Here is a 70814-nt window from a genome sequence, read left to right on the forward strand (position 1 = left end):
CCATTACTTGCGCAAGGTGTACAATCTCACAATCTCGTTACAGAGGCTTAGGCAGGCGAAGAAGCTTGTTTACATTTACATTTATTCATTTAGCAGACGCTTTTATCTAAAGCGACTTACATAGGTTACAGTTCTTTACAATGTTATCCAATTGGATATTGGATGTTTACTGAGGCAATTGTGGGTTAAGTACCTTGCCCAAGGGTACAGCAGCAGTGTCCCTGCTCCTTAACCACTATGCTACACTGCCGCCCACTGTTTCACCCCAAGCATTAAGCTGACTTTGAAACCTGTGAAAGACATACACTCACGGTATATAGTATAATGTATAATGTAGGGTAGAGTAAATACGTGTGTGTGCATGGCTGAATAGAGACCACAGGAAGAGGAGAGGGCTGTATCAGAACCCGAAATGCTGCAAAAAGGCCCCTCTTTCTCTTCTCTTTCTCCTGGGGAGTGAAAGGCCGTCATTGTGACAAGGGAGAGGGAAGAAAGAAGAAAGAGGGGAAAAGCGAAAGGATTTTTTTTTTATTTCCAAAATGAAAGCAAACCATTCAGAAATAAAAAAAGGAGGTGGAGAATGTCAGTAATGCGGAGTGAAAGAGAAAAAAAGTTAGAGATGCAGAAACCGTAAATAAATAGAGGGTTGGGGGGGGGGGGGGGGGAGCTCAGAGGAGGTATGTGACCTTTTCAGAGGGCTCCCTGTTTGCCAGACCCTGTTGACTCTGAAGTTAATGAGCAGTTATACGGCGGCGGGGGGAACAGCGGGGGCATTGACGCTGTGGGCGATCGCCATGACGCCCCATCTCCCTGGGCCGCTTGTGTTGGCGAGGCTCTGATTTAGCTGGGATTTAAATAATACCTGCGAACAGACAGGAGTCTGTTCTCAGCCCCACACCTATACACACACTCCCCATCCCAACCCCGACCCCTCTCTCCCTCCCTCTATTTTTCCGTTCCCTGACCTGTCTATCCCCCACTGCCATTTCCTCTGACTCCTGGTTCAACTCAGTTCAGCCCAGCTCACCACAGTTCAGTTGATTTCAGCTCAGCTCAGTTAACATTGACTTACCTGGTTTGACCGTACGCTGTAAATATCAAAGAGACTGAAACCTCTGCACAGTGTGAATGTGTACCCTGTGTGTCAGGATGTTGATAATGCATTAGCCCTCTCCTCCACCTCCTTCCTGTGTAATTTATATACAGTACGGTAGTATCACAAAGTGAAAAACAGCCTGCACTCTATACGCCTGTATGCTTCCATTCATCTCTCTCTGTCCTCACTCTTTAAAAATTTTTAGGTTTCAATTCAGTGTGCCTTATTTCCATGACAAACGCACACGTTCAAATTGCCAAAGTAGCTTCTAGAAAGAATGTAACCAGTGACAATAATTCAATAACAATAATGAAAAAAAAAACAAAAATCTACATTCCTAATGCTAATAAAGATAGCAATAGACAAAAAATATGTAACTGTGTCAATATACAAAACAGATGATCATCTAATTATACTAGCAGGGAGAAGAAATTAGGTTTGAGTGTTGATTCATTTTCACTGACTGTTCCTCAGATGGTGGCAGGCAGTGATATACTACACTGCCAGTATGGAACATTTTTCTCCCTCCCTGCCCCCCCCCCCTCTCTCTGAGGGTTTTCATTCAGAGCATATAGAGGAAGCTTTTAATAAAGAAGACAAATATTACTTGAATATTGAATAATATTGCTTGAAATTGAATCACAGCATGGAATTTCAGTGATTGATTGAGCAGTGAAGGGCAGTCTGTGTGTGCCTGTTTGCGTGTCCATGCTCATGCCTGTGTGTGTGTGTGTGTGTGTGTGTGTGTGTGTGTGTGTGTGTGTGTGTGTGTGTATGTGTGTGTGTGTGTATGTGCACATGTGCGTATGAGTGTGTGTGTGTGCATGCCTGCATGTACGTATGGGTGTGTGTGTGTGTGTGTGTATGTGCGTATGGGTGTGTGTGTGTGTGTGTGTTTGTGTGTGTGTGTGTGTGTGTGTATAGGTGTGTGTGTGTGTGTGTGTGTGTGTGTGTGGGAATGTGGGTTGAGGCCTGTCTGTGTGTGGTCTTCCATACATTAGGAATTAGTTATAAGTACTGATAAATCACAGATCTGTGTGAGGTGCTCACCTGCAGTAATTTAACTCCTCCTGTATTTCCATACTGAGATTGATTGTTGCCAGGGAGACCAAATCCCTTATAGATCCTTGATACATAGAATACTAGAAAAAAAAATCCATCCAGTCAGACACAAGACAAGACACAGTAAAGACACAAGACACAGTAAAGCAAAACTTTCGGTCTTATTCTGCCCATCTGAACGTGTATCTGAGTGTTTAATCGTTTGTCTGTGTATCCATCTTTATGTCTGTCGGAGACATACAGAGGGACACACAGTTAAACACAGTTAAAATGTCTCTGAGTGTTTAACTGTGTGTCCATCTGTGTGTGTCTCTGAGCCTTTCACTGTCTCTGTCTTCTGTATATGCAAGGTGTAGAGACCTGCACTTTAAATTGACCCATTTCATGTGTGGCTTATTAACATATAGAACACACAGAAACACACATTGAGATTTAGAGGAATGGCCTGTTATGTAAATAATGTAATGTAATATGCTTTCACATACCATAGGTGCATATTCCCGTTGCCTCATTATCCAGGATCAGTTATTATTCTGTGATTGTTATTGACAGACATGTGTAAGAGACCGAGTGTGGAGGCATGGCTCTGTGTGTGAGCATACATGTGTGTGTGTGTGTGCGTCTGCCCCGAATTAGCCATGCATATCTCACGGCAGCTGTTAAAACCATCACTGCACAGGACATCTGGCCATGGAGGGAAACCCTTTTATTGGGGACACATGACTGCGCGCATCCCTCAAGTCCCTCCCACTGGAAACGCAGCTGGCAGGTTAATGGGTTCCAGGTGAGCTCCCCCCCCCCCCCCCCCCCCCGCGCTCCATGTGTTGAGTTTATAATGGTCAATCCGAGCTTCTGTGGAAGGTGTGACAGTGACTGTGTCCGGTCAGCTCGCGGCGTTCTCCCAACGGCTGCGTTATTTCTCCGTATATATCACACCGAGCTTCGCTGCAGTCACACTCAGGAGCCTCTCCGACATCCTTCCGCTGTGATGTCACTCGTTAATTCAGCTCGGTTGCATCACCCATTCACACTCGGGAGCCGACGCAGGAATCTGTCCCGGAATACTGTGGCGGGCTGTCTGTCTTTCGCTGGCGCGTCTGTCTGAATCCGGTCCCAGTGATGTCGTAAATCCCGCGGCTTCACCGTCTGAAACGTCCTGTGACCTGTGCTCAAACCAGTAGCGCTGTTAAACTGAATGGAACTGCAGTTATTTTCCTTTGTCCTCAACTTAGATTTATCTCAGCACACGTTGGGTAATCCAACGCTTGCGTTTATCCGTATCTGCGAGGACACATGTTCTCTGGATGGTAGACCGTTATTTCCATGGATAGAGTTCAGTAAACACAGAGGCTGCATTCGTAATAGGCCAAGGTATGTTTCAGAGGGGGTGACGTGTTGGAACAGGAAACGGCACCGAGGCAACCACAATAAACCAATCGCCCTGGCCCTCGCAGGAAGTTCAGCGTGAACTCCCTGGCGGCGGCGTCCTGGGATTCATTTGAAAGCTGGCAGGGAAAGATGGCGTGATTAGGCTAAATGACAGGGGCTGCCTGGCCTTCCACACCCCCTCGTTATAAATTCCAAACTGAAACGGCTGGACGTTGGCATCACCAGTCCTCCCCATAATACTGTTACCAATGGCGTTTGGCACCCTTTATCTGAAGAGTTAGTCACCAGTAGCATTTTAACAGGCAGTCTTGGGCAATTTCCTCTCTCTCTCTTTCCCTCTCCCCCTGTGTCTCTGTCTCTGCCTCTTGGTGGTCTTTATTTTCGTGACAAATGTGAACAGCGGGAGGGTAATCCCTTTATCCTGCCACAGAGTTCTGTAAACAGCAACGCTGCAATTGAACTGATGGCTACATGCATTATTTTGTTAAAAAAAAAAAACTCTCTCTCCATCTTTTTCTTCTCCCACCACCTTTTCATCACTCCTTTTCCTCTCCTCCTCCATACTTTCACTGCCCCGCTCTCACGGTCTTAACAGTCATCATCTTCTCCTTCCCCCTCTCCCTTCTTCTTCTCACCACCCCCCCCCCCCCCCAACACACCTCCTAAAAGAAAAATTCAAAGTGACTTTACGGCTATGACAGCAATATTCCACTTTTGCCAGAACACTTAAAAGACATAAATCACGGCGAACTCACTGGACACACAGTTCTAATAAGAGCACGCTGTACATTCCCTCCTTCTCATCCTCTTCCCCTCTTCCTTATATTCATCCGCACACCCCCCTCCTTCCCACTCTCCCTGTCTCTCTCTGGTTCTCTCTCCCTCTCTCTGTCTCCGTCTCCCAGGGTGAGGGATGCTCAGGCTGCAGGGCCCTCTTGGCTGCCCGGATGCCTCTCTTGGATTTCAGTTCAGAATGACGTTTATGGTCCACTTCCTCTCCTGCCTTCACCACGTCGCTCCCTCTTGCCCCGTGTCCCCTGCTCTCCCGTTTTCCCATCGCAGGGAAAAGCATAAACACGGGCAGCCTGAGCCAAAATGGACACCTGCCTGCTGCCACAGTCCCCATGCATCGCCACTGAGTCAGAGCCGAAATGGCCCCGCAAGCCAGAAGCTCTCTGCTTTAATTGCCAGCTTTCCACAAATGCACTCCGTGAAGCTGAAATGATGACGGCTGTCTCTCTCCGTCTCTCTCATTCTGACCCTGATGGACAGTTATTACCTTGGAGCCAAAATGGTGGCAACGACCGTGTTTACAACTCAGGAAAGAGAGAAAGAGACAAACAGAGAGAGGACAGAACGTGAGGGAGAGAAACCCTGACGGACACTTGCTGGAAGGGACACCCGTGCACACGTTGGCAGGGAGAGAGAGACGGGGGGGAGAGCGCCATGCAGAGAGGACGAGAGAGAGACACGCTCACACACACACACACACACACACACACACACACACACAGAGGAAGAGAATCCCTATTAAAGAGTGTATGGATGAGGGATTATCCAGGTCTGGAGCTGGTTGTGCTCACTGATGACTTTTTCAGCTGCCCTCCAAGAGGACACACACATGCACACACACACGTGCACCCACACACACAAACACACACACACACACACACCCATGGACATACACACACACGGCTACATAAAGATAATAGATAAGATATAAGACAACAGCAATTCAGTAGGCAGTTTATCAGTGCAGTTACACCATGATGGCTGTGTAACTATGGCGATACATCCTATTTATATGTAATTCATGTGTAACATGCTCTGCTAATGATACTGAGATAATACTACAAGAGCTAAAACCCCTAATACTTACACAAACTCTAAACCAAACCACATATCCATCCCTTCAATTACCTCTATCCCTAGACCCAATCCCAAATCCAACCTTTCACCCATCCACACGTTTTATGTGATTGCCTTATTGCAAACACTCACACAGATTTATTCTTTAATTCCGCTAGGAGCATGGCAGGGTGATGCGGTATTTCAGAGCCTAGGCCTGATTCCCAGGTGGGCAGCTGCTGTTCCGTGCTCAGTGGAAACCACCTGTCATCCTAAGGAAAAGTGCAGTTCAATCAAAGAAAAACTGTTCCAGATCAGCCTGGTGCTTTATCTTGATAATGAGATTTTCCTGAGCCGTACAAGATTATGACACGAGAAGCCAGGTCTTGCAGCCAATGAAGGTGAAATAAAGCCCAATTAACAACACTGGAGCACTGCTGCGGCCCAGATCACTGCTGCGGCCCAGATCACTGCAAGGCAAATAAACAATGTGTCTGTCTGGAATACGCCTGAATAATTTTAACAGGAAATTCCGTGCTGACGATAAAATCAGTTTTACTCTGTCAACTGCATTTGGCTTCTCAAAAGTGCCTTCTAATTCATCGTTACCCCCAAACACTGTTTACATATTATGCACCCGAAACACTGAAGAAAATAAAAGAGCAATTGGTATTTCTTGTAAAAGCTATTCCTGTAATATTGTTTTAAAGCAGATACTTGTATGACATGGCATTACATTGTAAATTTGATCATTTACCCTTTAAGGTTTTGATTTCTGAGACTATTTGATACGTTTTCCTGAAGGGTGGGGATTGTCCAGTTGGAGACAGAGAGGCAAACTCATCTCCACAGAAACTTGCTCTTTAAAGCACCTGCTGTCTCTGTTGTGGGAACCTCGAGTCAAATATCAGGCCTTTTCCTGCTTCTTGGATTTTGAGCCCTTATTAACTTAGATCAGGCCCTGATTTGAATGAAAACAGCTAAACCTGTTTTTCGATTGAATCGCATTCTTGCATGGGCACATTCGCAGTTTTTGCCTGAACTTCAGCCTCAGCATCTGAAGCTCCAGTGCTACGGTTCCCTGCAGTGGGGCCATTTTAACTTTATGTATTGTTTATGTGTTCTAATACAAGCTGTTTATTAGAAAAAGAGGGAAAAAAAAACCCTGAGATGTTTAAATAGACAAAGCACTGCGTGTTGCTTTCTCCTCGGCTACTGGCACATGTGGAGCTGTTTAAAAACAGCGTTGATGCTGCCGTCTTTAAATTGCTCATAATTGCTCCGTGCTCAGTGCATACCTGATGGGACATTATAAACAGCAGTTATTGGTGATTACTGGAGATTCATAAGCCCGGGGAGAACAGACCTGGCCGCCCCTGAGCTCGGCGTGGTCATCAGACGCTGCACACATACCTTAGAGGGCAGACACACACACCCCCTTTTTTTTTGTTAAGGGCCTGGCTGCACTGGGCAGAAGGGTTTTGCATGTCTGTGTTCAAGGGCACCTTAAAACACAGGGCAGAGAGGTACACAGAGGCTCTGTGCTTCAAATGTAAGCAGCATGTGCTGTGTGCTGGCCTTAGTCACCTTCAGGAGAGCACAGACTTCCTATGTAAACACATGTGTGTCAGTTACACCATGTACTGTACCAACACTTACACAAACATAAATCGCACACCTGTGGAGACACATATGCATACTGTGAGTCTCCCTCTCACGTGCCATCTCTCTGTCTCTCTCTCTATGTCACGCTCTCGCTAACTCTCTCTCGCACACTCACACACACACACACACACACACACACTCACACATGCCTATGCAGTAGCAAAGTTACGCCTGCACATAGACATCCAAATACACACATAAGCAGTCCCACAGAAACACACATAGTCACTCACACACATACACATTTGTGTACACACATACGTGCGCTCACACACACACGCACACGCACGCACGCATGCACGCACGCACAAACTCTGCCCCCACTCCCCGTGGAGCGGCCTGCTGTAAATCAGGAAGCCAGTTTTATATAATGGTGACTTTCCACTGCCACGGCACAGGCCAGCCATACCCAATCAAATAAAACCCAGTGAAACTCAACTCTGCCCAGCGAGAACAGCTGGAAACTGTGGGGGGGGGGGGGGGGGGGGGGGGGGGGCATGCAGATGCCTGAGGAGCAGGTCATACAGTCACACACAGAGCTGCCTTCCCTGCTGCACCCATACAAACACACAGGGACACACACTACACCTCCTTTACTGCACAGCTATAACAGGGCTGTACATTCATGCACTGCACACACTCTTACACACACACACACGCACACACTCACACACACACACACACACACTCACACACACACACACACACACACATACACACACTCAAAGTAGTGGGTTCCAATTTTAAAAGAAAACATACCATATCTCTCTGATGCACATGCACAAACCCTGGCAGTGATAAAGTGTTAACAAGGTGGTGTTGTTCTGGGTGATTGCTCTTTATTACCACCCAGACACAGAAACTATAAACTATTAGACAGGGAATCCAGCACAATGATTACTTCACTGACAGCCAGTCTCTGGTTGCCTCTTTCTCTCCTTCCACTATAAGTCCTTTTCTCAAAAGCTGCCTATTGGACAGGTCAGTTTACCGGGGGATTCTTTATTAAACTGCGCAAATTCTGCAGTGAAAAGACCTCTCATACAGGGTGAGTTTGCAGGGGCATCTTTCTGCATCTCTGTGCTGATCCTGCATGCACCGCCCATGGCACAATGAAGCCAGATCCTGTCTGTGCGTGGGGTGGGGTTGGGGCGGGGGGGGGGGGGGGGGGGGGGTCCATGGTAATTGTTCTTCTGCATGCAGAGATGAGAGTTACATTAAGGATCTCCTGAGATTAAGATAATCATTGGAAACTGTAGTAAAAGATGAGAGAAAGAAAGAGTGAGAGAGAGAAAATCCACCCACCGACCCACACACACACACACACACACACACACACACACACACACACACACACACACTCACTCACACACACTCAAAAACGCACACACACACTTACAAATGCACACACACACAGACACACACACACATACAATAGTTTGTCATCAGTGCTTGATTTCAAAGTACTCTTGCTCCACTGGTGCCAGACAGATTAAAAAAATCAGAATGAATAAGAAATCACATATATTAGTGTTGTAAAATAAGGTCTGTAATGTATTCGCAATGACATCAGCTCTCAAAACCACACGAAGAGGAAATGATGTCATGGGCAGTTCTATCTTGCTAAGCAAACTGACTAATGACTTTCCATCCCTGACAGTCGTTAGGAGCAGCATTTCATTTTCATGTCCCTGCTTCCTCCTCTCCTCCTCCTCCTCCTTTCAGTCATCTGTCAGTTCATCCATCTCTCCCTCCCTCTACTCTTTCAGTTCACTCCAAATTAGCTGTGTTAGCATGACCACAAGAGGTCACTTCTGCCAAGGACTGCAAAATGTAAATCCTTTCTCTCTCTCTCTCTCTTTCTCTCTCTCTCTCTCTCTCTCTCTCTCTCTCCTTTCCTCCCTCTTCCTCTCTCCCTCCCATTACATTACATTATTTTTATTTAGCAGACACTCTTATCCAAAGCGACTTACATATATGTGTATGGACATTCACTCAGGCATTTGTGGGTTAAGTCTCTCGCCCAAGGCTACAACCGCAGCGCCCCATCAGGGAATCAAACCAGCAACCTTATGGTTATCAGTCATCCCATCATCCCTACCTGTCGCCCTCCATCCGTCTCTCTTTTTCTCCCTCTACCTGTTCCTCTCTCCGTTTATTTTCTGACATCTTCTTTTCTTCATTTTCCTCCCTCTCTCTGGCCCCTTCCACCTCTCCTTACCTCCTTGCTGAATGTGGTCATTCAGTTCGTCGTTGTGGCGGTTTTACTCAGCCGATGAACCGAGAATGAAGGGAATTCTGGGTAATGGCTGTGAGGCCTGGGACTGAGGGGGCCAGAGCCTGAGATGAACTTCCTCTGGAGGGCAGCCAGGAGGAGCCTCTCTGTGATTGGACGAAGGGTCCGATGAGGAGACCGTGAGTGGAGAGGAGATAGAGAGGAGCCAGCAGAGGTGTTTCAGGTTTCAGGTTTCAGGTGAGGCTTCCTGTGGAGCTATACTGGACACGCCCCCCAGCGGGCAAAGCGTCAGTAAGGTCCACCCAGCAGACACGGACCCAATATCAAGACCCCATGAAGTGGGAGCAGACTGATGTAATTTTGTGTTTTCCAACACAAAATGAACTTCTCTGTGCCTGTCCTCAAAGCACATACAGACATACATACTATACTTGCATATGGAGTTTGAGAGATATGATTACATAGTTTTATTTTTCAGTTGTGTCTACACGTTTGAAATTCATTGCTATATAAGGTAGTCGTTTCACCTGGTTTCAGTCATAAAAGAATACTGTTGATGGGAATCCTCTTCCAGTTAGGACTTGTTCATGATGTCATGAACTCAACAAACAACAAACAACCCACAAAAATGTGATGCTGGGGAGGTACGGCTGTGGTTGTTCCAGTCGGTTGGTACAGAACAGGAACAGGGAGAGCAGACACAGGGCACAGTTTAAGCGACACAGAGAAACAACAGAGAAAATGGTGGACTGGACCTTCCTAAAAGATACTGTGAAAATCTTTGTTTTGGTCAAGAACATCACCGTGGTGATTCTGCTCCAGATTATGGAGCAGTTAATGGAGCCCATGTTTACCTGTCCGTGCAGCAAGTGGAAGACACCATTTATATGGCTCTATTTTATAGCTCCAGCTTTTGCCTTTGGAGTGTTTGCAATTTACTTGCAGGGTGGCCAGATCTTTCTGAGGTTGATCTGCAAATGTGGTGATGACCAGGGTAATACCTCTGAGCAGAACTCCAGAGTCTACGCCTGCATGTGTAATTTCCGCAAGCATTCTGTCATACAGAAATTTGTAATTACAATCTACCCAGCTGTGTGCTGGATTGTGATTCTTCTGATTGACGGAAAGTACTTTGCATGTGGACAATTCACCAGGTGCAGCAATGCAACCACTGTAGTGGACATGAAGGATCCAGAGATGGTGGAGAACATGGTGAAGTCCAAAGTAAGTATAAATATCTGCCCTGTCTATCATTATCTGTCTTTGGAGTTACAGAAATTTGTAAAGAGTTTTTTTTCTTGAGGACTATGTACAGTATATGTTGAGCTGTTGATGACCCAGTCCAGTGCATGCAGTAATTCAAATCTTATGTTAAGAAAGTGCAACCAGACCAAATCTAGCAACAGAGCAAATTCATTTCGTGACACTTTCTCAAGATAGGTTGCTAACCTGGCAGGTTGCTAGCCATAGATGTTCATTTCAGTGCTTGGATGCAATCTCCAAGAATTAATTCCATACTACAAAAACAAAGCTTAGTTACAAAATAGAAAAATGAAAAAATACATCCAAAGCACACGAGAGGGTAATGCTGAATTTACTGTGCACGTGAAGCGAAACAACTATGCACTCAAATTGAATCATTTACCATTCTAATGTATTGATTTCTGGGTTAGTATTGTGGAGTCTCAATATTAATTATTTTTGTCCTTATTAAAAGCAAAATAAATAAAGAAATAATAAGTAATAAAACAGAACAAATAGACCTGAGCTCATTTTAAATCTTTTGTTGCTGCCTATTGTAGGTCATTGGACTCAGTGTAGTTATTGTATTAGCGGTGATCTACCTGATTGGGGAGTGGTGCAGAAAACCTGAGGATCGCTGTGAGGAGTTGGACGAGAGGATGCTGCAGGAGGACAGAGAAGAGTAAACAAAGACATACGCAAATACCCGCTCCAAAGTCAGAGCCACCCAATGTAAAGAAACACTGAGAAATCTACTGTGGCCAGGGTACTCTGAAAAGGCAGCCTTAGTACAGCCTGGAAACACAGACTTAGACGTTGTCACTATTGAAGAAATAGACAGGATATTTAAATAAAGAAAGGGTTTTTAAATGAAGAAGAGGTAAACAAAATGCAATGGTTTTTCCATCAGTATTTCTTTTTATCCAAAATTGCTTTCCAGTTTAATCACACCTTGTATGTCATTGTGACAAAAGATTTTTTTGTTATTAAACCACTGGCTCATTGCTTCCCACTACTGTATGTATCTTTGGCTACTTATAATTGAAACTGACTGATCAAAACTGGTAAATTATGTGAAATAAATGTCATTCCAGACACGCTTCTCATGACTTGTTTTACTCTGTTTTCATTTACTGATGAATAGATTGGCTTTCAGATGCCCATCATCCTCTCTGTCTTATTAACATTAGGAGTAACTGTTACTGAAACACCTTTACAAGACCTTCAAGAATAAAAAGCACTAAGTAATATTTTTTCAGATCACCATTAGCTGTAATCCTGATAATCAATTCATAATTCACTTTAATGAATGCCAGTCTTTGAAATGTGTAACAGGAATGTTTCATTTGTGTCAAACATAGTCTATTCAAAATAGCTCCCCCTAAGACCCATGATAATAATAAATCACTTTTACTCTGTAAAGTAAAGCTCTTCTAATTGTGTTAAAATGAATCTAATCAATGTTCAGCAAAATCCTCCATCTCAAGAAGCATCAAGTACGCCTTCACCTGTTCCCCCAAGCTATTCATGTCATTAACATCTTGTAAACTCCAGTGGAGTATATTTAATATTCCCTTTGTTCTATATTGAAATAAAATGCTCAGTCAACCAAATAACTTACGGAAGCAATGGTATTATTATAATGACAGGGTGTAACCATTGGGTAATTACATGTGCAGGACAATATATTTGTGTTGCTTAAATATCTGTGATATATATGATGTAATTTATTGATGCTATGATGTGCAGTATGATGTTTAGTATGTAATATGAGATTTTCAGAGGGAGAGAGCTGTTACATTTACATATTTAATACATTCTCTTATGTTAAGCATTGTTAGCATCTATACAGGTATACATGACATAAGTGTAACCTACTGGTATACATGATATAAAGTGTAACCAAAGCTGTGATGATAATTTTACGCAAATACTCATGTAATCAATGGTGGCAGTCCTGATTGCTGATAGGACAATAAAGATGTTATACATATCACACAGTAATCCGGTACATACCGTCATGTAGGCACGCTATTATATACTGCTATTCATTTCATTTGGGTGGTAAAATAATGTATTAGAATATTACATGGTAATATTTAGTAGTGATATATTGACGGCACTGACTGAATTCAGTCTCACTGAAACTCAGAGGGGTCTTCCTCTGCTCACCTTCCCTTAAGCATTAAACATCCTTTAACTACAGTTTCTGATAGGAAAAAATATCATCTCATCAATCTCATCTATAATCTCATATATATAATATATAATATATTTAATAATTATCATTTATTATAACTATATTCTCATTCTTACTCATCATCAGCAGCACTGGCAGCATTTACTCTGGTCACTGCTGTTCTGGTTCCTCCCAGATGCAGCACTCTAGCGCCCCCTAGCTGTGGGAGTCTCACAGGCAGTTCCGTCTCCCACTTAACAAATACACAAACCCAGCTGAATGGTTTTGATCCCCGTTTTCCAATTCATGATTCTTCCAGCATGTATTAATGGTGTCTCCCAGCTGTGTTTAATGTTTTGCAAAGATCACAAGGGATAATAACAGGAAGAAAAGGAGGCAGGTGAGTCTCACAGCCTGTATGTTCAGAGGCTGCCACAGACAGTCAGATACCGAGGTACCACACGATTCTTCTCTTCATAGACTGACATTTATTCTCCTGGCAGATACTCTTACATTCAGAGTGACTTTAAACCGCAAGTGCACATACTGCAAAACAGCCACATGAGCAACAGTTTATGCAAAAAAACACTATGGTTTAAAGCAGCCTATATTACTTGTACAGCGGATCAGCTTTTTCTGAATACCTCCAATACTCCACATGTAAGACTATTTTTCAACCTTGTGTCCCACGCCACAGGCATGGTCTGGCTTGGGATGGATCAGACAGGAGCTCAGGATTGCTGCAGTCTGCAGGCCTGAGTTTAATCATGGAGCCGAGAGGTGAGGGGAAAAACTGGATAACTTTACGGCTCACCTTTCTGACCCACCAACATAAAACAATAATTGGGGCAGTGTAACATGGCGACTAAGGAGCAGGGCTCGTAACCAAAAGGTTGCTGGTTCGATTCTCCACTGGGGAACCGCTGTTAACCCACAATTGCCTCAGTAATTATCCAGCTGTATAAATGGATAACACGTTAAGAAACTGTAATCTATGGAAGTCGCTCCGGATAAGAGCGTCTTCTAAATGCCAGTAATGTAATAAACTGAAAAAAAAATTCAGCAATAAACAGGCAATAAATCAAAACTGCAAAGCTGTCCCTTATCAGGGTCCTGCTGGCTTTCGTCTCTCACTGTCACTGACTCTCTCATCCTCCCGCTGCTTCCCCACCGGCCTCACTGTGGAGAGAAAAGATCTTTTATTGCTGATGCCCCTGACAGCCGTCGTTATGTCAATGTTGCCCAAGTGGGCCGGCTCACCATTCCCCACAGACAGACACCCGCCATAACCTCAAACCACTTACCAGCTCTCGAACTCTTCTCCTCCTCCACAGCATGACCCCAGCAATAGAAATGATGGCCAAGAGAAAGATCGCAACCACAACACCAATTATGGCAGAAAGGGAAAAGTTTCCTGGATCTGTAATCAGACACATAGTCAATCAGTGACATTACAAGCACTTTTTTAACAAGCACATTAGTTTGCCAAGACATTTATATGTAGTATATGCTAATTAATTTCAATTTTGTTACATGTTTGAAAAAAAATTCCCACAATGCATTGAACATACACACACACACACACACACAGTGGCCCTTCCAGGCAAGGTCACTCCTTTAACACAGAAATTATGGCTGACATTACCCTCAGACTTTACCTTTAAGTTACTTCTTCATTTCTTACTTAAAGAAAATCTTACAGCTGCAGACATCTTGTGATATAATTATGCTATTAGAAATTATAGTTATCCTTAAATTTACACTGGCATAATCTGAACCACCAAGAAATCTCAGAATCATAAACTGTATTCATACATGAAACCTCCTCTCTGCAACCGCTTACTGGAATAACTCATGTTAGGCATACATGCTTGTTTCAAACCCCACAAATATTTCAGTCTTTTAGACTCATATCTGTCTTGGTTACTACCCATTGGTGCTCTCTCCCGGTTCCAGCCCAAAATTAATCTATTGATGTTTACCCAGGTTGGTCTTTATCTCCTCCTCTGTCATGGTCTTGATAATCTTCCTCTCCAAGCTGTTGTGGCCTACAGTGCAGGTGTAGTTGTGCTCCTTCAGGTCTGCAGGTGAGACTGTCAGCCTGTTTCTAGTCTGGAACGTTCCGTTCTCATTGGGCACCGTTTCCAACAGCTCCACGTCCTCATGCAGGTCCTTTCCATCTTTCTGCCAGGACACCGCGATTCCTTCGGGGAAGAAGCCGGTGGCAAGACAGGTGACAGGAGAGGAGGGGTCCCTCCGGAGCAGAGAGACCTCAGGAGGGACTAAGAGAGACAGAGAGAGGAAGAAAAAAAGGAGGAGGTCAGAGAGAAGATACATATTTCCCATCTGTAATCCTGCTTTGGCAATGTTTGCATATTGTACACTAATGCCAACAAAGCACACTAAGCATCTTGAACCTGAGAATCTTGAGAGACAAAAATTAGGCGATAAAATACTGTCCAATCCAGATGTATTTTAAAATGACTTCCTTATAATATTACAGATGAGGGATGTGTAGATCAATGGTATTGTCAGATGAATTAGCTTGATAACCAGCTAGTTAGTTTGTGTATTTGTGTGTGATTGTCTGACAGCCAAGACTATTTTACTGTGAGACTTTCTCTAACACCTTTGGGTTCAGCAAGATGTGGTCCCCTTATTTGCAAGTTAGCATGAGGTTATTTACAAATATTTGTTATAGTTAGCTCTGTAGCTGTGTAGCAATCACCAGAGTATGATCATCACTAAGATAGATGTACAGTATCTAACTAGCCTGTGAAGAGTGTAAATATTTGTATTGTAAGTTGATTAATTCTGATCGAGGCTCATGCAGTTTCCCTTGACAGTGCTGCACTGTAAATAATGCTCTGTGTTTGTAGTGTCTGAGATTCACAGGGATAAATCACTAACTGTACCTTTCCTCTCAAGGCTCTCTCTGCCATAGTGAATAAACACATTCAATGCTTCAGTGCACTCATTCTCTAAAAGGATCTTCACATATATAGCTGCATTTTCAGCAGAATTCTGATCTTGCTTGACAATATCTTCAGCCATTTGGTTGGCAGCAATCCAGGTGAAGGTTCTTGTATCCAGGGTGAAAAAATCCTCTCCATCGACACCGAACATAAGCCTGTAGCCTCCAGTTTTCCCTTCATCATCCAACTGACAGGCAAACATGAGTTGGAATGTGTGGATTCCTACACGGAATGAACAGACACATGTGAGCACTCAATGACACGCCATCACTGCTTTGTTCTGCTGTTGCCCAGAAACAGAAGAATGAGTGTGTAGCTTCGGAAGCCACACTGTGTGTCAGTATTGTTTAGTCATTTCACTTCACACCTGGCAAAACTACGCCCCCATTTCTGAGGTTGTGTGTGTATGTGCATGTGTGTTTGTGTGTGTGTGTGTATGTGTGTGTGTTTGTGTGTATGTGTGTGTGTGTGTGTGTGTGTGTGTGTGTGTGTGTGTGTGTGTGTGTGTGTGTGTGTGTGTGTGTGTGTGTGCGCGCATGTGTGTCTCTTCACCACAACACAGTGGAGAACGCAGCCAAACCTTGCCATATCTGACTTTTGTGTTGTATGCATTATTACAGAATTGACTAAAATTAAAAGCATTTCATTCAGCAATAGCAGGAAATCACAAAGTACAGCCAGCTTCTCACTTTAAAGTAGACATTTTCTTTGTATCAAGTCTATTAAGAAGGTGCATATGCAATAATCTCTCTGTTAATAACAATCTCTGCTGATGCTGTTTACCTTGATTGTGGGGCTCCAAATGCTCTTTCCAGAAAGATTTTAAAGCTTGCATAAAAGAATTCATTAGTTCATTGTATACATCTGTGAATGTCTCCTCTATGTTTTCTGCCCACTGTTGTCTGGTCTGTAAGCATTTGATGCTGCTGTCAAAATACGCCACCGCATCTTCATCCACAAGGACCACAGCCACAAAATCAGGGAACGCACCCAGTCCTGTGCCGGCAGTAAAAAAACCCTTCAGGAAGTGTGTTGCTACAATTAGAGAAAAAAGCTACATCAGACATATTATGTTCTAATTTGCTTTCCAGAAAAAAATGAGATGTATACAAATGTAGATTTTTGGATAATGCACAATATCTGATACAAAGTCATCTGCTAAAAGAAATGGTCTTCAAACCATATGCACCAGCCCGGTCACTACACTCTGCAGCCTTGGGGCAACTGACTGTCTCTTCCTGATGGCGTGGCTCTTTTCAGCCACCATGCCTGTCTGTACTGGTCCCACAGTGGTGGAATTACCTTCCCACAGGGGACAGCAGAATCACTGTCAATCTTTCAGCACAGGCTGAAGACCCATCTCTTCAAACTGCATCTCACTTACCCTTCAATCTCCATGCAAAAAAAAAAAAAAAAAAAAAAATTGCACCTGCTACTTGTGCTAGTATTCATTACCTACCGCATATTTGCTTGGAGTTGGAGTTGAATCTTCATATCTTACTTTAGAATTAGGTAAATACTACTATACTGCTGTAGTATTATCAACAGTGCAACACAGTACTTGCTCAGTCAACACAATGAATGACTGGATTCCCACCAAATCACTGAACATCCGATCACATTCAATCCCTGACTGACATACACATAATACAAAACAAGTTTTTTTCCTTTTGAAGAAACTCAAAAAATATTCCACTGAATTTGGCAAAAAGGTCTTTTCTACAGCTTTATTGAGAGTGGTAAATAGGCGGAAAATATACAGTGAATATACAGTGATATACAGTCAGATCAATGTATACAAATTGCGCAGTGAAAAGTGAAAAGTAGTTCGTGGAATAGTGGACAAGTACAAAATTCACATAAATTTTATAGGTATATTAAAGATAAAATTCATACATTAGAGATACCGCTGGCATGACTTGTATTAAGTAATCTTAATCTTTTGCCAGAAACCTTTCCGAAAAATATACAAAATGCAAGACTCTTTGGCTTTGTCAAAATATCTTCCTTATTTAAATATTAAACCTCCCCAAAATGAAAAATTGTCAGCAAAAGTTGTAAATGTCGACTTATGTGATGATCTATCCTTTTCCTCGATCTGAAGCACTTACACTTACCAGCACATGTCGCGTGAATACGGCAGAGCATTAGAAAAAAAATAATGTTTCTCATCCCGAAGAAAAATAGAAATACAGTTATACTTCATCTGGCTTCAGCACATAATCTTACAAGCACTGAAACCTTCCAGAAAAATACACGGCAATGGAAATGAAAGGAAAATGCCAGTTTAATTTCAAGATCTACTAATACAGGCGGAGTTTAGGGCCACATGTACAGACACGCAAAGCTATCCTACAGGATCTTATATTCTACATGAATATTGCGAGTAAATGCTTGGCTTGCTTTCAACATACAGTCTGTGCCCCAACTCGCACACTTGCAGCTGTGCTGCACTACGAAGATGTACCAGACAGTATCGTTCAAGCACAGCCTGCAAACATTTTAAGCATTTCCAGATATTGAAGATGAAGGCTCAGCAAGATGAGATCAAAGCACATTTTCAGTTGGTCAAGGTTGAGCGTTTTACTTTTTGAAATGCCAAGACAAATGTGTTGACACACTGTTTACAGAGCGGTTACAACACTCTCTGGACAGGAGATGTCTGCCCTTGAAGCTGTACGTATGTGACATAGATAACAGGCCTTATCTAACCAGGGGCATATTATTTGTACCTGTAGTTAAATTAACATTTACACTAACATTAACATTTCTTCTTGTGTTACACCCCTGCTTTAGAGTGTTAATGTAACAGTCCTGAATCCTGCTCACTGTCTCCCCTTGTGGCTGTTATGAGTAAGTTCAACATGTGGACACAGGTGAACAACCCTGTGATGGTACTTGTGAAAGGTTTACACAGTTCCATCCAGAGCCAAAAATCAGACCTGAGCTGGTTTTGACAGCTTATGTTTGTAATGGATTGGGTCTGATCGGGTGTAAAAAAAAAAAAAAACTATTAGACATGTGTTCTAAGGCAGTGTTTCTCATTCTAATTACGCCATTGGTGTTGATTATCCTATGAATTATTTGTTTTATTGTTAATCAAGGAGGATAAAGGGGAACAGGTTGAAAGTAATGATAGATTTAAAGGTAGTGTTCGGGCTTCCCATGTTTCCAGCTTACCTACCGCCACTGATAACACATTAAAAAAACTGTACGCTATGGAAGTCGCTCCGGATAAGAGCGTCTGCTAAATGCCAGTAATGTAATAAACTGAAAAATATTTGAGAAATAAATCAAAACTGCAAAGCTGTCCCTTTTCAGGGTCCCGCTGGCTTCCGTCTCTCACTGTCACTGGCTCTCTCATCCTCCCGCTGCTTCCCCACCGGCTTCACTGTGGAGAGAAAAGATCTTTTATTGCTGATGCCCCTGACAGCCGTCGTTATGTCAATGTTGCCCAAGTGGGCCGGCTCACCATTCCCCACAGACAGACACCCATCACACCCTCAACCCACTTACCAGCCCTCGAACTCTTCTCCTCCTCCACAGCATGACCCCAGCAATAGAAATGATGGCCAAGAGAAAGATCGCTACCACAACACCAATTATGGCAGAAAGGGAAGAGTTTCCTGGATCTGTAATCAGAGACACAGTCAATCAGTGACACTACAAGAAAATATTCATTCCTTCACATCATTGTTGGGGTCCATTCTAAACTTAACTGAGTATTTCTGATACATTCCAATTAAATTCTTAAATTTGAAACTAAATAGGTGACAGGAAATAGAATTTGAATTCGCACTGAACAGAACTCAAATGCAAATGTAATACGTTTAATTTATCACAATAGGCAATGTTTCCTTTGATTTTTAAACACACTCCAACAGGGTTCTTAAACCACAATTACCTCAGTAAATATCCAGCTGTATAAATGGATGAAATTGAAAAAAAAAAAAAAGCTGTAACTGATGTAAGTCGTTCTCAATAAGAGCGTCTGCTAAATGCCAATAATGTAAAGAGATGAGATCTCGGGAAATGCTGAAAGGGATATAAAATGGGAATGGTGGTGCTGTGAGAAGCCTTGGCTTGTGTTTACTAGGGTGGTATGGATTTTTTTGGCTTGGTTTTTTTTTTGTGCTTGACCTTGGATTGTTTGGAGTGACCTGCTGGTCATCCTCACCCTGCTTTGCAGGACTACCTGGTATCTGTGAAGGATCTCTGGAAAATTTGGACTACCCTTAAAGGACATGAACAGCAGTTCAGCCACAGATGCAATGTCTGGAAGGACCTCAGTCCTTGATCACTTTGGTGAGCCAACTGCAAATGCTTCTGCGGGAAACTGTCAAGCCATGCACTGCAGTACACCTGTCTCTGGTTCAACCACAGCCCGGCTGGATGTTATTAGATTAAAGAATAACTTTAATCATAAACCACAATTCGTACAGCACCACTTTGTTTTCCTGGATGCTCTGCAGCAAGCAGGCGCTGATCTGCAAATCTGTGGCATTACTGGACATTCACACTCTCTCCCTGCTCCTGCCTTTACCCAGGTTGGTCTTTATCTCCTCCTCAGACGCAGGCTTGATAATATTCTGCTCCAGGCTGCTGTGGTCCACAATGCAGGTGTAGTTGTGCTCCTTCAGGTCTGCAGGTGAGACTGTCAGCCTGCTTCTCGTCTGGAATGTTCCGTCCTCATTGGACAGAGTCTCCAACAGCTCCACGTCCTCATGCAGGTCCTCTCCATCTTTCTCCCAGGACACCCTGATTCCTTTGGGGAAGAAACCGGTGGCAAGACAGGTGACAGGAGAGGAGGGGTCCCTCTGGAGCAGAAAGACCTCAGGAGGGACTGAGAGACAGAGAGATGGAGTCTTAGAAAAGGATGTATATTTCCTATTTATAATCCTGCTTTGGTAAACTTCCGCCAACAAAGCACACTAAGACTTTCCTTATATTTCAAATGAAGGATGTGAAGATCCATGGTATTTCAGGATAAATTAGCTTGATAACTAGCTAATTGGTTTATTTCTGTGTGATTGTCTGCCAGAATCTTTAGCTATTTTACTGTGAGACTTTCTCTAACACCTTTGAGTTCAGCAGTATGTGATCACATCATTTACAAGCTAGCATGAGATAACTTACAAGTATGTCTTATAGTTAGCTGTGTAGCAATCACCACTCAGCATCACTCAGCTATATGTACAGTATCAGCTAGTTAGCAACTACCAACTAGCCTGTGAAGAGCATAAATATTTGTATTGTAAGTTGATTAATTCTTATCGAGGCTCATGTAGTTTCCCTTGACAGTGCTGCACTGTAAATAATGCTGTGTGTTTGTAGTGTCTGAGATTCACAGGCGATAAATCACTAACTGTACCTTTCCTCTCAAGGCTCTCTCTGCCATAGCGAATAAACACATTCAATGCTTCAGTGCAATCATTCTCTAAAAAGACTTTCCAAGTTCTAGCCACATTTTCAGTAGCATTCCGCTCTTGCTTGACAAAGTGGTCCACCGCTTGGTTGGCAGCAATCCAGGTGAAGGTTCTCGTATCCAGAGTTAGGAAATCCTCCCCATTGAAACCGTACTGAACCCTGTATTGTCCGGTTTTCACCTCACCATCCAGTGGACAGCCAAACATGATTTGAAGTGTGCGGATTCCTACAAATATTGAACAGACACATGTGAGCACTCAATGACACACCATCACTGCTTTGCTCTGTTTTTGCCCAGAAACAGAAGAATGAGTGTGTAGCTTCAGAAGCCACACTGTGTGTCAGTATCATTTTGTCACTTTCAGCTTTTCCACACGTGGAAACCCCCCATCTCTGAGGTTGGGATTGTGTGTGTGTGTGTGTGTGTGTGTGTGTATGCGTGTGTGTGTGTGTTCATTCAGCAATAGCAGCAAATCACAAAGTACAGCCAGTGTCTCACCTTAAACTTTTTAACTTAAACTAACATTTTGTGTGTTCAAGTCTATCAAGATGGTGCATATGCCACAATCTCTCGGTTATTCTTGTTGGCATTACTTGAATATTACTTGATGGTTATATAACATTATATTATATGGTTATCAAAAAATACAGGCTACTATGAAATTAATTTAAGAATTAATTGGTTCAATTATTAATATTAATAACAATCTCTGCTGATGCAGTTTACCTTGATTCTGGGGCTCCAAATAACCTTTCCAGAAAGATTTCAAACCTTGCATGAAGTAATTCATTAGTTCATAGTACTTTTCCTTGAATGTCTCCTCTATGTTTTCTGCCCACTGCTGTCTGAGCTGTAAGTGTTTGATGTTGCTGTCAAAATACGCCACCGCGTCTTCATCCACAAGGACCACAGCAACAAAATCAGGGAACGCACCCAGTCCTGCGCTGACAATTAAATAGCCCTTCAAGAAGTGTGTCACTACAATAAGAGCAAAAAGAAAAGCTACATCAGACATATCATTTTTTAATTTGCTTTCCAGAAGAAAAAACTGAGACAGAAATGCATATCGATTTTTGGTAGTGTACAATATCTGATACAAAGGCATCTGCTAAAAGAAATGTTCAGGCTTCAAACCATATGTACACGAAATACGCAGTGAAAACTGGGAATACGTTCGTGGAACAGTGGACAATTGCTACATTCATATAATTTTTAGAGGGATATTAAAGATAAAATTCATACATTACACCTATACGACTGGCACGAATTGTACTATACCAGTAACCTTATTTGCCTTATAACGTAATTATACAAAACGCACACTTAGCCTTTGTCAAAATATTCTCCTTATTTAAATATTAAACAGCCACACTGAAATTGTCAGCAAAAATGATAAAAGTTGAGTTATACGACCTAACATTTTCCGCGATCTGAAGCACTTAAACTTACCAGCGTATGTCGCGTAAACGACGCAGAGCATTAGGAAAAAAATAACCTTTCCCATGTCGGGGGAAAAAAAAATAGTTTTACTTCATATTACTTTAGCACATAACCTTACAGGCTCTGGAACCTTCCAGAACAATGGAAGACAAACAAATGAAAGGAAAATGCCAGGCTAATTTCAAGACATCCTTAAAAACAGGCGGAGTTTCGAATATTAGGCAAATGTACTGACGCAAAACTGTTCTACAGGATCTTCTATTCTACATGGATAATGCGATTAAATGATTGGGCTGTTTTCAATATATGGCGTAATGAAGCACACACACACACACACAGTGTGACAGTTACACAGGACTACCCAAACCGACAGCTCAATCATATCTTCCTCTTGTAGCAGAACAGAATGCGCACTTCAAGAATAGGCGCAATAGCTGCGTCTATCAAGTTTGCTCGATCTGATCAGTATTGATATTAATTTAGGAGAATTATAAGATTGGTGAAGATGGATCAGGTTTGGTATTCATTTCAGCCAATCACAACTGATGAAGCCAAGGCATCGTGACACTTGAAGAGCAAGGGGCAGTTCCAGTGCTGGTTGTAGCCTAAATGTACGCATGTTGCGGAGCTAACACTGGGGGGAATATGCTAAAATCTCATTATGATTCCTTTTTCATGTAGCTAGGGCAACAGATGTGCTTTATACAACTGGACACACCTGAAGCGTCTCTCATATTTGTATAAGACGTTTCTGAACACTTTGAATTCTGAATTTGACAGTTTTGCCACCTGCCTCTTTTTCATTCGTGAATGTATCTTTCTCTTTCATAAAACCTTGTGTCAAATGACAGATTGAGGTTTCGTTGCCGAAGTACACATCTCCCGTGTCAATCATAATGACAATAAGCACAGATATCAGCGTATAAATATGTTCATTGTACAGCTATGGTGCATGATGGGGGCAGTGGCTGAAATTTCCCTCTGAGATCAAACTCAAAGGCCCCTAAGAGCAGGTCAAGGACAAGAGTGGTGACGGAAAGAAACTGTGGAAGAAACTGTGACGCTTGCGCTGTTCAGTGCTGTGACCTCCTGGCCTGGAAAACCCCTAAAGAGAATCCTGGGCCTGTATTCATCAAGCATCTAAGAATTTCATTGCAAAAAACACTTTCAGTACATAAAAAAAGTTCCTGACTAAGAATAGATGGTGGGAGGTGTTGGCAGTGTTTCCAAAACAAACATTTCATCACAGCAGGATAATGTGATCAGAAGGATGAACAACACAAGCTAAAGAAACATACAGCCAGCCGACTGCTTCCTGAGGGTACTTCCCTTTTTTAAAGTGCATCCAACTGATTGACTAACAAGCACTCGTTTCCCCAAGGTTCCACCATCCCAGCCACAGCACTCAGACTCCACTTTCAAAAAGGCCAACAACTTATCAGAATAATCGCAGATGTGATTCTTTATGTGGGTTGCGCAATATATGATCAATAGCAATATCAACAACAATAATAGATACAATATTTGCATCTGTGACAGCGCTGGCCCATTCACTGCACGCAACAGCAGAGGGAGCACAAGCACTAAAATCAAATCATTGATTTTTTTTCCACCTAAGGAGGGAACTAAAAGGGTTGTTTTCACTTTAAATGTGCAAGTCAGTGCGAGCTCTGTCATATACATTTCATTTAACAAAGGTAGCATTCAGCAGCCACAGCATTTCAGAATGCTGTGACCATTTTGCTCCTGAGAGAGCGGTTCATTTGATACTGTTTCAATTCCAGACACCTGGGAAAGGTAACACAGATCATGTTTACAGCATTATCACAAGAATGCATTTACACTTCAGTGTTCTGCTGTTTAGTTTCTCATTTTCACAGGGCAGATGTGAAATTTCCCAATATGCAGCCATTCCCCAACATATGACAACAATAACAACATCTATATTTGTCTCTGGCTTGCTGGCCAGGGTTCAAGAACAATAACACCAGCAGTGACGTACAGTGCACATTTCACAAATGGAAAGCATGCTCCAGAAACCCAGGATGCTGCAGAAAAGCAGAGTTAAGAGAAAACAACCGAAAAATGGAAAAAACGGAGAGAAAATAAAAGAGATACAGTGTTTGGTCATTAAAAGTTCACTTGGACATTTGTGCTAGAAGTACTAACTCTGAGAGCGGGTTTCATCCAGGAAAAACAGACTGGTGTCATTGGGAAGATTAGGTCTAAAGGAAAAACAATGTGGGAAGAGCAGGTTTTGGACTTGGTGTTCATGTAGTTTATCTAACACAGTAAGAGATCGACGGACAACTTAAGATCTCAGATAAGGTGTAACTGGTTCTTGCAGAAAAGGCAAAAATGAATGTGATCCAGAATTAGCTCAAGGTAGAGTTAGCATCCTGACACAAGACCAGGTCTAAAGGACTAACAGTGTGGGGTTGAGCATGGAGCATGGAGTATGCAGGTGTTTATATAGTTTATCTAACAGAAGAAGTTGAGAGGTAATCTGAGAACTGAAGATCTTAAATAAGGAGTAACTCGTTCCTGTTGTAGAAATGCAAATAATAACATTTAAGACAGTTATTTTAAAGTAGAGTTAATGTGCTGACACTGGTAAACTACACAGTGTATTTCTGTACATCATACACATCAGCTGAGCTCCGAGGTACCATCAATGGCAGTTATATTCTACTCATCAGTGTTTCATGAAGACTAAAATAGTCTAGAGGCATAGTTATTATTTGTCATATTTAGAATTAACCATCATGACTTTTAATTTATTTCACATGTTATGTGGTGTTGACTTAGCTTTGAACATGTAAGTGCTTATTGAACAAATAAATCAATTCTGAAAAAAGTCAGTATTATTTATGAACAGCTGTAATACCAAAATAATGATCTGACAGGAATAACAGATCGTATTAAAAAGAGGAAAAACAAGCAACAGATCCACGGACATATCAAATAGGTCGAACACACAACAGGAAGTCAACAGGATGTTCATGGTGAGCTGCAAGCCCTGGGCCACTACCTAAATAGCCTTCCTTTAGCTGCACAGATTTGGAACTGATACTGAGAACAGTCAAGAAACTTAGGGACTTTGAACCAGTGGGTGTCTCAGCTGCCTGATGAAAGACAAGGACCAGAGACAGAAAGGGCAGAGGGACTCTGGTAAGGAGTCAGGCTTTTGCTTTTTTGTGGTGCTCAGTCCCCTCCCTCCCCTGTTCTCTTTCCCTGGCTTTCTGTACCCCAAGTATCATATCAGTGACTTTACTGCTTTTTGAACAATATTTGGTTGTCAGTTGTTGCTCTCCGCACTGTGTGAGAGACCGATGCCTGTTCGGACAGGGTCTGTTGTTCTGCAGCTTTATTGCACTTTGCTCCTGCTTCGTAATCTGACCTGGATAAGAACGTCTGCTAAATGACCAACTGGCTTCCTAAGACTGTCAATACCATGAAATAGAAACCATTAAAAAATGCTGCATTCATGGGAGATTGATTGAAGTGTGTGTGTGAACAATACTCTGCAATACTCTCTTGCGTAAAGGCCTCAGCTCCTCCAAGTGCATTCAGCAGACGTGGGATATTTTAAGATTTATAAAGAAGCCAGAGAGAGGAATTATGTTAAAGGCATAACCTCTTGCTCATACATGGCTACTAGGTGTGTTAACCTCTTACCCCAGCTAACAGCTAGTAGCTCTAATTATAATAACTGTCTAAACGCACTGCCCCTACTTCTAAGCTCTGTGTGTAAGGTAAGCCTCCACCCCAGTATTGTATTCCTTGCCTTGCTACAATAAGGAGAGGGCTGGTGATGTGGAGAGGTATGGGGTTGGTTGGGGAAGGTAGAAGCACTATGGCAGCTGACAAGTGAAAAGCTGGGCCATCACCCACACCAAGAAATCCAGTCCCAATGTAAGAGCCCACGGTGCCCTGAGTCAACCAGACCCTGTGCCCCACCTCCCCTCCTTTCCCCGTAATGACCCCAATTCTAAACTGATCAGCTTTGGTCTCAATATTTTTCTACTAACATAACCGCTAAAGGACTGAAGTAGCACCACACTGTTCTTATCAAACACAACACATGTTCAATTCATTAAATGAATTATAGTGAAGCATTTTCATGAAACAAAAAATAATAAATAAAACAAAAAAGCCAAACACAATATCTAACATTTGACAACCCCCCAAACTGTAACATCACTAGCTCAACCTTCATGAAATCCCCAAAGAACTAACATCAACAATCCAATCATTTTTTTTTCTGTTGTAGTTGAGCAGCTTGTTGGAATTTCTGCTTCAGAAAAGGTTGCCTCTGATCTTTCTCCTGATGATGGACTGAAGATGAGGGGGACAAATAAAATCAAGTGACAGGCGTTCCTTACTGTTAAAGAGGAAATTGCACCTGGAATGGGGGATCACTGGGGTGGCAAGATTTCCTGTGTGGCCCACCCCCAGGCCACCCCATGTGACAACAAATAAAAAAATATATAAATTACATTACAGTACACACCCCTGGGGGAAAAACCCAAGCTTTACTCATTATTATTACGGTCTAAAATAGAAAACTATATGCTGGAAATCTGGCAACTTGTATGATAAGTCTGCAACACTTCGCCATTGTCATGGAGAGATGAAATAATGTTTCCATTCCGTTGCAGATGAGGAAGTGGCTGGACAAGCTGACGCACAGCAAGCATTCAGCTTTCACTGCCACACCATTGCTACTCAGTATCCTGCTGTTTATTTGACTATTTATTGCTGCATTTTCACAACAGCAGAAGTGAAATTTCCCTCTATGCAGCATTAGCCACTAGTAGTAGTAGTAACATTAACATTAACAACACCAGTAGATAAAGTATGTGTTGATCGGCTGTGTTTCACATTAATAATACATCACATTTATGTAGTAATTTTTCAATAATTGGCTGTGCTTACTAGGCAGGGATATAGAACAGTAATATAAATAGCAGAGTGCACGTTTCAGAAATGAAACGTCCGAAGAGCCAGGATGCCGCAGCACGGTACAATGAGAGCAACCACAAGGAGGCATTCAGAGTTATTGCACATTATGATGACATTCTGGCTGGACATTCTGAATCTTCAACAGCGTTTTCTTGTATGGTAAAAACAAACCCAGATTGAACTAGTCTAATTGCTAGTCTATTTTGCTAACGTTCTATTGCAACAGAAGATATCGCAGCTCCTTTTTTGCTTGTCAAGGAGGAGAAACTACTGACATTTACCTGTGCTTCCTGTAGCATCCTATGCTATGTAAAAGGTACAGAAATCATTCGTGAACATTTTGTTGTTGTATTTTTATCGGATGGTTGTGATGCTTAGTGTTTACACACTGCACAGGAGTATGGGACGGACAGATACTCCATATCCAGAACAGGACATAAGAAAGTCCAGAAAGCTGCACTGTCCTCAAACGGTCCTGTGTTACTGTCCTCCTCTGTGTTCTTCCTCACCACTGTCACCCTGGTCTCGCTTGATATGGGAAAATGTTTATGCAAAGTAATTAAATTTGATTTGAATTGTAAGTAATGGGTTTGTATTTTTCCTGCGTTTGCTGTCTAATTGATTGTGGATCCAAGTAATATCCTCCCCCACAGAAGTCTCAGCCTACCCATTTTAGAATGATTTGCTCAAAAATGTCGTCCTGGGACCCCAAACCCCAACCTCGTCAGGTTTATAGCCCAACAGCTGCCACTTTTTTAATATTCTGTGTTTATCAAGAGTTTGGCCAGTTCTGGGGCTTCTTGCAAAAATAACCGCAATGACACAACCAACACATTACAAACATTTTCTTCAGAACCACCTAACATCATCTCACCAACCTCATTTTGTATGTTATAGGGCCAAACATACCATTCTCACTTCTCTCTTTTTATCTTCTCCTGCATCTCCCTGTCAATTTCACTTCTGCTTTAGATGACTGCAGATGCACTGGTACCCCTTTTCTGTCCTTCTCACCAACAACAGGACCACTCACACACACAAATGTCAGATCACATCAGCACATTCCCTAATAAAATGCAGCTCTGATGATATAAAATTTACCCAAAGAAAGAGAGAAGAGGGCGGGGAGGGCGACATGCAGACTGGCAAGAACGTGAAAGTGATGGCGGGGAACACAGATACAGACTCAGTTGACTGGGGTTATTTTGCTGTGGCACACACCTCCCAGGCATATTACCAGTGAACAGCCATTTTGCGCCAGCCCTCAAGTCATGAGATGGCCGACACACTGAATGGATCTAGTTTTTGTAAATGCATGACAGACATGCACTGTCTCACAGAATAAGGATGTAGTGATCAGAATACAGATAAACTTACTGTACGGTGTATACTTGTTGCAAATTTCAAGTTTGAATTATTAACAAATCTTTAAAGTTATTAACAAACTGTCACAGTGGTGGTAGGTGGCAAAGGTCATCTTTATGCAGTGTGGCTCCCCCTTGGGTTTCTGCTTGCAGTTTTCTTTGTCTTCAGGTTTTATTTGTTTAAATATTTCCTGCTTGCAGTAAGAACCATGTGTTCGCCTACCATCCAACACAACAAAATCCCTTTCACCCAATTCGCATGTACTGCCCCACGTGGTCAGGAGTATTAACCCACTTGAAACACAGCAAGATGGAAATAAACCATACATTGGCTCCTCCTGATGATCAGAGCAGGGAAAGGGCCCGTCTGTAGAGGGCGCTGCGACACCTCGTATTTCTCACTGTGTCAGAGGCAGGTGTCCCTTCACCTTCTAACAATGTAGAAAAAGCAGCATGTGTGTACAAACAATGCAGACACTATCTAGGCAAATAGGCACAGTTATTATTTATCATATTCACAATAAACCATAATCATTGACTTTTTTTACGTGGTTTGTTAGTAATGTAGAACAGGTAAGGTCTTAACAAATAAAGAATGACAATGCTGAAAAAAATGAATTAATAAAGATGTAACAAGAGATTTTCCAGGTTCCTGGACACATTACATCGTTACATACGTTCATAGCTGACATATTTACCCACAGTGCTTACATAGCTTACATTTTACCTGTGATCCATGTACGTAGCTGGACATTTACTGCAGCTAGTCATGTTAAGCACCTTGCTCAAAGGAACAGCTGCACTGTACACCAGCTGGGAATGGAGCCCGCAACCTCTGAGCTACAAGTCTGGAACAATACAGCATAATGCCACCCCAAGCAGCCAGGCAACCATGATTTTTTTACTCATATTGTGACAAATGTCCATGGGTTTTGTTTTGCTTCTAAATGATCAAACAACAAAATGTCAGTTGTGGACTGCATGCCCTGGGCCATTGGCTAAACTGCCTTCATGTAGCTGCACAGCTTTGGAACTGATACTGAGAGCAGTAAAGAAAATGAGGGACTTTGGCTCAGCTGCCAAGAACCAGAGACAGAGAGTACAGATGGAGATTCCTTCCTCCAGAAAGGAATTAGGTTTTTGTTTCATTCAGTCCCCTTCCTCTCCGCCCTCCGATGTCCATGTTCTCTTTCAGTTTTCCGCACCCTAATAATCAGTGACTTCACTGAGTTTTGCACCATAACACAACACAACTTGCTAATTGAATCTCAAAAATAAAATCTGAGAGGGGAATTTTCAGACAGCCCCTATGCCTATCCCTGTTGCTACTTGTTCATGGGGTCTGTTAAATGACTGTGAATGGAATTGGTTTCCCATAGGCTCTCACCCCATAAGCCACTAAGTTAAAGAAAATATTAATACACAAGAGAGATTGAGAGACTGAAGAGCATTGTGTGTGTATTCCGGCTTGATTTTTTCAGAAACCCTTTCTGGAATTCTTCTCATCTTTGTTAAGAACAGAACACTATAGTTAGAGACCAGACACATTCATGTAGAAAAGACCAAGACTCTCAAAGAAGTGGTAGTTACTGAACTGCTGAATGAAGTCAATAAACACTAATGGCACTTACTGATAGAGTCCTCAAACCTTTGATACAGCATTGGAGGAGGAGTCTGAGCCACTGTCTGAGGCTAAAGAGGAAAAAACAGAAAAATCCAGCCTGCTTTACGTATGCGCAGTTAAAGACACACAGAGATTAATTACGTACTTTAATTATATGACTAATAATGTTGCTGTTGGAGCCAGGGAAATTTGTACACATAGAGTAGGGACACATGAGGTCACTCTTGAGCAAGGAGTGTTTCTGTTATCCCTTTATTCTGACTAGAAGTGTAACACAAAGGGACCTGTAATGCATGATTGATACTGATACTGTAAACATCTACCTGATCTCAGTACAGTAGATCCTCTGCATTCACAAGGGGTACATTATAAAGGTAAATCCACAAATATGCCGTATCTATAAGCAATAGGTCTGAAAGGTTGCTGGTTCAATGCCCTGCAGAGGCACTGCTGTTGTACCCTTGCATAAGGTAACCCACAATTGCCTCAGAATCGCCTCCAGTTGTGTAAATGGATAAAACTGTAACCTATGTAAGTTACTCTGGAAAAGAGCATCTGACAATAATGTAATGTAATGTAAGCAGATATGAGAGAGAGCATACTTACTGCTAGCCGTTTCCTCAAGCACATCCTAAAACGCGAAGACAGGCAGAGTCAGTGTGGCCTCAGTCTCAGTTTGCATAACTGGGTCAGAAATCGTATGGCTGTTTTTGTGGTTTACTGCATGTCACTGGCTTAGAGTTCCCAGATCGAATTTCCCCAACTTCTCCTCAAACACCCCTAAAGGTTGTATGTGACGTTTATTGTGTTATTCCATATAACTCCATAATGAAACTTGAAAAGGAGGGCATACCATCAAATTAGTATTTAAATATATAAAGTCACTCCCTCCACACATCTAACCCCACAGTCATATCTAGGTACATTGAAAAAGCCAAAAGTAATGTTTTTCTGTGGTCCAGTGTAAAAACTTATTTAAAATAACAAAAATATATATTGTACATTAGCTAGCTACGTGCATGACACAGTGTGAAGATTGTTAAGAACAATTGTTTGCTGAAGATATTATTTTATATTGTACTTATTTAACATCACACTCTGTACTGCCATTGAATGTTCTCCAGTGGTATAGCTAGTTTCACTGCAAGCAATATCAAATGCAAAATAACTTAGAGAAACTTAACTCATTAGGGGTGCAACGATGCATCTATTTGTATCAATGCATCAATACAAAAGTGATACAGTTTTATCCATGTTGCATATGAGAAACAATCCATACCATTGATATTTATTTATTTATTTATTAATATTAATGCAGCAATTTGGATGAAACTTGCAGCAATCCTGGTAATCTTTGAACAGTGTTCATGTTATTTCAATGGCATATCATGAACTAATGCTTAGACACATTTCTTTAAAAGCTGAGAAATATTTAAGCTTACGTTGAATAATATTGAGTTGTATTGTATCAAATTGTATTGCATCATATTGAAGTGAATAGATACATACCGATAGTGTATGTAGTGTAACGATAGTATGTATCGTTGCATTGAGACATTATTATTATTACAAACATACCAGTAAATATAATGCATCTCACATCTGGGGCATAGTTTCAAACTGTCTAAACAGTGAGTCCTCTTCATCCATAACTGCATGATATCCCCTGTGTTCCTGGGTGTTGTTTTATGGGTTTTTAAAACCACTTACGGAGTTTCCAGCTTTCCTCCTCTTCCACAGAATGGCCCCAGTAACAGCGGTGATGATGGCCAGGACAAGGGCAGGCACCACAACACCAACGATTATGGCAACAAGGGGAAGTCTTTCTGGATGTGTTATCACAGACAGAGAATTATTCAGTGAAAATACAAAACCCCTTCAGATGGGGAAAGAAAGAGAAAGAGAAATGAGCAGACACACATACACACACACACACACGCCAACTCACGCGCACATACATAGACAGAAATACACAATGGCCTGACAGAGCAGGCTCACTTCTTTAACACAGACATTCTGTCTGAAATCCTCACCTTCATGACGCTTGGTGACCACTGAGTCATGGCTACTTGCTCGCCTAAACTAAATCCTGGATATACAGACATGCAAGTCTTGTCTACATCCTCAGATCTTATGGTAACACTGATGTGATGTTATTACAAACGTCAGTAATCCATACATTTGGATTACTGACTTTGATCAATGAGACTGAGACTGATCACTGAGATTGAGACATTGATCAATGAGATTGATCTGACCTATGGGGAAATCTTCCCTCAATCATTGTCTGTGTTCATACATCTAACGTCTTCTCTGCAGCCACTATGCTGGACTAACTCGTGTCACGTTGAAGCTTGATTTCAGCCTTGGACTCATATCTGTGTCTTTTATTAGCCATTCACACTCTCTCACTGTTCCAGCCGAGCACTAATCCATTTATCTTTACCCTGGTTGGTCTTTATCTCCTCCTCAGACACAGGCTTGATAATCTTCTTCTCCAGGCTGCTGTGGTCCACAGTGCAGGTGAACTTGTGCTTCTTCAGGTCTGCAGGTGAGACTGTCAGCCTACTTCTGGTCTGGAATGTTCCGTCCTCATTGGGCACCGTTTCCAACAGCTCCACGTCCTCATGCAGGTCCTCTCCGTCTTTCTGCCAGGACACCACAATTCCTTCGGGGAAGAAACCGGTGGCAAGACAGGTGACAGGAGAGGAGGGGTCCCTCTGGAGCAGAGAGACCTCAGGAGGGACTGAGAGAAACAGAGAGGGAGGGAGTCAGAAGGCTGTATATATTTCCTATTAGTAACCCTGCCTTGGAAAAGTCTGTATTTTAAAATAAAGCAACAAAACACAGTCTGAGTCTTGAATCTTGAGACGATTCTAACTGAGAAGATTTATGTAACATACTATCCAATACAGCTGTATTTGGAATTACTTTCCCATAGGTCCATAGGTTGTTAGGTGGATTAGCTCAGTAACTATCAAGTTAGTTTGTCTATTTCCTTAGGATTGTCAAAGGCAATGTCCTAAGACATTTCCAGTGAGACCATCTCACAGAGCTTTGGGTTTAGAGAGATGTGAGTGTGCTCATTAGCAAGCTAGACATATCAGCTTATTAGCAACTAGCTTGTAAAGAGAATCAATATTTCTTTTATGTATGGATTGATTTTGATTGATGTTCATGCCATTTTTCTTGATACTGCTGTACTTTGAATGGCATTCTGTGTTTTCTAGTGGCTAAGATTTGCTGGAATGAGTCTCTGACTGTACCTTCTCTCTCAAGGCTGTCTTTGCCATAGTCAATAAACAAATTCAATACTTCAATGCATTCGTTCACTAAAAAGATTTTCCAGATTTGTGTTATAGTTCCACTAGACTCCCAGTCTTGCTTGACAATGAAGGCCTGTGGGTTGGCAGCAATCCAGGTGAAGGTGCTGGTGTCCAGAGTGAGAAAATCCTCTCCATCATAACCTTGTTGAACAAAACCTTTGGTTTTTCCCTCATCATCCAAATGACAGCCAAACGTGAGTTGAAGCGTGTGGATTCCTGCAGGGAAATAACAGACACATGTGAACAATGACATACATTCACCACTCTGCTCTGCTTTGGTCCAGAAACACAAAAACTAAAACAAATAAAGCCATACTGGTGTCTCAGCTCCTAAAACTAGTCTGGATGGTACAGCAGTGGCTGCAGCCGACAGAGCTCAGTCCCATCAGCATTGGAAAGACTGACACTTCCCCAAGAGCTCTACCATCTCCTGCTATGTTGTGGAAATGTATAGAGAAGCAACCAGACTGTTGGAGATGGTGAATTCTCATTGAGAAGCTGGTAGTGGGTGTTCAGGTTGTGGGGAAGGCATCAAGAGAAAAGAACCACCCCCAGCACTACAGTAAGAGGATGAAATCAGTTTGGGGCCAAAGGTGTGGGACGAGATTTTTCCCAACCCAAGTAGTTAAAATGAATGAATGAATAGTTGAATGAATTTCAACCTCAGTCTAGTAACCATCTCTGCTAGTGCTGCTTACCTCCTGACTGATTGAAAAGCTCCATGGAAATTCTCAACATCAGTTGGAAGTTTTGTGTGAGGGTATTAAGACTTCTGGTGTAATGATCTATGTAGGTCTCATCCACGTTTTCCAACCACTGCTGTCTGAGCTGTAAGCGTTTGATGCTACTATCAAAATACCCAACTGTGTCTTCATCCACAATGGCTACAGCCACAAAATCAGGGAACGCACTCACTCCTGTGGTGCCAGTTAAACAGTTCTTCCAGGAGTGTGTCACTACAATTAGAGTGAAAAAGAAAAGCTGCTTTAGACAGATTATTTGCTTTCCATATATCAGGAACATGACCTGAACCAAGCATATTGTGACTTTGGGTAATGTACTGCACAACGTCTGAGACAAAGACACCAACTCAAAGAAATTTCGTGCCGATTTACTAGATGTAAGAAAGACTAGACTGTGTAAGTCACTCTGGATAAGAGTGTCAATAATGCAAAATGACAATCTAACATAATGTAAATGTTAGGCACATGTCACATGTATACATTCACGCAAAGCACTATAGTATTTTTAGTACACTATAGGGTAACTTTGTTTATTTTAGTAGCTATTTGCTCGCCATTGTCATTGTTTTGCTTCTTCCCTCTCCTTAATTATCCTTAATTAATCCTTAATTATCATTAATAATATAAATTAATAAAATATATATATTTATATAATATAAATAAATGAATCATCATATAATTACTATATTGTTGTTATTTGGGGACCAAAAATCTATTTGCATTGTTATTGTTTGGATTTTTTCCACAATCTTTCTAAAAAATAGCTGTAAAAAACAGACGGTGGCTTGTACAGTACTTGAAATGAAATCTGTGGCCACAAAATGGTGGCAAAAGTTTGACGCTACAAAACAATTTCCGATAAATCCACCATAATGTGTAAAGCTCTGAAACGTTGCACACGTAAATATCTAACATAACTTAGCACATTGTCTCCAGTTCATATCATCAAATTACTCCATTTTGAACTGTCCAATTTTTATAGACTGTAGCATATTAGCAAAAATATCACACCTGTTGACTATCAAATGTTAGACTTAATAACTGATGTTTTCAGTGAGAAAGTACGGTGGGGGGGGGGGGGGGGGGGAATGATGACGGAACGACACTTAATCACAGGCAATAGTATATAATCAGTCCCGATTTCAGAGCATAAAGCCAACTCTTCAAATTGAGGGCTGACGCAAAAAAGAAAAATAGGTTGAGTGTCTTTGCCCTTACAGTGTACCGGTTGCAACATCATTCATAATTCACCCATGAAGATAACTATATAATTCAGTCATGATTCGCCAAGATTTGACGACACGACACGAGAAAGAACCTTGTAAAACCTATCCAGCTATATAACCTGAAATTTAAACAAATATCCAAACAATTGAACCAGACTACTCTATGTCGCTATATCCCCAAACTGCCTCTTGCACCTACCGTGCCATTTGACCAAATAAGACTTCATATGCAATGACTCCGACTATGGAATTGTGACATTAATGATTTAATCTGCTCCTAGCGTGACCTTATTGTGTGTTCTTTTGTAAGTAACTCTTGATGGAAGCGTCTGCTGAATGACTGAATGTAAATGTAATGCAAAATTCAGTTCTAAACACCGCGCACTGAAAAGCCATCCACAAAGGTTCTCGAGCTGAACAGTGATCTGAATCATTTTCTTAGATCTGGTGTGCTTTAAGGGGGAATTCTGTGTATTCTGAATTCTGAATACTGTGAAGGCATGGAATATGAACAGTATGTAAGGGTTAACTTACCCGTGTAGGTCGAGTGAATGCCACAGACCACTAGACCACACAGAAGGAGGTTTCTCATCTTGCAGAAAAAGATCAGTCTTTGGTGAAATATGCGCTAATGCTACGACGGCTCCTCTGAGCTCGGCAGAATGTCCCGTTGGCACGCGAGGACCCCGTAGTTATAACAGGAAAATCTGCCTGGCATTTGCTTGTTGTAGCAGCCAAGTATGCAACGCATCTCAGGACCGTAAACAAAATTCTAGCAAAATTGGCAGCGGCTCAAAATTGAAAGGAAGGTTCATTCATATACTGTGTAACGATGAAATTTATCATAATGCATTAAAATGAACCGTATACTACCTTTATTGACAAGAATGCTGCAGTCAGATGTGGAACTTGTGAACTTGGGGCCACAGTGTAGCATAGTGGTAAGGAGCAGGGCTTGTAACCGAAAGGTTGTTGGGTCAGTTCCCTCCCGATAGCTACGCTCTGCTACCGAACGGCGTCTGGTGGTCCCGTCGCTATCCAGAACTTTCTCCGCAGTTGTCCCCGGATGGTGGAATGAACTTCCACACCTCATCCGTTCTGCCGAGTCCCTCTCTGCTTTCAAGAAACATCTGAAGACAAAGCTCTTCTGCTCTCGCATGAGCATCTGCAACACTAGCCCCTAAAGGAATTTCTCACGTCTCAAAAATGTTTCATAATAAAATATATTAAAAAAAGTAATCTAATGGTTTAACGCACTCGTTGGCTCCACCTACTAGCTGGTAGCCTACCTTGTCTGGCTAACCATTGAAACGTGGTCATGCAGCACTTCTGCTATTGAGTTTTTATGGGTTTTTTTTTTTCTTGTGTTGTACCTCACTTGTAAGTCGCTTTGGATAAAAGCATCTGCCAAACGAATAAATGCAAAAGTAAATGTCAATTCACCAGTGGGGCACAGCTGCTGTTCCCCTGTGCAAGGTACGTAACCCATAATTGCCAAATGGGTAACATGTAAAACTGTAACCTATAAGTCGCTCTGGATAAGTGTCTGCTAAATGGCAAAAATGTAATGTAACGTAACATTAAACGAGAGGGAGAACAGTTACAATAGTTCCCACCATAATGCGTCCCAGTAATAATAGTGCACAAAATGTTTGTGCTTTGAAAAAAGAACAGCAATGCAAACAGCAATATGCAATACAACACACTTCCCGAATGAAAAGTGCTTTCCAAAGAGCCAGGATGTTGCCAAAAAGCAGGGCGAACAGGAAAACAAAACAAACACCCCAACGCAGAGGGTGCAACAGATGTACTGTAAAAGTGAATCAAATGAGATACAGGTGCAGCTGGGACACTGCTGCTGCTGCTGCTGCTGCAAGGCTCTTCGTTTCAGAGCGAAATATGCAGTAGTGAAAGCGAGGTCATTTGTACCCATGTAAACTGAGTACACTAAGGCACTCTGAGCAAGGAAGTACTGCAAGTATAATGAGGAAGTTATGATAATGTATGCACACACATACACAAATACATACGCATTCTTGACTCGAGAAGCAGTGATATAGACAAAAGCAAAGAGTGGGACACACACACACACACACACACACACACACACACACACACACACACACACACACACACTCACACACACACACACACACACACACACACACACACACACACACACACACACCCTTGCACACCATTGGCAGATGATATTTCTGATTTGGAACCTCAGCAAGTGGTTGAGAGGACCACCTTTACTCTCTGAGCCACTCGGGGGGGGTTCATTCATTCTTTTAAAAGGATTAAATAATTATTCTGTTACACTACATACCTTCAGTATTAAAGCATTAACTTTGGAACTTACAGAAACAGACACACACATACACATAACAGTAGGGCTGTAATCCACAGGTAACCTGTGCCTCTAACCACAAAGTTAAGTGAGATTCCTCAAAACTCCTCTCTGAAATTCCTCGAGCACCTTCTGCTGGCTGTGAGGCAGAGCGGGATCAGTCAAGGTGATAATGAGGAGGTGGTTCAGACCTGAAAGTTCCTGAAAAGAAACAAAGACAAATTATTTACATGGTGTCATAGCAGCCCCTAAAAACAGACACCCCCCCCCCCCCCCACCCCCCATTGCAGAGAAATCGCTTGCATGTTTCTGACAGTGGGCTATACAGTGAGAGGAAAGTGGCTCAGAGCCCAGGAAGTGAGGCAGACAGAGTTGGGGATTTTTCTTCGTTGTAAAATCCGGTTTCTCTGCATTTTTCAGGTGCATCCATATCACAAATAGACATCTGTTCTGTTCAGGAAACAGTTTTAATTTTAACTGGATGGTTTTGAGTTTGGGCTTCTCCCCTCCTCTGTGTAGGACCATGTAACAAAGGCAAAGGTGAGACAGGGGGGAGGAGGAGGGGATGGGCAGAGGGGCACCCAATGTTTGGAGCTTAGTGACTGTACTAACAGTGACAGGGTGGAGTTAAGGTGTGGCCGCTCCTCCTGAAGCAATTACATTTCACTCCTTACCTATTACTTCACCCTGTGATTATAAGGTAACATCATACATACGCCAGTATAAGTCTGTAACTATGTGATTTAATATGGGTAAGTGTGAGCAGTGCATATGATTTCATATTCTCATGTTTCATCTCAAATGCAAAGGCACAACCACAACACATTTGACCAAAAATTTTGCAATTTGAAATGACCAAGAAGTGGATTGAGAAGGAGCAGACAGATTATAAACTTTTGCTGGAAGCCAACAACTTATTGTTAGGCTGTGCCACGTTGTGACCTGATTATGTGACCCAACATTTGTCTTTCACGGAATATATTGTTCTGAATCCCTTTCATGCACATCATACTTTCAGTAATATAGCAAAATGGTTAAGTGGACAAAATGAACATTCGATGGCACGGAATGATGATAGTATAGCGCATTCTGCATTTCGTGCCACAAAAGCATAAATGCTGGCCTAGGACATCTGTTACGTGGACAGAATTACTTTAGTCTACAAAATGAGTTTCTTTTGTCCACATAGTGCGAAGTGAAGTCCACCTTTTGTCCTCAAAATGAAAAAGCACAACGGTCAATTCAGTGCACGAAAGGAATTATCCGTTTTGTTTTCTGTGCACGGAAGTATGCGCTCTCTCCAATATCTCATGGACACAATGCTAACGTGTTTGTGTTTTTCGTGGACAAAACGTGTTACGGTGTTACATGGTTTCATAATGAATTTATGCATTTCGTAGTACAGAAGGCAAACCTAGTGCCTAGTCCATCTTATCCTTGGCTGCTTTAGGGCTACTTGAGCACCCAGGGTGCAACATGTAACCACAACAACAATCCTGTATGCATAGAACGAAACTTAAGGTATCATATGAAACAGCGTGACCTCTTTACCCAGATATAACAGCGTATCATAGTTATGGTGAAATAGCTACATACATACATAGTTGTTTGGCAGCTGGATATGCATGTGTTGAGGGGAAAGGGCCAGAAAGCATACAGATGTGCTGGAGGCCGGAGCCCAGTGGTGCATAGAAGCGTTCCCAGATCCAGATTAACTGTATTTTACCAGACAATGACAACTAATCATTTACACCCTCGTCATTCCTGTAGGGCAGAGAATAAGGCATACCAGGGCTCCTTAACTACTTTTTCATACAGGCCAGACCTTTAAAAAATACTGTAGGTGGACCACACATACCCCCTTCAAAGTACATCTGTATAAACAACACAGACACAATCTTAAAATACCCACAGTTATTATTTATTACATCCCGGACAGAACTCCCCTGTGGAAATCCATTTACAACGGAGAAGCACTTAACCAAATAAAAGATGCAAATATTTCAGACCCACAATCAATGACAATGACAAAACCAAATTAAGAATTCAACAGAACTTACACTGCATTAAAAAGAGAAAAATGGGATTGTCCAGATTCATGGAAATGAACGATGAATGTATGTTACATATTTTCTTAGCAGACATGTTAATCCAAAGTAACTTTACATTTTACATGTTACATTGTTACAACCAGCTACATCTAGCTCTAAAACAAATGATACGAAATGGCGGTAAAGGAATAGCTAGCTGAACCTGACTGTTTTACTGCACATTCACACACACAAACCAACAAACCCAAAATGTGGTACGAGGCAAGACGTCCCAGTCCAAGACACCAGAGGTGAATGTGTTCACTCTGGGGGTGTCCTCATGGCGGTTTGATCAGTTTAGTTTTCATTTTAAATTTAATTTTAAAAACGATGGGACACAGGTGACAGTCCAACTCCGCGAAGTGAAACGGATAAAAGGCGGTGACTCCAAGATGCAGGCTAGTGAGTCCCCACAGTAGTGTAACATATGAGCCGAGCGCTACAGTCGCTGAAGGTCCAACAAGCACAGTTCACTGGTGTCCCAGCAAAAAACAAACAGTGACATTAAAATTACCCAGAGTCCTCGCTAGCCCAAACAAATGCTGGCTAATGGTCCTGTCATCAAAGAGCTCCTGCTCCTCCAAAAACTCTCCAGTTCAAACCTGCTGTAATAGGTTTGGATCTCCTACATACCTGGAAGGGAAGCTGCCTCTAGTTGTCTGTCAAAATCAGCAGGTGCAAAATAAAAAAAAACCCAAAACGAAAAGTGTCTGTGCATGTTTAATGTGTGTGTGACCCCATCCTTAACAATATCTATCCAAAGTAAAAGAAACTGATGTTAAGCACCTTCAAAACAACAACAGCACTGTACCACCAGAACTGAATATGCAGCCTTTGGGTCACAAGTCCTTCACTCACTTTGCCACCCCAAGCAGTTTGGCAGTCACGATTTTTCAGTTTTGATGCATATTCATAATGATATTGGCTTTGTTTCTCAATAATCAGACCACAAGAAGTCCATGACAGAATAGCTCTGGGCCAATAGGTAAATTCATGTAGTTTACCTATTGGTAAGTTTGGACTGGCTCTATAAGAACAAAGTCTTGAGAGCAAAGTTCCATGAAAAAAAGAGAGAAAACCCCTTCTACTATGAGAAACCTGCCAGTATCTACCAGGAAAGCTTTAGAATAGCCTGTTTAGAGAAAATATTAATATATATTGAACTCATGAGTGATTGACTAAAGTAAGTGTGTGTTTATGCCTGTTTGATTTTTTTTTTTTTTTTAGAAGAAGAACATCCTGGAAGTCTTCACTCTCCCCTGATGCTCTTCTCTCAGTTCCTCCCCTGTAAGTACAGCATACTGGGGTCAGAGTTCATTCATGTGTAGAAGAATGAGGCTCTTAAACCCATGACAGCTACCTGCTCAATGAGGTAAATGGAAAATAATGGTACTTACTGTCTGGGTAAAGAAAGATTCCTCAAGCCCTTGCTGTGGGGTCGGAGGAGGTATTAGAACAATACTCTGCAGCTACGAAGGTAAAACACAACCGCTCAAACAGCTGCACTGATTCAGGTACAGGTGTGTAGAGTCAAAGACACAGAGGACAGAACCACAATGCAGGACACTCCATTTATAATAATCATCCAGGATACTTTTAGGGTTAGGGTTAGGGTTCTTTGAGCAGCCGATTTCGCAAAGTGAAAAGACAAATGAAAGGATGAAATGGACTCTCATATTTTATGTTTTACAGTTGGTTATGGTTACAGTTTTTGCATGTTGTCCATTTATACAGTTAGGTATTTACTGAGGCAACTGTAGGTTAAGCACCTTTCCCAAGGGTACAGCTGAGCAGCAGTGACCCAGCAGGGAACTGAACCAGCAACCTTTCAGTCACTAGCCCTGCGCCATACCACTATGTTACACTGCAGCCATAAGTTTACTATTTGACATAAATAAAGTTAAATTGACCCCCCCCCCCCCCCCCCCCTCCCCAAATGAGTCTTTTCCCCATCCTTGCAAAACCCCCACCAAACCCCACCAAAATCCTTGAGCTCCCACCTTGGTCACCAGACTGCCCCTGCCTCTGGTCTGTGGAGAGGGGACTTCTTCTCGAGGCAAGGGACTCTCCTCGTCTGTTGTGATTACGTAAAGGCTTGAGCTCCTCCGACTGCATTCAGCAGACACGGGATATTTTGTAATAGCAAAGAGGCCAAAGATAGAGCATTCACATTAAAGGTCTGACCTTAGTTTATGCATTTGTATTCTTTGTGAACTCTTGCCTATGCATGGGCACAAAACGTGCTAACTTCCTCCTCCAACTGACAGCTAGTGGCTCCAACCATGTCTCAACACACTCCTACATTGAAGCTTGGCGTCACCGACTGATCTACCCCAGTTCTGTGTTCTGTGTCTTACTACGGGAAGCAAACTAGCTGGGTCAGAGGAAAGAGTTCAATGTATTTTGAATGATCTGTGTTGTTGAGGCAGAGACACCAAAGCACTCACACAAGTCAGCTATACCTTCTGCTAGGGTTGGTCATGAAGTCAAATAGCTTCAGCACTGTGAATGACAGCTGGATTCCTCCCATAACCCTGACTGAGCAGTCCAATCACAATGTAAGACCACAGCCTTGGGTGGTCAATCAGACCCTCCACACCACCTCCCCTCCTTTTCCCCCTAATGAGCCCAATCCTTTACTGGCCAGCTTTGATCTCCAGCACCTCTTCCTTTTGGGCACATGCTTTCACAGCTGGTCTCAGGGCCCACGCTCCTCACACACAGATCATAGTTTCTCTTCTGCCTCACCACTGGCCACCGCAGCTGGGACTGTGGAAGCTAACGGATGATGGTGTGCCTCCATGAACATCATCCAAGTAACTTGCAGGAGCCTGATGAGCTGCTAAAGAGTGCTAATGAGCAGTGGGAAAAGGAGACCCTAGCTGAGGTAGCCCACCCCAAACCCTGGTGGAGCAAAGCCTAGTGTGTTCCACCATGGCAGAATCTTGGTCAAACTATGATCACTATGAGCATGAAGTTTTATCCCGTGTTTCTGGATGGTTACATATTTCACCATGTTGGTTTAAATGTCTAACCAACTTGCCATGTTCGCTCCTCTTCTCATCCTGAATTTCCAGTACCAAGCAAAGGCAGCGATGGCCACGAGAAGAACTGCTAGCACAACAGCAATGATTATGTCGACAGGCAGAGAGTTCTCTGGATCTGTAATCAGAGGCGACACAACATGAAAATACTGTAAACGACAGACGGGTGGAGAGAGGCAAGCATATGAACACACACACACACACACACAGTTATACATAATGCCCCTACAGAGCAAGATCACATCTTTAACAATGATACTCTGGCTAAAAAAACAGGTCCCATCCACACGAGACAGACGTGAAGGCCACTGAGTCATGGTTTTGTTTCTTCTATTTCTTCCCTCTCTCACAGCTACAGACAGGTAGTACTAACAAATGGTATTCAAAAAATATACACCCTTGGGACTGGTCTGAATATAGAGAATTCTTAAAATAATAAACTCTGTTCACACACATGACCTCTTCCTGCATCCACTGTCCTAGACCATCTCATCTCACCTTGGCAAAGCTTTCAAATTACAATAAAATTTTCATTTTCACTTTCCAATCAAATCAGCCTAGCATTAATCCATTTTTCTTTACCCTGGTTGGTCTTTATCTCCTCCTCAGACACAGGCTTGATAATATTCTTCTCCAGGCTGCTGTGGTCCACAATGCAGCTGAACTTGTGCTCCTTCAGGTCTGCAGGTGAGACTGTCAGCCTGCTTCTGGTCTGGAATGTTCCATCCTCATTGGACAGAGTCTCCAACAGCTCCACGTCCTCATGCAGGTCCTCTCCATCTTTCTGCCAGGACACCACAATTCCTTTGGGGAAGAAACCGGTGGCAAGACAGGTGACAGGAGAGGAGGGGTCCCTCCGGAGCAGAGAGACCTCAGGAGGGACTGAGAGAGACAGAGAGAGGGAGAGAGATTTATACAGTTACCATATTTAGCTTTGCATAGGAAATACAATACATTGTGAAGATGTGCCAATGAGGCAAAATTAGAATCTGTAATCTTTGCACCTTGAGAGATGGAAGATTCAGGAGTGCTACTGTGTACTCTCTGAGCCACATGCATTTAAAATGATCTCCTTCTAATATCGCTTCCCTTAGAACAGTACAGAAGAATACTGCTGGAGTAGTAATCATGGAAATTATGCTCTATGGTATTGTAAGATGAATCACCAACTATCTAGTTAGGCTGTTCATTTGCTTGGGATTGTCTGACAGAAAATTTAAAGTATGGATAGTGAGACCTTGTTGCTTTGGGTTCAACAAGATGTGATCCCATCAGAGACAAGCTAATTTACAGACATCTTGTAGGCAGCTACATAATTTACAGTGATCATAGAAACCAGAGTGTATTTAAGCAGGCAAGACAACGTAACTAGGTAAAGGTTGTTTTTTCACCCAAAACCTTTTAGCATAGAGTAACAAATATCTAATTATCAGGTATCAAACTCATAAAGAAGAATATCACCTGCAAAGCAGTGTAAAAAATTGTTCAAGAAAAAACTACCAATCCAGAATGTTGACTTTCAAAACAATAAGTCCAAACTGTCTTGCAAAGACCTACAACATGTTATCATTTTCTTTCTACAGTCTAGTATCTACACAATACACTATCTTCTGGACAGAGCTTAGAAGAGACTGTAGTAAAGTGAATCAATATTCTATTGCATGTTGATTAATTCTGATTGAGGCTCTTGCAGTTTTCCTTGATGGGGCTGCACTGTAAATGATGCTCTATGTTTGTAGTGTAGTGTCTTAAGTTTTACTGGATTATTTTTCTATTATTGTGTCTCTGCATTGCACCTTTCCTCTCAAGGATCTCTCTGCCGACGTCAACTGCCTCCTGCAACAGGTCATAGCATTGAATATCCAGATATCCTTTCCAAAGCCGAGCAACTTCTGGCCGATTGTTCCAGTCGGAATTGAAGATAACAGCCTGTGGGCTGTGAGCAATCCAGGTGAGGGTGCTTATGTCCAGGCTGGTGAAATCCTCTCCATCATAACCAAACTTTATGAACTCTCCAGCTTTTCCATCTACATTGACCTCACAGCCGACCATTAGCTGGAGTGTGTGGATTCCTACAGGGAATAACCAGACATGAGCACACAAGGACACAGAGATACAATAAATGGCCACAGCGATATTGAGTTTTGTTTGTAAAGGTGACCGTCAGCTACTTTCTGATGGGTCATGAGGGTCACGAAACTTCCCCACCAATACCTACAGTGTGTGTCTATGTGCATGTGTGTAGGAATCTCAGTGAGGCGAACAGTGTGACTGTGTGCTATGACTGGTAAGGCGAGATACCCTGTGTATTCAAAACGAATTTCATTTAAAAAAATCACTAAGAACAGCCTGTCATTCCTAATAATGTATGTAACGGGCTACATATCTGAGGGGTTATTCAACTTTTGCTGTTTCAGAATATTTTTTTAAGTGAGAAGAAGGGCACTGCTAGCCACGTAGCATACCTAGTAGAAAACATTTACCCAGTCAGCTAATTTAGCCATTTGTCAAATTCAAGTTCAGCATTTTCTTTTCTTTTATAATTAACACAAAATGTTCAGAGGTACTCTCACATTTTTCTCACTTTATTTGTCTGACCAAGTATACTGAGACATTTCAAATATTGTGGTCTAATTCACATTATTCTGACTGGCATTGAATGAATTTTTTTGCTGGTAGAGTTTCTAACCCAAATCGTCAAAAGTACTGTTTCTTCCTCAAGTATTATGTCAAAATCATGATTAAGTGAATAATCATCCCCCCACCCCCACCCCTCACCACCCTCCCCCAATTGACACTGCTTACCTCCTGAGTGACCATAGAGCTTCATTGTGAATTGTAAATTATTTATTAAATCTGCTATGCCAAAATTAAGCATGACACTGTAAAAGTCAATGTACTTTTGACTGTTGTTCATTTTGTCCAATACCCACTTCAGCCTGATCTCTATCTTTCTAGTCTTGCTGTCAAAGTAGGCCACCATTTCGTCATCTAGGCTGGGCACGGCCACAAACTCGGGGAGGTCTCTCACTCCTGTGCTGCCCGTTACGCAGGCCTTGAAGACGTGCATCACTACAAGTGAAGCAAAAAGCCATTTTAGACTTACAGTTCTGCATCTGCTTTTCAGCAAAACAGGAAAAAATCCTGGACATATATAACAGGGATGTGGTGATAGTGTGCAATGTACAACATTTTCCTGAAATTCAACATTCCTTTTATGTCCTGGAGCAGCCACACCAGCAGACAAATCAGAGAGACTTACAGGAGATGCAGTGTTTTTACAGCGTTTTCTATTTATATAGCTGGCTATTTTACTGAGGTAATTGAGGGTTAAGTACCTTGCCCAAGAGTACAGCAGCAGTACCCCAGGCGGGAATCAAACCAGCAACCTTTCGGTTATGAGCCCTACTCTGTAACTACTATTCCAGACAGACTACAGATATGCGCTTTTGTACGTCGCTTTGGATAATAGCGTCTGCTAAATGAATAAATGCAAATGTAAATATAATTGAATGCAATATACCGGCAGCAAAAACGCGAGGAAAGGAATGAGACAGAAACATTTGTCATATATTGAAACATATTTGTGTTTCAGATATTAGCCAAGAGAAAAAAAAGAAAAAAAGTTTTGTCTGGCAGTACTGACAATGGCATGTTGAATAAGATTAAACCTTGCGACGCACGTACGTTCGTTTTGGCTTCATCAGAAGGCCTGACAAGTATTACAAATATACAGATGGTAAAGCAGTACAAAAGGAACTAACATTGCTCATGTGAGAAGGAGCAGCGTGATCTGTTATATCGTGTTACAGTTCCCTGAACTATACTCCACAGTGTGAAATACGCGCTGTGCTTATGGAGAGCAATTTACACTGCAGCATTCGACTAAACCACCATGATCTGACGGCAACAATGGATATCTCTTATGGATAAAGCGAAATCATAACGTCTTTTGCCCGTATCTTCAAAAAAAAAAAGAATTAAGCTGATGTTTCTACCACCATTACTATCAAAATTTGGCAAGTGGAACAATGTAAACACCTACTAACTCTGTTATATGTAAACTACCCGTATTAAATGCAACATACGTTTAATTTCGTAAATGAACTTTGAAGCATTTTCGCGGAACAAAACAGCCAAAATCACAAAAGTTTTAAATGTCCGATAAATCTGCCAAATGCAAACTCACCTGCAAAACCGGCTTGTAAACTGCAAAGGACTATCAACACCCTAATCATTTTGTCTTATAATGATGCGGTTTGTCTACTGCATAATAGAAAATTTGCGCATCAAAAAGTTTGTCCCTGTTACCGGTGTTGCCTCTAGTCAGAAATAGGAAAGAAGCTTGAACGAGCGAGCAGGAATCAGACTCGTGATTTATTTCAGCCAATGACACCTGATGAAGCCTGGGTTAGAGCCGCAAAGTGAAAGTACAGCATTTCACTTTGCGGCAGCAAAGGGGAGCTAACTGTGCAGGAATGTGGTAAAAGTCTAGGAGTGAACGGATGCTCGGTACTGACAATCCGCCGAGTATTTTTCATAAAACCGTCCGGTGCAAAACCAGGATCTTTGAAGCATAACCTAGATAACGACTACCATTTAAAAACGTAGCAAATTTTGGCCAGTTGGAGTCAGCTTCGCTGAGGAGTCAGCGAAGCTGAGTCAGCTTCGCAGCTTCGCTGCTCTCCTAGATTCCCGTAAGAAATGACATATTGCGCTTGCCGAAAGGAACATATTTGAAACGACAGCATAACCACTTTTTAATAACACAGCAAGTATTTGTGGAATTTGTTTGAATTAATGCTGTTGTTGTTGTTGTTGTTAATGATGATGATGGTGATGATGATGAGGTGAGGAAGCAGCGGCTTCGTGGTATCCACAAAGTTCCGTAAAGCAATACCTCCAGTCACTATCGGACTGCGGAATGCCAGTGTTACTATGGTTGACTAGTATGCCAAACATTCCCTGGGGGAAAACCCAAGCTTTACTCATCGTTACTGTGGTCTAAGAGACTAGACCATCAGCAGGCAATCTGGCGTCTAGTATGAAGAGTTTGCTGCACTTCCCCGTTGTTAAGGAGTGATGCAATACCTGTTGTTCATGTTACGCACACTCCGTATTCCAGCTAAGGAGGTAAAGGGTTGTTTTTACCTTTTACCTCCTTGTTAAAGCACAAGCTGGTTGCCAGTAGTCAGATACAGGAGAACACTTAAAAAGATTTAAAAAGGGGGTATTCAGTAAACACAGCATATCAGAACAGTGTGAACATTTTGCGCTTGTGTGGGCAGTTCACTCAAAACTTCCAATTCCACCTCCAAAGGGGAAATACCTGGGGCAGGTAACACAGAGCATGTTTACAGCATTATCAAGAGCATGCAGTTACACTTCAGTATTCTGCTTTTCATTTTTTCATTTTCACAACAGATGTGAAATTTCCCACTATGCAGCAAGCTCCCCTAATAACAATGCAACAGCATGCATATCTCTATAAAATATCTGTCAATTCCTAGGCAGAAATCAAGAACAGTAATACTGTCAATACTGCGGCCCCCTAGCTGTTTTGGTGTTCTGTCACTGTGGTCCATGTGCTTTTGTTTATTGTTTTCCTTGTGTTCCAGCCCTGCCCCGCTCTCCGCCCTGTCTCCGCCCACCTGATTACCTGATCTCCTCCACCTGCCTGCCTGCCCACCTGCATCCCATCTCCTCGTAACTCCAGCCCTATATCTACCCTGCTTGTCTCTGTCTTGCTGCCCGTTCGTTGCAGTGTTTTGGTCCTGCCTGCAGTTTCTGCTTGGAATTTCCCATGCTGACTTTGCCTGTCCCTCTACTTCGTCTCTACCTGCCGCCTTGCCCTGATTGCCTGATCCGCCTGCCTACCCGGTTTGACCCTGCCTGTTCCTGTTATTGATCCCTGTTTGCCCTCGGACTGCCTGCCTGGTTTTGACCCTGACTTTTCTGCCATTGCGTCCTTGTCCAGCAATTCTAATAATAGCCGGAACCTGAAGCACTCCTGGTTTGCGTCCAAATCCGTGCCTGAGCCTTGACAAGTACATACAGTAGTATACAATACTTATATTACACAACTGCAATCCAAACAAGCAGGTCTAAGAAAATGACAAAACACATTTAAAAAAAAAAAAAAAAAAGGGGTAATAAAACTTCTAAAAGGCTCGTTGAAAGATCAGCTTTTATTCGATAGAAAATATTCAAAAATCAAGAGTGAATGTACTGACATGCTGGTAAACTTACTGCACGGTGTACTCTTCTATATCATACACTTCCACTGAGTGCTGAAGCACCACCAATTTGACAATTATTTTCCTTTCACTAATCATTCTTGGATCAAATGTTCATTTTATTTCACTGCATACTTCTACTGCAGTATTTAAAAGTTCACTTTTTAAACAATTTCTAAATGATTTTCTTCCTTTGATTTAGCAACCGTGAGCCTAATTTGAAATTAATTGGAAACTGATCTCTCACTGCAACAACCGCTGCACTTATGCATGAGGGTTGAAGCGGGTGCAATTCTGTATTACAGCTGCACGCGGCCAATGGACATTCTGCCCCACAGTGAGCTACGTGCCTATTGGAGGATAGGCACAGGCTCACTGATGTCATCCGAGAATCCAGTAATCACCTGATGGGTCACAGCGCACCTGAGAGCAGTGAGATGAGCACCCCTTGCTGACATACCCAGCCCTATCCTTGGGGGAACAAAGCCCACTTGTTGGCTGGATGGAGCTTTTCTGTGCTTCCTTGCGTGTGTGCGTCTGGCGTATCGTCTCAATGAGAAGGAAATGGCTCAGAGCCCAGGAAGTCAGGCTGACAGGGATTTTTATTCTGCATAAAATCCAGTTTCTCTGCATTTCTCAGGTGCTTCCATATCTTCCATTTGCTAGATAGAGGTCTATCTACAGCACAAATCTAGCACAATATATTTCATATATTAGAAAGACTTGTACTGAACTTGGACATAATGACCTGATCACTACTAGGCCCAAACGCAAACATCTTGTTACAAAATAATTACATTCCCGAGGACGCTTGAAGGATGGGCTGTGTAAGTTGAGGGGGGAAAGTCGAGATGTTTGCTGAGCTGGAGGAATTTGCAGAGGAGAAGAAACTGACTCTCAACGGCATGTAGGGACAAGTTACGACTCACCTGTGACACCTTCTGGACCACTTCAAGAGGGATTTCCCAAAAAAGAGACGACTCAATGATTTGCCTGGGTATTACCAACTGTTCAGCATTACCGGGATCACCTGCTGGTCCAGTGATCAGACCTTACAGGTGGAGTTTGCCACATCCGTGCTGGCTGAGGTCTGGATTTCAGCTGCAGGGAATAGCTAAGGTCACCGCCGATGTACCGATTCCTATTTACGTGAGGACTTTTTCTGCACTGACATGTATAACAAACAAATGCTGACCACTATTCAATGTGGAAGATTATCTCCGAGTTGCCATCTCTACTGTCAAGCACAGAAGCAGACCCACGCATCTCACTAAAAGGAGTAAGAAGTTCATGCCAAATTTATTAAGAAACCTGTGAACTTGAAAATGTGTTACTGCTTCTCATATGGCTATTATTATATTTGTTGTCATTATGTTATGATCCGGGGCAAGTATTCTGTTTGTGTGGGGGAATGTGAGTGTTCAGCTGTGTCCACACATTGAAGTTTACTATATTAGCCACAAGGGGGAGCTGGTGAGCCAGAATTCAGGGATTTTCCACTAATGTGCTGAGGCAGGGTGTCACACATAGGGAAATGTTAAAAGGATGCAGCTTGGCTAAGTATTTATGGTGTGGCCCTTTAAATGACTTTACTGGATAGAATTTCATTACAGGTACAAATGAATCATGGAAACAAAGCTGTTTTCCTCTAGGGCTGTAAGTCATTTACAGCCCTAGTATGTTTATTTGTATTCTTGTCACTGCATCCTTACTTTGTGAAATGGTGCACTTCTGTAATGCATTTATCAAAACTAGATTAGTTCAGTGTGTTGGCCATCTCACGACTTGAGGGCTGGCGCAAAATGGCTGCTCACTGGTAATATGCCTGGGAGGTGTGTGCCACAGCAACGTAACCCCAGTCAACTGAGTCTGTATCTGTGTTCCCCGCCATCACTTTCACGCTCTTGCCAGTCTGCATGTCGCCCTCTCCGCCCTCTTCTCTCTTTCTTTGGGTAAATTTTATATCATCAGAGCTGCATTTTATTATTCCTTTTTATAGGCTACATCCTTATCCAGGGTGCCTTACTGTACTATGTTTACATTTTAACATAATTTCTACTTTCACCACTGGATGTTTCAGACTGAAACTCAGATTAAGAACCTTGCTGCAGCAGCAGTGCCCCACCTGTGGAGTTGAACCTGCAGCCTGATGCAGGCCCAGGTTTGCCCTGGGTTCCTCCCAGCTGAGGGGTCAGGTGTAAATTATTTGCAAGTTAGCAAGTTGTCCCTTGTTAGCAAGTTGTCTCTTGCTGCCTGCTCTGAGTTGGCATACAAGGCAATGTTGTTAAACTCGACAATAGTCAGGGAGTGTATTATAGAAATGTTTTTGCAGCCTCTTGAGGTTATCTCATTGTATCTCGAGTATTATTTAATGCTTTTGCCCAGAGCTCACTTGCAAGATCGCAAACAAGATGGCAAAACTTGATTGGAGATTAAGCAGGAGAAGCAAAACAAGATGAGGGCGAAGGAAAGGAAGAAAATGAAAAATGGCCCAGATTTGACCATATGAGGTGGAATCCAAATTCTGTACAGTGAAATGAGGTTAGATAGTATATTATTGGATCACTGTCTATACTTCTGTAGCAAGCCCCAGAAAGGACCTTACTTTTGGTGCTATGTAGATACAAGGTAAAACATTCTGCATATGTGTGTATGCCCACATTAAAGAGACACATTTGGAAGTCTATTTATGCCTTGGTCTTTGAATATTTTCTATCCTATAAAAGCTGATCTGTTCATGACCTTTTTATAAGAGTTTTTCCATATTCACCTTGTTTTGTTGATTTTCCTGTTAGACCTGTTTTTGTTGTAGTCATGTGTAATCTGAGCAGTACTGTATACTGCTGTATGTATTACTATTGTTTATCCCTGGCTACCGAGCAAACAGATTATCTAAAAAGGGCTTAAAATGTATTATTATTATTACTGATAAATGCATCTGATCAATCCAACTATTGTATTTATTCTTGCTATTATTAGGGGAGCTTGCTGCATAGTGGGAAAATTCACATATGCTGTTGTGAAAATCGGAAAATAAACAGGAAAATTCTCAAGCGTAACTACATGCTCTTGGTAATGCTCTGTGTTAGCTTCCCCAGGTATCTCCCCTTTGAAGGTGGACTTGAAAGTATCGAGTGAATAGCAAATTCAAGAGCAAAATTTTCTGACTACGTCCCTTTTAAAATTGTGTCCCCAGTGTATATATAAGCCAATATTTCAACCAACTTGTATTTTAACAAGGTAACGAGGTAAAACCAACCCTTCACTTCCTTAGCTGGGATATTGATACATACCATTAACAACAGGTATTGCATCACTCCTTAACAATGGGGAAGTACAGAAAATTCTTTATGCAAGTTGCCAGATTGCTCGTGGATATTTTCCTCTTTTAGACCGCAATAATAATGGGTATAGCTTGGGTTTTGCTGCAGGGAATTTTTGATATGGTGTTTCTTTTATTTATTGTTACATGGGAATGTGGCCCAGTGGGGTCTGCATAGGAATGTGGCCCGAGTCTGATTCCTGTTCACTCGTAAAAGCTCTCCATTATACGACAGACATACCGCACCATTATAAGAGAAAAAAATGATTGGGGTGTTGATAGTCCTTTGTGGCTTTCATGCTGGTTTTTCAGGTAAGCTTGCAATGGGGGGGGGGGGGGGGGGGATTCATCAAATGTTGAAGAATTTTGTGTTTTTGCCTGTTTTGTTCTGTGACAATGCTTCGTTAAAAGCATTTACGCCATTACAGGTGTGTTGCGAGCATTGTAGTTGCTCTCCATGAGCGTAGCGCATATTTCAGCCTGGAGTAGAGTTTGGGGAACTGTAATTGTTATAGGGGAACAGGTCACCCTGTTCGCTTCTCAGATTAGCCACTACTTTACCTAACAATTTCGTTTTAATACGCGACAGGCTTTCTGATGAAACCTGTAATAAAAGTACGTGCATCGCAAGGTAGTGGCTTTAATCTCACTTGACATGCCACTGTCAATGTCACCAAACAATTTTTTTTTTTTTGCTAATATCTGAAACGCATATTTCACAGTCGCAGAGTAATTTCTTTCCTTGCGTTTTTGCTGCCGGTATATTTTATGTAATTATTTACATTAGTACATTTGAAGACATTCTTTTGCCATATATGGTCACTTAAAATGGGTTTGTATTCAAAACTCAACAGACTTTTGGAACATTTTATCAGCGGTCACTGTATGGAAACACGCTTATACGGGTTCGGTAAATCCCACTTAATCTCTGCAGTGGAACTAATTTTGTTGTAATTTCACACAGGCTCAGTGAAAGATGGGAAGGGGTCAAGGGTCCGTTTTTGAGTGTCCTCCCTTCTTAGTGGATTTCATTGTCAGATGTGATGTGTTTCTCATTTCAAAACCATAAAGTTAGGGTGCAATTTATAGGGGAAATTAAAAACTTAAGTGAGTTCCGGCTTAAGTTCTACACAAAGTTTAATCAAAGGAACAGGTTTACATTTACATTTACATTTATTCATTTCATGGCAGACCCTTTTATCCAAAGGGACTTACAGGTGAGGCAGAGTACAACACAAGCAAAAAGCTATATAAGGAGTCAACAATATTAGAAGTGCTGCATGACCAAGTTTCAGTGGTTGGCCAGACAAGGTACAAGCTAGATGGTAGAGACACAGCTGCATTAAACCATTTTTTTAAAGGAAAACAGAGTTTATGACATAAGAAATTGCTTTAGGTGGTAGCGATGCTGGTTGTCCATATGAACTTATTTGATTATGGTGTATCTAGACATCGAGGCTGGTCTCCATCCACTGGTTTCTGCTTCCACTACAAGTGCTAGTAAGCTAATTCATTCATTAATGATTCTGTTAAAAAAACATTTCCTAGTGCCAATATTGATGTATTTGTTGATAACTACATTATGACATCAGATAGTAATTTCTACTGGATATGTTTGTTTTTAAATAAATCTATAATTTACAGATTTGTCTACTGGTGCAGCTGGTCCAGAACATGAAGAGGATGTTGCATCTCAAGAAGATGCTGTACATTACACACTGTCCCCACATCCATGTTACATAAGTCCCAGATTTTTTTTTCTTGTTTAGGTTTTACTGAAAAGCAGATGCCTGATTATGAGTCTAAAACAGATTTTTGCTTTAATTGTAGTGACACATGTGGGGAAGGGCTGTGTAACAGGCAGCACAGGAGTGAGAGACCTCCCTGAAGTTATGGCTGTGCCCATCCTGGATGAGGAAACGGTGGCCTACTTTGACAGCAAGACTAGAAAGATAGAGATCAGGCTGGAGTGGGTACTGGACAAAGTGAAGGACAGTCAAAAGTACATAGATTTTTACAATGTCGCGTTAAATATTGGCATACCACATTTAATCAACTATTTACATGATATAATGAGGCTCTACGGTCATTCAGGAGGTAAGCAGCATCCATGGGGGGAGGAGGGGGGGGGGGGGGTAATCATTTTAGTAGCATAATCATCACTTTGGCAAAACACCTGAAGAAGAACATGAACTTAGGATTGAAACTCTACCATCAAAAAAACTATTTAATTTTAATGAGTCAATGGCTGTTACAATAATGTGAATTAGACAACAATGTTTGAAATGAAATGTCTCAATATACCTGGCTAGACAGCTGCGTTACTGTAGTTGAGAGTGACTGTCATCCAAAGGCTTCTTTAAAAGCAAAGTTCAATATCGCTGTGGCCACTTTTTGTATCTCTGTGTCCTTGTGTGCTCATGTCTGGTTATTCCCTGTAGGGATCCATACACTCCAGCTAATGCTCGGCTGTGAGGTCAATGAAGATGGAAAAGCTGGAGATTTCATGGAGTTCGGTTATGATGGAGAGGATTTCACCAGCCTGGACATAAGCACCCTCACCTGGATTGCTCACAGCCCACAGGCTGTTATCTTCAATTCCCGCTGGAACAAACCGGCCAGAAGTTGCTCGGTTTTGGAAAGGAATACTGGAGAATCAATGCTATGACCAGTTGCAGGTGGCAGTTGACGTCGGCAGAGAGATCCTTGAGAGGAAAGGTGCAATGCAGAGACACAATCCAGTAAAACTTAGACACTACACTACAAACACAGAGCATCATTTACAGTGCAGCCCCATCAAGGAAAACTGCAGGAGCATCAGTCAGAATTGATCAATATGCAATAGAACATTGATTCACTTTACTACAGACTCTTCTAAGCTCTGTCCAGAAGATAGTATATTATATAGACAGTAGATTGTATAATAATCTTGGGACATTTAAATACAAAGAATTATAAATCCTTCTTAAAGCCACACAATAAATTCTCAATATTGGACCAGCTCGCACCTTAGTCCCCATTTATTCATTGTTGCCAATACGTTTGCAAGACAGTTTGGACTTATTGTTTTGAAAGTCAATATTCTGGATTGGCAGTTGTTTCTTGAACAATTTTTACATTATTTTGCATCTGCTATTCTTCCTTATGGGTTTGCTGCCTGATAATTAGATGCTTGTTGCTCTATGCTAAAAGGTTTTGAGTGAAATGAATAAGCTGATTAGCTTGCTGTTAGCTACCTAGTTACTTTGTCTTGCCTGTTTAAATACACTTTGGTTTCTATGGTAACTGTAAATTCTATAGCTGGCTACAGGATGTCTGTAAATTAGCTCGTCCCTGATGGGATCACATCTTGTTGAACCCAAAGCAACAAGGTCTCACTATCTGTATGTCTAAATTCTCTGTCAGCCAATCCCAAGCAAATAAACAACCAAAACAGCTAGGAGGTGAGTTAATTCATCTTACAATACCAGAGATCATAACATCCATGATTAGTACTCCAGCAGTATTCTTCTGTACTGTTATAAAAAGAAGCAATATTAGAATGAGGTCATTTTAAATGTATCTGGCTCAGAGAGTACACAGTAGCAGTCTTGCAACTTTTGTCTCTCAAAATGCAAAGATTACAGATTCCAATTGTGCCTCATTGGCACGACAAAGTATTGTACTTCCTATGCAAAGCTAAATATGATAACTGTATAAATCTCTCTCCCTCCCTCTCTCTGTCTCTCTCAGTCCCTCCTGAGGTCTCTCTGCTCCGGAGGGACCCCTCCTCTCCTGTCATCTGTCTTGCCACCGGTTTCTTCCCCAAAGGAATTGTTGTGTCCTGGCAGAAAGATGGAGAGGACCTGCATGAGGATGTGGAGCTGTTGGAGACGGTGCCCAATGTGGACGGAACGTTCCAGACCAGAAGCAGGCTGACAGTCTCACCTGCAGACCTGAAGGAGCACAAGTTCAGCTGCATTGTGGACCACAGCAGCCTGGAGAAGATGATTATCAAGCCTGTAACTGAGGAGGAGATAAAGACCAACCAGGGTAAAGATAGATGCATTAATGCTAGGCTGAAACAGGGAGAGTGAGAGAATGGGTAGCAACAGAGAGAGATATGGGTCTAACATGAATGAATGTTTGGATGAAGATTTATGTCATTTTAATACTTTGAATAGTGTAAATGAATAATATGGATGAATATTTGTGGAATTTGAAACAAGCTTTGCAAGTTTATTATTTTAAGAATTCTCTATATTCAGATAAATCCCAAGGGTGTATATTTTTAACCCCATTTGTCAGTGCTACCTGAGAGTAGCTGTAAGTGAAGAAGGAAGACAAGAAAGAAGCCATGACTCAGTGGTCTTCTGTCTCATGTGGATGAGACCTGTTTTTCAGCCAGTGTCTTTGTCAAAGATGCAGTCTTGCTCTGTAGGGGTATTTAATATAACTTGTGTGTGCGTGTGTGTGCGTGTGTGTGCGTGTGTGTGCGTGCGTGTGCGCGCGTGCGTGTGTGTGTGTGTGTGTATGTGTGCATGAATGTGCTTATCTATCTCCACCTGTCTGTCGTTAGAGTATTTCCATGTTGCATCATTCACTGAAGGCGTGTCTCTGATTACAGATCCAGAGAACTCTCTGCCTGTCGGCATAATCATTGCTGTTGTGCTAGCAGTTCCTCTCGTGGCCATCGCTGCCTTTGCTTGGTACTGGAAATTCAGGATGAGAACAGCTGGAAACATGGCAAGTTGTTTAAAAAGGCATTTAAACCAACATGGTGAAATATGTAACCATCCAGAAACACATGGGATAAAACTTCATGCTCATAGTGATCATAGTTTGACCAAGATTCTGCCATGGTGGAACACACTAGGCTTTGTTCCACCAGGGTTTGGGGTGGGCTACCTCAGCTAGGGTCTCCTTTTCCCACGGCTCATTAGCACCCTCTGGTAGCTCACCGGGCTCCTGCAAGTTACTTGGATGATGTTCGTGGAGGCACACCATCATCCGTTAGCTTCCACAGTCCCAGGCTGCAGCGGCCAGCGGTGAGGCAGAAGAGAAGCTATGATCTGTGTGTGAGGAGCATGGGCCCTGAGACCAGCTGTGAAAGCATGTGCCCAAAAGGAAGAGGTGCTGGAGATCAAAGCTGGCCAGTAAAGGATTGGGCTCATTAGGAGGAAAAGGAGGGGAGGTGGTGTGGAGGGTCTGATTGACCACCCAAGGCTGTGGTCTTACATTGTAGCTTTGGACTGCTCAGTCAGGGTTATGGGAGGAATCCAGCTGCCATTCACAGTGCTGAAGCTATTTGACTTCATGACCAACCCTAGCAGAAGGTATAGCTGACTTGTGTGAGCGCTTTGGTGTCTCTGCCTCAACAACACAGATCATTCAAAATACATTGAACTCTTTCCTCTGACCCAGCTAGTTTGCTTCCCGTAGTAAGACACAGAACACAGAACTGGGGTAGATCAGTCGGTGACACCAAGCTTCAATGTAGGAGTGTGTTGAGACATGGTTGGAGCCACTAGCTGTCAGTTGGAGGAGGAAGTTAGCACGTTTTGTGCCCATGCATAGGCAAGAGTTCACAAAGAATACAAATGCATAAACTAAGGTCAGACCTTTAATGTGAATGCTCTATCTTTGGCCTCTTTGCTATTACAAAATATTCCACATCTGCTGAACCCAGTCAGAGGAGCTGAGGCCTTTACGTAATCGCTACAGACATGGAGAGTCCCTGGCCCTGACAAGAAGGCATCTCTCCACAGACCAGAGGCAGGGGCAATATGGTGACCAAGGTGGGAGCCCAGACATTTGGGTGGGGGTTTGGCAAAGATGGGGACAAGACTCATTGGGGGAGGAGGGAGGGGAGAAGGTCAGTTTGGCTTTATTTATGTGACTTTTAAGAAATATTATGTAAAATAATAACATTATGGCAGCAGTGTAACATAGTGCTATGGAGCAGGACTAGTGACTGAAAGGTTGCTGGTTCAGTTCCCTGCTGGGTCACTGCTGCTCAGCTGTACCCTTGGGAAAGTTGCTTAACCTACAGTTGCCTCAGTAAATACCTAACTGTATAAATGGACAACATGCAAAAACTGTAACCATAACCAACTGTAAAACATAAAATATGAGAGTCCATTTCATCCTTTCATTTGTCTTGGATGATTATTATAAATGGAGTGTCCTGCATTGTGGTTCTGTCCTCTGTGTCTTTGACTCTACACACCTGTACCTGAATCAGTGCAGCTGTTTGAGCGGTTGTGTTTTACCCCCATAGCTGCAGAGTATTGTTCTAATACCTCCTCCGACCCCACAGCAAGGGCTTGAGGAATCTTTCTTTACCCAGACAGTAAGTACCATTATTTTCCATTTACCTCATTGAGCAGGTAGCTGTCATGGGTTTAAGAGCCTCATTCTTCTACACATGAATGACCTCTGACCCCAGTGTGCTGTACTTACAGGGGAGGAACTGAGAGAAGAGCATCAGGGGAGAGTGAAGACTTCCAGGATGTTCTTCTTCTTCTTCTAAAAAAAAATCAAACAGGTGTACACACATGACTTCTCTTCAATCAATCTCTCATGAATGCAAAATGTATGAATACTTTCTCTAAACAGCTTACTCTAAGGTGTTACTGGCTGGTACTGGCAGCTCCCACATAGTAGAGGGGTGTTTTTCTCCTTTTTCATGGTATTTTACTCTCAAAACCTTGTTTTCACAGAGCCAGTCCAAATTTGTGCGGCTACATGAATTTAGCTATTGACGTGGAGCTTGTAGTCTGTCCTTGTTGTCTGTTTGATCATTCAGAAACAAAACAAAAGTCATGAATATGCATCAACAGTGGAAATCGTGACTGCCTAACTGCTAACACACACACACACACACAAACGCACGCTCGCACACACACACTTTTTGTTTTGTTTCTTTGATTTTGCACTTGCTCCTAATGTCGACACGCAGCTAGAGGCAGCCTCCCTTCCAGGTAAGCCTATAAAGGTGAATGACCAACCGGAAGATGAGCAGGAGATCCAAACTTCTGGCGTCAAGTTTGAACTGGAGAGGGTTTGGAGGAGCAGGAGCTCTTTGATGATGAGACAATGAGCTAGCATTTGTTTGGGCCAGCGAGGACTCTGGGTAATTTTAATGTCACTGTTTGTTTTTTTGCTGGGACACCAGTGAACTGTGCTTGTTGGACCTTCAGCGACTGTAGCGCTTGGCTGGTTTGTTACGCTACTGTGGGGACTCGCTAACCTGCATGTTATCACTGCCCCTTGTATGTTCCACTTCGCAGAGTTGGACTGTCACCTGTGTCCCATCGTTTTTAAAATTAACTGATCAAACCGCCATGAGGACACCCCCAGAGTGAACACATTCACCTGGACTGGGAGGCCTGCCTCGTACCACATTTTGGCTTTGTTGGTTTGTGTCTTGTGTGAATGTGCAGTAAAACAGTCAGGTTCAGCTGGCTGTTCCTTTACCGCCATTTCTTATCGTTTGTTTTTGAGCCAGGTGTAGCTGCTCGTAACAATATAACATGTAAAAGGTAAGGTATGCAAGTTACTTTGAATAAACACGTCTGTCTAATAAGCACTCACCTGTTCTAAATTTATCACCACAGGGGAGACATAAATAGAAGGTTGTGGTGCTGCTTTGTTCTGAATGTTATAAATAATAACTATGCTTATTTTAAAATTGTGTCTGTGTCGTTTATACAGATATACTTTGAAGGGGGCATTTCTGTCCCAGTTACTGTATTTTTTAAAAATCTGGCCTGTATGGAAAAAGTTGTTGAAGAGCCCTGATCGACATCATTATCAGCACTACAGGTAGGGCATCAGTGTAAGTGATTAACTTTGTCTGGTACCGGTTCAGTAAAATACAGTTAATCTGGATCTGGGAATGTTTCTGTGCACCACTGGGCTCCGGTCTCCAGCACATCTGTATGCTTTCTGGCCCTTCCCTCTCAACACATACAAATCAAGCTGTCAAACAACTGTGTACGTATGTTGCTATTTATGCATAACTATCATGTGCTGTTTTATTTGGGTAAAGAGGTCACTCTGTCTCATATGATAGCTGAAATTTTATTTTGTGTATACAGGATTGCTTAATTGATTATCCATCTGTTGTGGTTACATGTTGTACACTGAGCACTCAGCTAGCCATAAAACAGCAAAGAATAACAGACCTTGCTCTCAGCTGACAATTGTCTCATTGTGGAACTGTACACATCCTGTCCCCGTACTGTCGCTAATACTTACTGTATGCACTTTTGTACGTCGCTTTGGATAAAAGCATCTGCTAAATAAATAAATGTAAATGTAAATAAGAGAGACTAGATTTGCCAATCTGTGTTACTTAGCCTGGCAAACTGGTTCTGTGGTACAGGAAACAGGATATTCTAGAGCATGTCTCAGACTGCTTACAGTTTATGCAAATTTACTAGGAAGCAATCAGTTCATTGGCTACAATACTGTAAGATGGCTAGGTTTGGTTCATGTAACTACAAAGCTGTAGAAAGTGTGTAATATGTAAGCAGCTTTGTAAGCATAAAACTCCTGATGAAAAACAATAGTTTTTAGCCATGATGTCATTATCAACTTAAAAAGACCCCATGTGATGGTCATTATCACTGTAGTAGGATAAAGACTGTCCTAGTAACATGGCTTTGAATACAGCAAAACCTTTGCATCTGAGCCTCTTCTCTCTCACTGTGAAGACCGCCAGTTTTTACCCACTGTGAAAACATGCAAGCAATTTCTCTGCAACAGGGACAGGTAGGAGAGAGACTTTCTCTCTGTAGGGGGCGCTGTGACAGAATGGATCTCTCACTGTGTCGCCGTGCTTCTATCTGGGTTTCTTGCTTTCTTTTCCAAGACTGGACTGCCTCTACACCCTGACAGACCCTGCTCTGCCTATCGCCCAGTAGACGGCACTTGAGGAATGCCACTGTGTGGTTAGAGGGACAGTGTGTGCAGGTTAACTGAGGATTATAGCCCCACTGTAGGCGGCAGAATGTAGAATGTAGCTTGCAATTCAGCTGTTCTGAGGGCTCATTCTGCTACATAGGAGCCAGAATAGACAATAGACACAACCAGGAATGCGTGAGACAGTGGGCCAAGCCTGAAGAGGACAAAAGCAATGGCCTGGCTGGTATGGAGGGTCTAGGAAGCTAGAAGGCTTGCTGTATTAGCAGAGGGCTTAACCCCAGCAGTGTCCGCCTTTGAACAGTGTCCATTCAGCTATTCTTTTCAGATATAGGTGCTGGGACAGGTTTACTGACAGAGATAGAAGTACCTGCTTATTTCTCACAGTGTCTGTGTTTTCAGGCTATTGGAAGACTGACTATATTCACTCTGATATTTTTGTTCATTGTCATGAGTCTACCTTTACTTGCTTAGGGAATATTCAATTTCAGAGGACCAGTCTATGAGTCCTGTTGAAATGTCTCTTGCTCTTGACAGTTAGCGAGAAAGCCTGGACCAATACTGAATATATGGAATAGTTTGTAACTGACTGAACTGAAAATCCAGTTGGAGCTGATATTTTCAGAATCAGCATTGAGGTGTGTGTGAGAAATTTAAATGGGATTTAAAAGTGAGTGAGTTAATGAGTGAGTTAGTGCCAAAGTGAGTTGGAACAAAAAGTCCCAAATCATGAGATATGAGCTATGCAAGGATTTTGTTCTAACATTGTGTTCCCTCATTATAGCCTCATATGGCTAGAGAGCACACCCCAAAATAGGTTTTAACCATGTGAACCAATACAGGAACAAAAATAATAACAAGCAATTGTAATACCAAGCACCATTTAAGCAGAGAGCTACTCAGCCTTGGCCCTGTAGTGCCACCTGAAGATGGAGAACATGCAATAAGGCATGAAAGGTTTTGACACATAATTAATATTTATAGGGTTTGGAGCATTGTTTGACATGAGGTGCAAGCAAGTAACTGCAATCATAAAGCTGTGCTAACATTCAATATAATATACATTTCAGAACTGCATCCAGTATGGTACAGTTAAATAAAGAAAAAAAAGAAGAAAAATACACCCTTGATTGTTCCTTCAAAACACAATGAGCTGTTGAGAAAATCCCATGTCTGTATTAATTCCACAAAAGTGAAAATGTAAAAAAGGGTATGTTCACACATTCACAGTTGCTGCAACAAACGCAGAGGTGCCAGCTCATATATTAGCTGTAATGCTTTGTGTTTCCTGTGCCACGGTAGATGTGTGTGAGCTGCCAACCCTGAAACCACAGTTTGCTTCAAGGAGGAAGTAGAGCAAATTGCTAAAGTGCCATGTGGTGACGAGAAGAGCTCATAAAATGAAGGTTGTCAGCTCTCTTCAAAGAATAAGGGCTCCAGATAATAAGGACATCAGCCTCCCTCTTTTCATACGGAATTCAAATAGCCTCCACAACAGACAAAAGTCCACCTAGAAATGTGCAGTGCATTCGTTGGTCAGCACAGTTACAATACCCATTCAGCAGTCTTTTTTCTGACCTTTTTGCTCAGTTGACATCAGGGAAGCTGTGCCCATCCTCCAATATAGCCTTGCTAACTGTAGAGTGCTGGGCAATGTGTAGCATGAAAAGTAGTTTTGGTGTGAATATATAGCAGAGTTATATTTGCTATGCCCGAGTGCTCCTGCATGAGTGAAGTGGTTGTCATTGTGAGACAAGGTTAGCTAGCATACCCAATTGATTCCAAAAAAGGACTGTATAAAGGGAAAAAAAAATGAACTCACCAAACTGCTACCTAGGGAGTTGCACAATAGGATGATTTGTCCACTCAAATGCAATGAATGAATAATTACAAACGCCAAGAGTCTCCTGTGGTTTTAAATTACTTTTATTTTTTTCACCAATAGTTGTTCAATTAAGATGAAACACAAAAGGGAAACAGTCAAATTCACAGTTCAATGTGAAATATATTAAAATGAGACAGAGCCTTCATATGAGTTAGGGTATATAAAATGAGCTAGTTGTTGCAGTAAGTTGCATTGACAGGATACCACTAACCACATATGAACAGGTGTCAGTGCCAAACATGGATCACAAATGTTTGCCTAGATAAACATGTAAGTGCAAAACAATATGCACAATTACAAATACAATGCTAACACATGGCCTGAGGTAAACCTCTACATATGTAATTACGTGAAACCCTGAAGTGCATTTACGCATATGTGATTCAATTCATTTTTATTTGTATAGCGCTTTTTACAACACAAGTTGTCACAAAGCAGCTTTACATTGTTCCCAGGTCTGTGACCCCCTGAGAGCAAGCCTAAGGCAACAGTGGCAAGGAAAAACTCCCTATCAGGAAGAAGCCTTGAGCAGAACCCGGCTCTTATATTACACATAAGAGGAATGAAAGATCATGCTTGGGTTGGGGGTGGCTGAATTGCAGGCTGGGTGTACAAAAGTGCATATAATGGGCAAAGAATCATATATGTATTAGAATTGTTCAGTTTCATCATTGGATGTTCTGCATTGAAGCAACTCTTGCTGCAGCAGCAGTGCCCCACCTGTGGAGTTGAACCTGCAGTCTTTGAGTTCCAGGCCCAGCTCAGCTGCACTGCAGGGTCTTTCATTACCCCACCCTCACTTCAGCCCCAGGTTTCCATTGTAAATGGAACATTGCCTGTTAAAAGCAATCAGTGAAGTTGTTACATTGGGGATACTTCTGGGTAAAATGAGCCCTTTAGCTAACATATGTAAGATGTGTAAGAACATGTGTAAGAATTAATGAAGTACCCCAAAGCTGACAGACACTCTGATGTGACTCAATGTGGGGTGTGGAGACTCGAGCGCATTAATGCTGACTGACTGTGAGAATCATCAGGTTGTAAGCTTGATCTTTCTTTGGTTCCCACATTCAGAAGGCCAGCAGGATGTCTTTATAGAATCTCATAAACACTTGCCCGCTGAGATTAATCTGAAATGATGCTGATACTTGCAGGTATATCAAAGCAGGCATCTTCTAGAGACCCTTTAACGGTGTAAAACCTCTTTATTGGTGGACCAGCTAACCTTTATTTTTATTGGTGGATCGGCTGAATCTTTTATAACCAAAGTTTTCTTTAGGTTGTGATGCAATTTAAGACTTTTAAAGTTTATTGACTATATTTTTCAGAAAACAGCACAGACCCCTTACAAACCTTTTTTCTCCATGGATTTAAAAAGGTGGCCTTTTATTGGCCATTATTCTACTGTTCTTACAATTAAAGGAATTACTTTTACTGTTTTCACATATTGTTCTCCCATATTTTATATCTTCTTTTTGGCAGCCTCAAGATGGTGCATTTTTCATCCATGAACTGCATATATTTTTGCTACTGTTCTTCTCTCTGCAAACGAATTCAGATGGATAACTGCAGGTTAAACATAAATAACACGATCTTTAATCATTTTAAACAACCGTGGTTAAAGAGTTTCATACACTCAGAACTAGTCATTGTTGTGGTCTTACATTAAACTCCAATGATCATTGCTGTTATGACGGTGATTCTTGTGTTGATCACTGCAGTTATGTATTGTTTTGTGTGTGTGAACAGCGAGGAACAAAGTGGGCTTCCTGAAAAACGTGAACGCACTTCACTTTCCGTTTCAGCAAATTAACCCGTTGACCTATATTCACCGTAGCTTCTGATGACACTGTTTCTCTTCTTCTTTGCTATTGGCTTAGAGGAAATCCTTCGGCTAAAGACTGAATTTCGTGATTGAATAAATGCTGGCGCTGCCCCTACCTGTCATTCGACAGTTTGACGCAAGTGCTGCGTCGTTCTGTGTCTTCTGTGAAGATGCAGTATGTTAAGCCTTTCGTACTATTCCTGTGCTGCACTCGGGCTGCATCTTCAGGTAAGATATTTTTATGGGTGCATGAACGACAGGGTCATGCGTGGCCTCTATAAACCGCCTCGGTTTGAAAACTGTCAAGATATAACCGCTTCTGACTATAACGGTTAAGAAATTTCTGTGCGCAAGTACCTGTAGCCGAGTGTTGCGCATGATGTCATGAGTGAGCATAGTTTTCATGGCTGCATTCACCCTTACTGTTACTCCCCGTTATGTCACATTTTTATTGCACCATAAGACAATTTATTTTTTAAAACTGTACTGAAGTACTGAAAAATGGCTTACAAAAATGCAACATTTGAGAACCATTAACTCAGATGCCTATGTACATATGTGGTGAATAGTGGAGGCTCCCTTTTTAAATAAATGAGCCGAAAAGGTGAGTTACATGCTCAGGCTCAGATTTACAGAAAGTACATTTGTTATCCACATCTGAAAACTGTGAGGTATACATTATGTAAGATGAATTTCTCATATATATATATATATATATAGATATAGATATACACACACACACACACACACACAGACACACACACACTAATTCAAGTCTAATAGTTCAAATCCACCCTCAGTTCTTGGTCCAGAAAAAACTTCTTTCTTTAGCTGCTCATGCTTATCTTCCCAAACAAACCTAACAAAAGTGTCATTAATATTTTTACATGTTGAGTCATGCATAAGGGCAAGGGCTGGGTCACCAAATTTTGACACACCCTCAGCTTTTGTTAAGACAATCCTTCCTAAGATTGACAAATCTCTTTGAAGCCAAGTATTCAAAATATTGTTATATTGTTATTAATGTGAAGGTCTGTAATATTACTCCTCTTCATATTTAGTTTCTCTAAAGCAAAGTAATAGCTAATTTCTTTCCTTTAATTCTGTCCATCTTGCTCGAGACTGAATAAAGGCATCTTTAGTCATTTCAAAATATATATTATCCATTTCTTCCTTCAGTCTTTTTTAAGTACTTTATTCTTCTGACAGACTATCTTTAATCGTTAAGAATGTCTTTGGGTATACTATTTTCTTTCATTTTTTAATTTCTCATTGACAGCTCCCTGATTTTAAAGTATTCATGTTGCTGTATGTGATTTCTTTCTTCATCCCCAAATATATGTTTTGCTGTTGTTTTAACATGATTACAAATATGTCATCTTTTAATAAATTGTTATTCATTTTCCAATAACCTCATATATTACCTTGTTGTTTTTTAGCACCAGTTATGTGAATTGTTATCAAACGATGGTCAGACAGTGCTGCATGGTTATGTGAGGATTTTGAAACAAATTGTTAACAAGCGCAAATAGGCTCTGTGACCAATGCTCGCTCTTACATATCGCTGCGTTCCCAAACATAACCGAGGCGGTTAGCTCACAAAACATATACTTCGTTTGGAAGTTGTGAAGTTAAATAGACATCTACCCACAGAAAACAGAATGTGTTGATTAAAAAACTCTTGTAGTGTGGTTAGTTGGCTTTACAGGTAGAGCCGTGTCTTTTCTGCATTTCGACTAATTTTGTATGCAGAAATTAACGTTTTCATTCTGGTGATATTATTGTTCTGCTGAATGGCAGCTGCTATTTGTTCAATAAATATTGCGAACAGTGATATTATCAGAATTATCGGAAGTTAAAATGGGACATTTAACTCTGATTGCATGCTCTGATTGCATGCCCCCACTAAAAAAATAAATATTGCTAAAACGTTTTTGAGTTAAAGAGTAATAATCTGAAGTTTAAATAAGCAACAAATAACTTCTCAGTAGTGATAAGCAAACAGTCTGAGATCATGTTTTATATTTAGGGCACATTTGGGTTTTTATGGCATAACATGTGGATGCTTTAATCTAGTTTATTGTCCTTAGATGGTTATTGTGTGTGATGTGTTAGCTAGTAAGACAGCCAATTTTTCTTGCTAATCTAAATAATTTACATTCACTGTTATCACTAGGATATTCATCAGCATTACAATGATCAACCTTTTGCTTGAAAATTTGATGTAAATGAACAAACTCTTATATTCGAATCTACCGTTGTAAAAGTTGAGCATTGGAGACTCCACCATATCTATCCATCTGTCTATCAAAATGTTACAAGAACGTGCATGTGAATGTGCATGTGCGATACCTCATTTTTTTGCTGGTGACTTAGTGTCAGATATTGTATGTTACTGTAAGTTTTTGGCATCTCAGTTCTTTTTGGAAAGCAAATCAATGACTATGGGGAGTAAACAGGACCTAAAATAAACAAAGTTACCTTATAGTGCACTGAAAATACTATAGTGCTTTGCGTGAATGTATACATGTGACGCCTAACATTTACATTATGTTAGATTGTCATTTTGCATTATTGACACTCTTATCCAGAGTGACTTACACAGTGCATCTAGTAAATCGGCACGAAATTTCTTTGAGTTGGTGTCTTTGTCTCAGACGTTGTGCAGTACATTACCCAAAGTCACAATATGCTTGGTTCAGGTCATGTTCCTGATATATGGAAAGCAAATAATCTGTCTAAAGCAGCTTTTCTTTTTCACTCTAATTGTAGTGACACACTCCTGGAAGAACTGTGTAACTGGCACCACAGGAGTGAGTGCGTTCCCTGATTTTGTGGCTGTAGCCATTGTGGATGAAGACACGGTGGCGTATTTTGACAGCAACATCAAACACATAGAGCTCAGACAGCAATGGGCAGAAAAAATTGAGGAGAAAAACATGGATCGTGACAACAGAGAACTTAATTCTTTCATGGAAGACTTCAAACAGAAGTGGAGTCAATACATGACACGCTTCAATCAATCAGGAGGTACACTGCATCAGCAGGGATGGTTATTCATTTAAGTAAATTCATAGTATTCCTATAGTTACACACAACTCTTCCAGAGTAGGTGGAGAAATCCACCTAAAAGTAACACAAATTATGATTTCTGTTCAGAATTCTTGTATAGAATGAATTCAACCGGGCTTGTAACAATTTTTGCAATAATCATATACTTTTAGCAAAGTAACGTGATTTGCTGTTGAATGAAATGCTTCCTTTAGTCAAATTTATAATAACACATACAACACAAAGGTCAGATATGGTAGGTTTTGTAAAATCATTAACACTTCATCCCAGCCTTTGGAAGCTGCTCACTACTTTTTGTGTTTCTGGACCAAGTGGTGATGGTGTGCCATTGTGTGTTCACATGTGTTTGTTATCTTCTTGTAGGTATCCACACACTTCAGCTCGAGTTTGGCTGTCAGGGGGATGGGTGGAAGCATGAAGGATACTTGAAGTATGGTTATGATGGAGAGGATTTTCTCACTCTGGATATGACGACCTTAACCTGGATTGCTGCCAACCCACAGGCTGCCATCATCAAGAAAGAGTGGGAGTCTTCTGAGACGAAGAGGCACCAAATGCAAAAATATTTCATCTGTCTTTCACTATTGCAGAGGGCTGCTATCTATGGCAAAAACAGCCTTGAGAGGAAAGGTACGCATTATGGTAAAGACAGTGACTTAGACACTACAAACACAGAGCATCCATTTACAGTGCAGCACCATCAAGAAAACTGCAGGAGCAACAGTCAGAACCGACTGACTTACAACAGAAATATGCACTCTACAAGCAAGTTGTTATTTGCTATCAACTAGCTAGCAGCTAACTTGTAAAGAGAACACTCAGGTTACTGCTGGCTATAGCAAGCTACTAGGGATGTGCATCTCCATCACTGAGGCCGATGTGATACACATCTCGATGCATTGTCAATGATCCGATACATTAAAGATACATATGAAGCAACTACTAATGCCATACGATATGATTCACCCCCATTGCGATGCAGTGCGATTCAACGTGATACGATGCGATGCAAAAGAATACGATAAGATAACACTTTATTGATCCCCGGGCAGTGAAATTTGGGTGTTGACAGCAGCAGAAGGACAGGTGAAGAAGAACAGATAAAAATACAATAGAAAATGCTATGCAATTAAATATGGTACAGATAGTTTGATTTTATTTCTTTGGTTCTTCTTAAGCAGACAGCAAATCATAAATTAACTAAAAAAGTGGCATTTTTACTTTACATATTTGTTTCTCTAGTACTGCAACTCAGGAATGCGTACCTCTTCCTCCTCCATGATAATCTAACTGTGACTTGCCTGGACACGCCTCCAACTCGTGCAAGACTTGGCCGAGAGACAGCAGTGGAGATGAGAGCGCGCACTTGAGAAACAGTTTAGAGAGGAGGAATTAATCTAAATATAAAATTATTGGTCACATTTCTAAATAATAAAGGCATAGGGCCTCTACTAATAATTATATATAAATAAATTGGATTTTACGGATGCAAAGATATTAGAAACGATGCATCCCGAGTTCATCCCAAATAATATCCAGTGCACAATTTTTTAATCGATGCAATCGCATCGTGAACTTTGATGCCGGTGCACTGATGCGAATCGGTGAATCTTACCATCCATACAAGCTACACAGCCAGCTACGCCACATATTAGGAGCTTCGCTAGTGTTAGCTTGCACATGAGCGGATCGCTTCCGGCTGAACCCAAAGCAGCAAGAGAAGGTTTCACTGTAAATATCTTGATTCTGTCAGACAAATCAAAGCAAATAAACAGAGTAGCTACTAAAAGCTAATTCATCTTACAATACCATGCACATTGACACCATTGGTTAATGCTCTAGTAGCATTTTCTTGTACAGTTACAGGAAATGCTGTCAGCCATTCATTTTAAGTACATTTGGATTGGATAGCATGTTACATAAATCTTCTTCCCCCATCTTCTTTTACTGAAGATTGAAGATTCTAATTGCTTTATTGGCACAATATTACAAGATACAAACATTGCCAAAACAGGATTACAAATAGTAAATATACATCCTTCTCTCTCACTGTCTCTCTCAGTCCCTCCTGAGGTCTCTCTGCTCCGGAGGGACCCCTCCTCTCCTGTCACCTGTCTTGCCACCGGCTTCTTCCCCAAAGGAATCGTGGTGTCCTGGCAGAAAGACGGAGAGGACCTGCATGAGGATGTGGAGCTGGGAGAGACGGTGTCCAATGAGGACGGAACGTTCCAGACCAGAAGCAGGCTGACAGTCTCACCTGCAGACCTGAAGG

General features: G+C 41.8%; 6 protein-coding genes and 1 long non-coding RNA gene across 9 annotated transcripts in view; 3 read left to right on the plus strand and 4 right to left on the minus strand.

Moving 5' to 3' along the window:
• Nucleotides 1–13832: 13832 nt before the first annotated feature.
• LOC118796294 (major histocompatibility complex class I-related gene protein-like) lies at nt 13833–18172 on the minus strand. Of its 2 annotated transcripts, none has more exons than XM_036555117.1 (6): nt 17810–18172; nt 16476–16688; nt 15633–15914; nt 14700–14999; nt 14022–14137; nt 13833–13896 (listed from the first exon to the last, which is right to left on the minus strand). In XM_036555117.1, the coding sequence occupies exons 1-6, from the start codon at nt 17862–17864 to the stop codon at nt 13894–13896; spliced, it is 969 nt and encodes a 322-aa protein (XP_036411010.1). In that variant the 5' UTR covers nt 17865–18172; the 3' UTR covers nt 13833–13893. The 2 variants fall into 2 exon arrangements, with proteins under 2 accessions (XP_036411010.1, XP_036411009.1); XM_036555116.1 differs by having other exon boundaries at nt 16476–16727.
• A 101-nt stretch (nt 18173–18273) lies between these two features.
• LOC118796295 (BOLA class I histocompatibility antigen, alpha chain BL3-7-like) lies at nt 18274–22618 on the minus strand. Its single transcript, XM_036555118.1, has 6 exons — nt 22570–22618; nt 21847–22098; nt 21064–21345; nt 20236–20535; nt 19209–19324; nt 18274–19083 (listed from the first exon to the last, which is right to left on the minus strand). Exons 1-6 carry the CDS (start codon nt 22598–22600, stop codon nt 19081–19083), a joined length of 984 nt encoding a protein of 327 aa, XP_036411011.1. The 5' UTR covers nt 22601–22618; the 3' UTR covers nt 18274–19080.
• A 7913-nt stretch (nt 22619–30531) lies between these two features.
• Nucleotides 30532–36455, minus strand: LOC118769067 (BOLA class I histocompatibility antigen, alpha chain BL3-7-like). Its single transcript, XM_036516078.1, has 7 exons — nt 36343–36455; nt 34538–34795; nt 33780–34055; nt 32960–33259; nt 32224–32339; nt 31120–31144; nt 30532–30581 (listed from the first exon to the last, which is right to left on the minus strand). The coding sequence occupies exons 1-7, from the start codon at nt 36398–36400 to the stop codon at nt 30532–30534; spliced, it is 1083 nt and encodes a 360-aa protein (XP_036371971.1). The 5' UTR covers nt 36401–36455.
• Nucleotides 36456–40523: 4068 nt separating this feature from the next.
• Nucleotides 40524–47621, minus strand: LOC118768781 (major histocompatibility complex class I-related gene protein-like). Its single transcript, XM_036515697.1, has 8 exons — nt 47485–47621; nt 46101–46367; nt 45092–45367; nt 43878–44177; nt 43295–43413; nt 42252–42360; nt 41649–41720; nt 40524–41536 (listed from the first exon to the last, which is right to left on the minus strand). Exons 1-7 carry the CDS (start codon nt 47531–47533, stop codon nt 41671–41673), a joined length of 1170 nt encoding a protein of 389 aa, XP_036371590.1. The 5' UTR covers nt 47534–47621; the 3' UTR covers nt 40524–41536; nt 41649–41670.
• A 7124-nt stretch (nt 47622–54745) lies between these two features.
• LOC118769068 (BOLA class I histocompatibility antigen, alpha chain BL3-7-like) lies at nt 54746–57992 on the plus strand. Its single transcript, XM_036516080.1, is given in 6 exon segments — nt 54746–54848; nt 55295–55464; nt 55466–55571; nt 56586–56885; nt 57460–57578; nt 57960–57992. Coding segments are annotated over 6 exon segments (831 nt in total).
• Nucleotides 57993–59110: 1118 nt separating this feature from the next.
• LOC118796493 lies at nt 59111–59356 on the plus strand. The gene is made up of 2 exons (XR_005005894.1): nt 59111–59184; nt 59297–59356. It is a non-coding gene; the product is annotated as an uncharacterized LOC118796493 (long non-coding RNA).
• A 6269-nt stretch (nt 59357–65625) lies between these two features.
• Nucleotides 65626–70814, plus strand: part of LOC118796489 (major histocompatibility complex class I-related gene protein-like) — a 7922-nt gene continuing 2733 nt past the window's right edge. For both annotated transcript variants that reach the window (XM_036555394.1, XM_036555395.1), the window contains exons 1-4: nt 65626–65698; nt 68243–68500; nt 68906–69172; nt 70605–70814. The exon at nt 70605–70814 is cut by the window's right edge and continues 90 nt beyond it. In XM_036555394.1, the coding sequence (XP_036411287.1) occupies nt 65641–65698; nt 68243–68500; nt 68906–69172; nt 70605–70814 (793 nt within the window). In that variant the 5' untranslated portion in view covers nt 65626–65640. The remainder of the gene's footprint in view (nt 65699–68242; nt 68501–68905; nt 69173–70604) is intronic.

This window comes from Megalops cyprinoides, chromosome 21 (assembly GCF_013368585.1).
Source record: "Megalops cyprinoides isolate fMegCyp1 chromosome 21, fMegCyp1.pri, whole genome shotgun sequence".
Lineage (NCBI taxonomy): Eukaryota > Metazoa > Chordata > Actinopteri > Elopiformes > Megalopidae > Megalops > Megalops cyprinoides.

What these genes read in the sequence shown, in the direction of transcription:
- LOC118796294 (XM_036555116.1), bottom strand. Translation starts at nt 17,864, where the DNA reads ATGAGAAACATTATTTTTTTTCTAATGCTCTGCCGTATTCACGCGACA. An exon ending in TTTGGAGCCCCACAATCAAG is followed by an intron (nt 15,915 to 16,475) that starts GTAAACAGCATC and finishes CATTCCGTGTAG; the next exon opens with GAATCCACACATTCCAACTC. An exon ending in GGAGATAAAGACCAACCTGG is followed by an intron (nt 14,138 to 14,699) that starts GTAAACATCAAT and finishes GTCTGATTACAG; the next exon opens with ATCCAGGAAACTTTTCCCTT.
- LOC118796295 (XM_036555118.1), bottom strand. Translation starts at nt 22,600, where the DNA reads ATGCTCTGCGTCGTTTACGCGACATACGCTG. An exon ending in CGTTTACGCGACATACGCTG is followed by an intron (nt 22,099 to 22,569) that starts GTAAGTTTAAGT and finishes CTCTTATTGTAG; the next exon opens with TGACACACTTCTTGAAGGGC. An exon ending in AGAGAGCCTTGAGAGGAAAG is followed by an intron (nt 20,536 to 21,063) that starts GTACAGTTAGTG and finishes TCTGTCTCTCAG; the next exon opens with TCCCTCCTGAGGTCTTTCTG.
- LOC118769067 (XM_036516078.1), bottom strand. Translation starts at nt 36,400, where the DNA reads ATGAGAAACCTCCTTCTGTGTGGTCTAGTGGTCTGTGGCATTCACTCG. An exon ending in GCTTTTCAATCAGTCAGGAG is followed by an intron (nt 34,056 to 34,537) that starts GTAAGCAGCACT and finishes ATTTCCCTGCAG; the next exon opens with GAATCCACACGCTTCAACTC. An exon ending in GGAGATAAAGACCAACCAGG is followed by an intron (nt 32,340 to 32,959) that starts GTAAAGATAAAT and finishes TAACACATCCAG; the next exon opens with AAAGACTTCCCCTTGTTGCC.
- LOC118768781 (XM_036515697.1), bottom strand. Translation starts at nt 47,533, where the DNA reads ATGATTAGGGTGTTGATAGTCCTTTGCAGTTTACAAGCCGGTTTTGCA. An exon ending in GGAGATAAAGACCAACCAGG is followed by an intron (nt 43,414 to 43,877) that starts GTAAAGAAAAAT and finishes CTCTGATTACAG; the next exon opens with ATCCAGAGAACTCTCTGCCT. An exon ending in TGAGAAGAGGAGCGAACATG is followed by an intron (nt 42,361 to 43,294) that starts GCAAGTTGGTTA and finishes TGCTGAATGCAG; the next exon opens with TCGGAGGAGCTCAAGCCTTT.